At 43.3% G+C, this 72,089-nt stretch overlaps 2 protein-coding genes across 4 annotated transcripts in view; one reads left to right on the top strand and one right to left on the bottom strand.

Annotated features, from left to right (window-relative positions):
* The first annotated feature begins 17,009 nt into the window (after positions 1–17,009).
* On the top strand, positions 17,010–41,047 carry arx (aristaless related homeobox). 3 transcript variants are annotated; one of them, XM_033033177.1, is made up of 6 exons: positions 17,010–17,523; positions 18,977–19,523; positions 20,395–20,440; positions 21,943–22,271; positions 23,717–23,810; positions 26,663–26,764. In XM_033033177.1, the coding sequence occupies exons 1-5, from the start codon at positions 17,247–17,249 to the stop codon at positions 23,760–23,762; spliced, it is 1,245 nt and encodes a 414-aa protein (XP_032889068.1). In that variant the 5' UTR covers positions 17,010–17,246; the 3' UTR covers positions 23,763–23,810; positions 26,663–26,764. The 3 variants fall into 3 exon arrangements, with proteins under 3 accessions (XP_032889068.1, XP_032889067.1, XP_032889066.1); XM_033033176.1 differs by lacking the exons at positions 23,717–23,810; positions 26,663–26,764 and adding an exon at positions 40,581–41,047; XM_033033175.1 differs by lacking the exon at positions 23,717–23,810 and having other exon boundaries at positions 26,663–27,838.
* Positions 41,048–55,845: 14,798 nt separating this feature from the next.
* The window catches only part of pola1 (DNA polymerase alpha 1, catalytic subunit), a 248,098-nt gene continuing 231,854 nt past the window's right edge, over positions 55,846–72,089 (bottom strand). The window contains exon 37 of the mRNA XM_033033174.1: positions 55,846–56,753. Within this exon, the coding sequence (XP_032889065.1) occupies positions 56,605–56,753 (149 nt within the window). The 3' untranslated portion in view covers positions 55,846–56,604. The remainder of the gene's footprint in view (positions 56,754–72,089) is intronic.

Raw genomic sequence — 72,089 nt, 5'->3', positions numbered from 1 at the left:
GTGAGAGGGCTTTAGACTGTCCCCTTACCCGAGAGATATTTGGGCCGGGTTCACAAAGCTTCATCAGTTCTCTCATGGGCCTTAGAATGTGCCCATACACACAACATTAGGTGTGGACAGCTCCATGTATGAGAAGACCAGCACGTTCTGGACCTTCCAACAAGCCTATTGTGCAGAATTATGCATTTAAACAGCTGTTTGGCATGAACCTTGACAAAAGGGGAGGGGGGGGGGGGAGAAATAGGTGTGAGTCCAGGTGGCGGCCAGGGGAGAAGGAGGTGGCATGGAGGAGTAAGAGTAGGGCGGAAGGAAGGGGTGTTTCTTAGAGGTGATCTGAAATTGGAGAGTTCAATGGGTGTTTTAGTGGGTTTATCTCAGGCAACTATTCCTTGTCTACTCTGAGCTTTGAAGGCAATGAAGGAAGAGCAATATTATGGCAGCTTTGCAGCAATTTTCCATGCACCTTGTGGTTGCAAACCGCCTTTAGTCTTTAGGCAAGAGATACAGCTCAGAAACAGACCCTTCGGCCCAGGAATCCACGCCGACCAGCGATCCCCATACAGTAACACTATCCTACACACTAGGGATAATTTACAATTTTTACCAAAGCCAAATTAACTACAAACCTGTACGTCTTTGAGGTGTGGGAGGAAACCAGAGGACCCGGAGAAAACCCACGCACACAGGGAGAATGTGCACACTCTGTACAGACAGCACCCATGGTCAGGATTGAACCCAGGTTTCTGCCACTGTAAAGTGGCAACTCTACTGCTGCGCCACTGTGCCACACCCAGCTAATCGATTATGTAACAACATCTAACATGTTTCGATTGCCACCTTCACTCCTCTTCCGAGTTCCTTGTTATAGCCTGACATGCTGAGAATTAAATGCAGAAGCCAATGGATTCAAGTTGCCTGAAGCTTCTGAAGCCCACACCTTGCACTATTTTAATTCCAAGTCCATTACAAGACCCACCATCAAATTTCTTGACAAGAATACCCAGTCGCACATCTCAGCTAAATTATGCGTTGGTTAAATAACATTGGCAAACCTGGGTTAATTTTCTTCCAGCAACTAATTGAAAAAGCTGTCCATTTTAAGAGCATTTTGATTGCCTTATGCTCTTAGCAGCTTTTGGAACTATTCCCAAAGTTCTAACATTAATTCATTGGGCTATCCCAGTTTTCAGCAACTGGGTGAAGGAAGTCTACATAGCTGGTATATTCAGGTCTTGTTAAATTATACTATCCGGTTTGTGTCACCTTTAAATTGCAAGATATCAGGGTGGTATGGTGGCGATAGAGTTGCTACCTTACAGCGCGTTTCAACGCCAGAGACCCGGGTTCGATCCCGACTACGGGTGCTGCCTGTAAGACGTTTGTACATTCTCCCCTTGACCGCTTGGGTTTTCTCCGACATCTCCGGTTGCCTCCCACACTCCAAAGATGTACAGGTTTGTAGGTCAATTGGTTTGGCATAATTGTAAATTGTCCCTAGTGTATGTAGGATAGTGTAAGTGTGTGGGGATAGCTGGTTGGTGCGGACTCGGTGGGCCGAAGAGCCTGTTTCCACGCTGTATCTCTAAACTGAGCACCCAGCTGAGGAATCGATGCCATGGACCACTTTCTTTTTAAAGAATAACAAATGAACGCATTCTCCAGATTGAAATATTTTGAATTGTTATCAATAACTTAGCTTAGCTTGGTGATACAACGTGGAAACAGGCCCTTTGACCCACCGAGTCCACACCAACTATCTGTCACCCCGTACACTAGTGCTATCCAACACACTAGGGACAATTTACAGAGGCCATTTAACCTACAAACCTGCACGTCTTTGGAGTATGGGAGGAAAACGGAGCACCCGGGGAAAACCCACGCGGTCACAGGGAGAATGTGCAAACTCCACACAGACAGCACTCTCCCCCATTCCCCACATTAACTATGACTGATTTGTCCCACTTTTATTGGTAGAAGATGGTTGGAATTCTTTGTTCCATGAAACAACCTTTTTATAGACTTCAGTTAAGGTACACACACAGGTGCTACGAGAGATGCTAATAGTACAACAGCTACACCACTCCAGTGTAGTTTTATTATTTTAATGTTAAGATAATAAGCAGCGGTGGCGCATGGAAGGAAAGATGGATGCTGGTGAGCGGATGCTGGGGTCTTACCTCCCGTGCCCTTGGTGTTGCTCTGGGTGGGCTGCAGGAAGTGCCCTGGGGCACGAAGGCCGAGCAATGGCCATCGGAGGTGAGGGACGGTGCGGTCAAGTGCCAATGTTGAGGAGGTATCGGAGTGAGTCGCGTCTGCGGAGTGGGCCGCTGGCGGCCCTGGCAAAGCCTGGGACTCAATTAGGTCCGCTACCTCTCCGTGGCCAAAGCATGCGGAATGGCGCGGCCTGCAGCGGCCTGCAGCGGCCTGCAGCGGCCTGCAGCGGCCTGCAGCGGCCTGCAGCGGCCTGCAGCGGCCTGCAGCGGCCTGCAGCGGCCTGCAGCGGCCTGCAGCGGCCTGCAGCGGCCTGCAGCGGCCTGCAGCGGCCTGCAGCGGCCTGCAGCGGCCTGCAGCGGCCTGCAGCGGCCTGCAGCGGCCTGCAGCAGCAGAGTAGTGGTGGAGGACACCAACACATCGTCTGGCCAGGGCGACCCCTGCAACACCGACCCAGTGCCGCTGCCAGGACAATTGGCCTTTATGGCCAAGATAAGACGCTAATGTGTTTTTTTTTAATTTGGACTTGAAGGATACAAGATGGCACCTAAATTGTGACGACTCTTGTGTACTGACTCAGTGTGGTCTATTATCTTGCACTCTTACATTTAGTATGATTGTGCCTAATGCATCGTAAGATTGCCGCTGAACTGAATGCAAAAGTCGACTTTCACTCTCCTTAGCTACACGTGACAATAAAGTGCAATTGAACCATTAATCTCACTCTTCTCAAAAAAAGCAGTTAAATACAACTTTAAATCAGCATTAAACATTTCAAGGTATTTTTCTCACATCTGCATTTTCCCTAACCTTGAATATCAGTCAAAATTGCGGCATTTCCAATTTCTGTTGGCAGATCACAGAAAGCTTTAAAGCCCCAGCTATGGAAATGCATTAACTTATTTCAAATAAGATATTGACTGTGCTGGCAAGCTTTCAAGAAAGGTTTAATAGAAATGCAGGATATTCCCACTTTGTGGCTTTCTCTACTCATTGATAAGATGAGGCAAGATTACTGCTGCAAACATTTTTTCAATCACAATTTGCAATAAATCTCTCTGATGTATGAGCTTGCATTTGTAATGTACTGCTGACAGCAGTGGAGGAGCCACATTTTCCAAGATTATACAAGATTGATGTTTTAGATGATTCCAAAACAATCAACCTCCAGATTGTTCCGCATGCCCTGGTAATCAACCCCCTTGTTCTTTGTATAGGGTTGTTTCAAATATACCACACTGAAACCAGCCAATTGATGCAATGTATCCACTGAAACTGATTCTTCTTACAGGTTGGATGTTACCATCGCGGAGCCGGGGATCCTTTGCCAAGAATCGCCAGAAGAAGAGCTCCGACCGTGGGGCCTGTGGACTTTAACACGTGAAGCCCGCGGTCTCCGGTAAGAAGCGGCCGACTCAGGAGCTCCATGCCACGAAGTGTTCCAATCCGTCCCGATGCCGGAGTTTCGATCATCCCGACGAGAGGGTTTCGGCAACGGCTTTAAAATTGTGGAGGGTTCAAGGCCCCGACCATTAGTGAACAAAGAGAAAGATGACTGAAATGTATCGCCTTCCATCACAGTGAGGAATGTTGATTCCACTGTGGTGGATGTTTATGTTAAATTTACTTTATGTGTGTATTGTGTTATTTTCACTTAGTATGGCTGTATGATAATTCAAATGTCACTGTACCTTAGTTGGTTAAGTGACAATAAATGCGAACTTGAACTTGAACTCATTGTGATTTTTTTTCATGAGTGTTACATTACCGGAAACAAAACGCTGCAATTTATCTAATAAATCTCTGAAAGCATCTCAATTAAAATATTGTTTGATCTAGTCAATCATTATAAATAATAATCCTGTTGATATGATCTCTCATCCTCCTATTTTGAGTCTTCCTCTCCTTGCTCCTGTTGGGCAGAAGATACTAGAGCTTGAAAGTGTGCACCACCAGGCTCACGAACAGCTTCTTCCCCTCTGTTATCAGGCATCTGAATGGTTATTCCATTAACTGGGCTACAGCCCGATTCTCCTGTCTTCTGCCTTTCAGAGATTTCAACCTTCTGTCCATACTGGTATCTTCCCTGCAAGGCAAGACCTGCCCTTCACAAAACCACACTGACTTTGGTCTATTTTATCATGTGTTTCTAAGTACTCGAAAACCTCATCCTTTGTAATGGACTAAAATTTACCAACCACTGAAGTCAGCTTATAGTTTCCCCTCTTTTGCTTTGCTCCCTTCTTGAACAGTAATACATTTATTTATGGGCGCCTTTCAAGAGTCTCAGGGACAGTGGAGTAACATGGGGTTAAGAGAGAGAATTCAGCCATGATTGAATGACAGAGTAGACTTGATGGGCTGCATGGCCTACTATAATTCTGCTCATTTTTCTTATGACCTTAAGACCTTATAACATTTGCAATTTGCCAGTCCTCTGGGACCATTCCTGACTCGAGAGATTCTTGAAAGATGCTAATGCCTCCACAATCTCTAAAACTACTCTTCCAGAATCCATGTGTGTGGTCCATCTGGTCCAGGTGATTTATCCACCTACAGACATTTCAGCTTTCAGCTTCCCAAGCACCTTCTCCTTAGTAATAGTCCTAGAGTGTAGGATTGAACTAGTGTACGGAGTGGTTTCTGGTTGACGTGGACTCGGTGAGCCAAAGGGGGAGAGAGGGGGGAGAGAGGGGGGGGGAGAGAGGACTGGGGGAGTGCAGCCCAGGGGAGTGGGAGGGAGGCCCGGGGGAGTGGGAGAGAAGCCCGAGGCACAGAGAGATGGCGAGCGGCGTCACAGGGCAGGGCTGGTTCCCGAACACAATACTCCCTCACTCCAGCTCCAGGATCTGCTCCAGCGTAAGTCCAATCTGCAGCAACAACCTCCCCACCATGCGCCGACCCGAGGACCCCCGAGCGAGGGGTGCACGGCTGGCGACCAAAGGACTGCGAGTTCGGTGAGTTCATCCCCGGCAGCATCTTTTGAATAACGGGGGGAGGTGCGGGAGGAGGGAAAGGTCGGGGAGGAGTGAGAAGTGCGGGAGGAGGGAAAGGTGCGGAAGGAGGGTGAGTTGGGGGGGGGGGGGAGGGTGGCGTCACTCGCAGCGCGAGCAAGACGGCAGCAAGCAGACCCATTGTGACGTCATCAGTGAAAGACAGACTTTTTTTTCACGTTTTTTTTCCAATTTTTGAACATTTTCATTAATAACTCGAGAAGTAAAGCATGAAATTTTAAGATAAGGCGATTTTGGACTCCATCTCTACCGGAATATGTAAAGATTTTACCATTAGCGCATCGTTTTTTTGAGAAGATGTGATCACACACAAACAAGTAAACGCACACACACATCCACATACGAGATCAGACTTTTAATAGTTACTAGACCAAGTGCAGACCCGTTGGGTCTGTTCCCCCAATGTGTGGTTGTGGGGGGGGGGGGAGGCGGCATGCAGCGTCACACACACTAACTATCACCCCCCCGCACTCACGCTAATTAACCCCCTTGATATTATATTAATATTATTAATTTGCTCCTTTTACCCTATAACCACCCTATCTACTGACGCATAGCCCCCCAACAGGGGGGGAGAGAGAGAGAAAGAGAGAGGGATAGGGAGAGAGAGAGAGAGAGAGAGAGAGAGAATGCCTTTTTACTCAACCCAAACAACCATTTGCAGGCAGTGCTTTTTTCCTCAAACTAACCATAACCATATTTTCATTTTCAAACCATATTAAGGGTACTTACTCACAGCTGTGTAGACATTTGTTCAGTCATTCAGAGCTCAGACCTCCATGTTGTAGAGACTGATTGGGGCACACCACTTCCTGGTTTTATAGTGCCTCCCCCTCCCACCAGCAGGAGCAGCAGAGAGAATGGGGAATTTTGTAAAAGCATTAATATCTCTGTCATTTTTCATCGACGGGAAAATTCCTCGGCACACATATGGCGGAGGGGGGCTTTGAGCGAGGTGGCCAAAAATGATGGCCGTAGGTGGCGGCGTTCTCTCAGAAATCGCAGCACAGAAGGCCAAAACCGGTCAAGAACAGACTTTTAGTAATATAGATATGGATATGGATATTTCAAAACATTTCGAATCATAGTCGTACAACATGGAAGCATGCCATTCAGCCCAACATGCCCATGCTAATAAATGTGCCACATCTATACTTGTCCTGCCTGCCTGCGTTTGACCCATATGCTTCTAAACCTATCCTATCCATCTCTGATATTAGTTGTACTTTTAAAAGTGGTGTTAATGTAACTAAATTTAACTGATCCGCAATTCCATTCAAATCGGAAATGTTCTGTGGTAAAGTTAAGTTTACCCCTTGCTTATCAAGTATCTCTCGCCTTAAAAATATTCAAGGACTCTGATTTCAATACCCTTGAGAGGGACATTAGTTTAACTTGTCATCATGTTCACAGTGGACATTGTGGGCCAGAAGGCCGGCTCTGTACTGTAATATTCTATGCTATGTTCCGTGATGCATTTGGAGCAAAGCAATTACTCAAAGATATTCCTACCAGTCTTCAAAATGTCCAGAAGAGGGCGACCACACTACTTACAACAGAAATAAATCACATATTTCAAACCATGTCTCCAGCACAAAAAAAGGAGAAATAATCAGTAATATTCCTGTTAAAAGGAAAATAACAGAACACAAATGAGCAAGTCTTTCCCACATACACTTCAGATGAAACAAGCGCGACTGATAATATAAAACAGATTCATCCAGTCATATTTCTTTATGAAGTATGAAAACATACTTACTATCAGAAGATAATATGACTACTCTGCTCAGTTCAATTTCATTTCGATTCAATCACTGTAAGCTATGTTAATACTGAAAGAGTCTCAAAGAGGTCTGCCAGAAATTTTCAATTACACCTAGCTATGTAAATCATGCTTTCTGTTACAATGGCAGGCAGTGGACGGAGAGATGCTGAAATTGACTGATATCATAAGAGTCACAATAGCTGAGCCATGGCTGATTATCAGTGATGGAAAGCCCTTTTGCTTTCACTCTTGAATTTCAACTACACACTATGTACACAATGATCATACTTCAAGCTGCCATTATGTTTGGAATCAACTATTACATTGTTTTGTAATGTGGATCAGGGTTCAGGACCCAAAGTAACCATTCTCCATTTTACATAGTTTTGTTTCATGACCATATTTGCAAATGCCCTTTCATGGATCTGGGTAATGCAACAAAGAGTATCCTAGGTTATAGCATCTCAAAGCCTCTGTCACCTTAAGCATTTGTGCTTTATGCTATGTTATCAAGGTTTATACTGTGTCTCCTGTTTTGAGAACCACATGGTGTAGCCTGGACCATGTTTAACAAAACTCCAAAAATTGTACGGAAATTAAATAAAGATTCTAAAATCAATTCAGTTACTCCATTTCCGAAAAATATTTTGGAGGAGCATTGAGAGGAAATTTACTTTTCTGTTATCTGATGGAATTAACTTTAGTTCCTGCTCGTCGTTTTCAGATTTCAAAGACCTTGAACCATTCCCAAGAAAAAAGAGGGACCCGGCATTGGGGGCTGCCGAAAATGACGAAGGACCCAGCGTGGGGGGGCCATCAAAAAAAAATAAGGACCCAGCATGGGGGGGCTTCGAGAATGAAGAGGGACGACTTGGGCTACATTGAACACTTTTTAACTGTCGGTGCCCTATAATTGGTGACGCTTTACATACTTTGTGTAAGATATGCAAAACAAAGAATTTCACTGTGATGTGTCACGTGGGATAATAACGTATAATTCATTCATTCATACCATGATTGAATGGCGGAGTAGCCGAATGGCCTAATTCTGCTCCTATGACTTGTGAACATAAACATGAGCATGGACCAAGATACAACGGCGGCCGACTCTGCATTCATTCTCGGTTTGGTTCAGTCTGCCAATGAAATAAAGGCAATAATAGATGGAAGTGCACCGTACCATGCAGCAGGAAGAGCCGGACAAATTGTCCATCAGTGTTCCCGCCACCAGAGGGAGACATCTCATTGGTAATCTTCTGATTCCAACTCTCTCAAAGCGTTTGGTAGAAAGGGACTGCAGATGTTGGTTTAAACCAAAGATAGACACAAAATGCTGGAGTAACTTAGCGAGCCAGACAGCATCTGTGGAGAAAAGGAATAGGCAATGTTTCGGGTCGAGTCTCTTCTTCAGACTGAGGGTCAGGGGAAAGGGAAACAATAGATATAGACGGTGATATGGAGAAATATAGAACAAATGATTGAAAGATATGCAAAAAAGTAATGATGATCAAGGGAACAGTCCATTGTTGGCTTTCTGCTGCATCTTGGCACGGGAGAAAAAAGACTGTGCCTCTACCAAACCACCTGCAGGCGATGCCGTGGAGGTGCCCTGCAAACTGGACCAGCGGTTAGTACATCCAGTAAATAAATAAATCAAAAACTGACAACAAATTTCCAATGCATTTTATATACAATTGATAAAGAGCTTATTCATCTCTACAGCCATCAAGCTATCAAACACACACGTATACACACATGTATACATACACACACACACATGTATACATACATATATATATATACATACCTGTACATACATACACACACGTATATATATACACACATACTGACCAGAAGACCCTACAGAGAGTGGTGAGGACAGCGGAGAAGATCACCAGATCATCCCAACCAGCAATCCAGGACTTATACCCATCTCGCTGTCGCAAGAGAGCAACCAATATCATCAAAGACACCACCCACCCAGCACACAAACTGTTCACCCTCCTACCATCCGGCAAGCGCTACCGCAGCATGCGGAGCAAAACCACCAGATTCAAAAACAGCGTTTTCCCTCAGGCCATCAGACTACTCAACACACTCAAGAAAATTCCATGAACATTACACAAACAAAGACCAACTGACTGTCAAAATAACTTTAACTCAATGTCTGCAGTATGCTATTTGCACTTTTCTATATTGCACCTTTTATTATTGCACCTTAATAACATACCTCAAAATTTTACTACACTCTGGCACACTGTGAATATTATATATAATGTATATGTCCATTGTCTATCTTTATTGGTATATTGTGTCTGTGTTATAAACATTACTTGCACATTTGGAGTATGGGGAAACGCAATTTCAATCCTCTGTGTAACTACTTGTTGCATTATTTGAATTGACAATAAATTTTACTTATAATATATATAAAATAGATGTGTGTGTATATATGTCTGTGCGTGTATATACACAGACACACATATATAATATATATACACATACATACATACACACATGCACGCATACACACATATGTATACACATACACAATATACACACCTACATACACACATACATACACACACATATATACACACATATATATATGTGTGTGTATACGTGTGTGTGTAAGTATGTATGAATATAAGTATAAAACACTTGTCTTTTGACTTCAAAAATCAGTACAACTACATAAAACACAGAGAGCACAGCAATCCAACTCGCTCGCTTGTGGGAAAGAGCAGTGATTGTTGGCATGGATGATGCAATGTTGAAAAACATCCTCCTTTTGTTTTAAGTAGATCAATGTATTCAGATAGGTACACAAAAAAGCTGGAGAAACTCAGCAGGTGCAGCAGCATCTATGGAGCGAAGGAAATAGGCAACGTTTCGGGCCGAAACCCTTCTTCAGACTGATCAGGGGTGGGGGGGGGGCGGGGACAAGAAAGGAAAAAGGAGGAGGAGCCCGAAGGCTGGGGGATGGGAGGAGACAGCAGGGGGACTGAGGAAGGGGAGGAGATAGCAAGGACTAACAAAATTGGGAGAATTCGATGTTCATGCCCCCAGGATGCAGACTCCCCAAGCGGAATATGAGGTGCTGTTCCTCCAATTTCCGGTGCTGCTCGCTGTGGCCATGGAGGAGACCCAGGACAGAGAGGTCGGAGACAGAGTGGGAGGGGGAGTTGAAGTGCTGAGCCACCGGGAGGTCAGCTTGGTTATTGCGGACCGAGCAGAGGTGTTCGGCGAAACGATCGCCCAACCTCCGCTTGGTCTCACCGATATAGATCTGCTGACATCTAGAGCAGCGGATGCAATAGATGAGGTTGGAGGAGATGCAGGTAAACCCCTCCAAATGTATTCAGATACATTAGTTGCGAATGGCTAGTTTTGTTACTTTAACTCCTGTTTGCATGTTATGAGTGAGCAGATCCCTTCAGTCCTTAACCGTGGCGTCTCCCCACAGTTCCCATCTCACAATCTGTTCAATGTTTAAAGGTAGTTTAGCTTCAGCTACACCTTTCTGCACCGGTTCAGAACTGGTCCAAAACTTGTATCTCAAGAAGGTGCACAAACTTGAACATCGCCTGTCCATTTCCCTCCCAAGATGCTGCCTGGCCCGCTGAATTCATGAGTCAAGAGTGTTTTTATTGTCCTGTGTCCCAGATAGGACAATTAAATTGTTACATGCTGCGGCACAGCAGAACATGTAAACATAGTACATAACAGGAGAAAAAAGTTCAGTGTGTATATATTCACATGCACACATACTCAATAAATAACCAAATATAGTGCAATAATAATAATAGTCTGTTGTAGTTCATAGCTTATTTGTTGTCGTGTTTAATAGTCTGATGGCTGTAGGGAAGAAGCTGTCCCTGAACCTGGACGTTACAGTTTTCAGGCTCCTGTACCTTCTTCCCGATGGCAACGGTGAAATGAGTGTGTGGCCAGGATGGTGTGGGTCTTTGATGATGTTGGCCACCTTTTTGAGGCAGCGACTGCGGTAGATCCCTTCGATGGTGGGGAGGTCAGAGCCGGTGATGGACTGGGCTGTGGTCACAACTTTTTCCAGTCTTTTCCACTCCTGGACGTTCAAGTTGTCGAACCAGGCCACGATGCAGCCAGTCAGTATACTCTCTACTGTGCACCTGTAAAGGTTCAAGAGAATCCTCCTTGCTATACCGACTCTCCGTAATCTTCTCTGGAAGTAGAGACCTGGTGTGCTTTCTTTATAATTGCATCAGTGTGCTGGGTTCAGGAAATAATTTCGGAAATATGCACGCCCAGGAATTTGAGGTTTTTGACTCTCTCCACCTTCTCCAGACTTTACTCCAGATACTCCAGACTTTAGTTTAGTTTAGCGAAACAGCACGGGAACAGGCCCTTCGGCCCACCGGGTCCACGACGACCATCGATCCCTGCATATTAACATTATCCTACACGCACTATGGACAATTTTTACATTTACCAAGCCAATTTACCTACATAACTGTGCATCTTTGAAGTATGGGAGGAAAGTGAAGATGCCGGAGAAAACCCACGCAGGTCACAGGGAGAACGTACAAACTCCATATAGACAGCACCCATAGTCGGGATCGAACCCGGTTCTCCAGCGCTGCAAGCGTTGTAAGGCAGCAACTCTATTGCTGCGCCACCATGTCACCTGACTTGTTTTGGTCGGAAACAAAATTTGGATGAAGCACAAGCTTTTGATTGTCCTTCCAGGAATGAAATAATCCCATATAGTATAGTATATACTAATGCAACCACTCGAAGATCCAGCATGGAAACAGGCCCTTCAATCCATGCTGTCCCATTCACACTGGTTCTAGCTTATCCCACTTTCTCATCCACTCCCTGCACACAAGGGGTAACTTACAGAAGGCCAATTAATCTTCAAACCCACAGGTCTTTGAATTGTGGGAGGAAACTGGATGACCCTCGGTCACAAAGATCACGTGCAAATTCCACACACTGACCGTTCCGGGGTTCAGTCTTGCAACTGTAACAAGTTTGCCAAAATTATGCCTGGATTAGAGGGTATTTAGCTACAAGGGGAGGTTGGATTCTCATCTCTGGAACGTCAGAGATTGAGGGGAGACCTGATAAAAGTATGAGAGACATAGATAGGGTAGACAGTCAGAACCTTTTTTCCCCCGGGGTGGAAATGTCAAAGACTAAGGGGCATAGCTTTGAGGTGAGAGGGACAACATTTAAAGGCAGTGCGCTGAGCGAGTTATTTTACTCAGTGGTGGGTGGGTGAGTGGCCGGGATACAGTATTAGGTTGAGGCAGATACATAGGCACACTTAATAATCCTTTAGATTAGCACATGGATGTACAGTGAACAAAATGGAAATTAACCATGTGCAGACAGAGGAGATTAGTTTAACTTGGCATCATGTTCAACATGGGCATCGCCCGCTGAAGGGTCTATTCCTGTGCTGTACTGCTCTGTGTTCTATCATTGGAGAGTTTCACTATGGAGTTATCCCCCATCCGTAATTGATGAGCAAACTTATTTGGATTGGAGAGCAGAATTGCACGAAGGCGTCGCTAACGGTAACAGTCCCAGGGATTATTGTGTGCGCCATATGAAGTGTTTACTTGAAGGTTTTTAAAAATCCTGCCAATAAACTCAGTACTGTATTTTCAACGCATGAAACCGATCGTAATAATAAATGTTAACTATGTCAACAATTAAAGGTGCCCATCAGAAATCAATGAAATGTAAAGGTAATTGAAAGTCATAGCAATCAAACCACTAAAACTTGGACCTTAAGCTCCAGATAGTCTCCTGTGTTAAATGATAAAGTGCAATAAATATTGATGTAATTCATGCTCGGCGTTGACATGCCCGAGCTTTCGTGCTGTTTAATCAATGGATAACGATAGAGGTTTTAGGGGGACCGGTGGTTAGGGTTACCCGGAAGTGGGAGAAATATTTCCTAGAGGAAGCACAAAGCGGAGGGATCAACAGTAAAGGGCCTTTCCCACTTATGTGACCTTTACAGGCGACTGCTGGCACCCGTGATAGGTCGCTGAAATTATCAACATGTTGAAAATTCAGCGGTGACCAGAAAGATGCCACGACTCTTTGGAGACCTCTCGCGACCATAAGAGACCTCTCACGACTATACAGGCAACCCCTGGCGACATGTCACAGGTGACCTCTCACAGCCTGCATGGTCGTGAGAGGTCTCCTATGGTCTCCTATGGCCGTGGGAGGTCTCCAACGAGTCGTAGCGTCTTTCTGCTCGCGCGCTGAATTTTCAACATGTTGAAAATTTCGTCGACCTATCACGGGTGTCGGCAGTCGCCTGTAAAGGTCGCGAAAGTGGGACAGGCCCTTTATACACCGCCTTCCCACCTGTCACACTGTCCCTGTACAGAGGGCGCTGCTTAATATCACATCAGCGCATGATGCGCGCCTTGCTGATGCAACTTTCACGCACTTTGATTCAGATGTAATAGTTTGTAAATGGCAAAACGATTTACAAATAAATATTCACGTGATGCACACAGATTGGAACCTCTGCATTTGTGCGATTCGTGAAAAGGTCGGCAACTAACCTTGTAGAGTGATCTATCTCCTGGGTTTCTTTTTTCTGCCCTTCTTTTAAAAACATCGGTTGATGCGGCGTCAATTAGGTAAAAGCGAATGGCGCTAAAGTGAAATCGGACTGGTGTAGTTCGGTGACAATTTCGTCCATACATTCTCAATGCCATCGGTATTGGGCTGAAAGTTCACCTGCACGGATATATGCTCAATAATTGTCACGGCATAAATTGCAGGGTTCTGTTTTTTTTTGTAGTTCCCTGCAGGTAACAACGAGGGCTGGATACTTGGCAAATTGGAATCAGTTCCAATTGGTATTTGTTCCACTAACACTGTTGTTTTTGATTAAGATATGTTAATCTTCCTTTTTTGTGCCATTGGCTTAAATATATCACTAGCACTGATATATATATATATATCAACACGAATATAAAATATTAAATATATATAATACATAGTATTATATATATATAAATATATATATATATATATATATATATATATATATATATAATATGTATATATATATATAATATGTATATATATATATACAATATGTATATATATATATATATATATATAATGTGTGTGTGTGTGTGTGTGTGTGTGTGTGTGTGTGTGTGTGTGCGCGTGTGTGTGCGTGTGTGTGTATACATATATATATATTAAACAATTCATTATAATGTATATAATATAATACACAGATATATATATATATATATATATATATATATATCACACACACACATATATATAAATATATATTGCGCTGCGGTTGGCATTCGGCTGTTCCTTTCAACTTGCTTCTAGATAGACCGAGCAAATGCTAATATTTGGAGACGGGTGTCGGTGTGATTTTATTATTGGTGATGTGGTGAATGGGGGTTGATACAGTCCCATGTTGGTAAATAGGGGTCGGCATTTGTTTCGTACTGCAGACATGATGCGGCTCATTTGAGATCCAACCGCCGACCAGCAGTGGCAATGTAAGGCAAGCCAAATGTTTCACGGCAATGTTTGTCAGTCCCAACATATGCTCCTGGCGCTTATCCTGGAAGGAATTTGTTTTGTTTTTCTTTTGCTAAATAAATTATTTTTAAAATGGCATAAATTCAAACGATCAGCATCTATTGGCTCCAACGTCATTAGCCTGTGTCTGTCTGTGTCTGTGTTGGGTACGACGGACAAATTCGATTAGAAGCGACGAGTTAATTATGAGTGTTAATAGTGCACTTTGCATTAACATAGCTGGCACTTTTAATCGCCCAGACGATGTCATTGCGTCAATTTCGTTCGTTCTGAGAGAGGAGCAATTCAAGCATCGCGTTCCCAATCCTTTCCCGGGCAGACGCGCACGCACATCCAGACACTCTCTCTCGTCCCTGTTAATAAACGAATAAAAAGCCGCATTGTGTTTTAGACTAGACTCATTGCCGCGCTGCCGGCACCCGGCAGTCAGGTGAAACCAGGCCTTCTCAGTGCTTGTGCCACAACCCCAAGATGCTGCCCGTCCCGCTGAGTTACTCCGGCTTTTTGTGTCTATCTTCACCCTAACAGACCTCCTGCTTGATGTTTAGTTTACAGAAACCCTCCCGGGACAGACAGAACGAACCGTCTCTCCGTACATCCAAACCAACCTGTGTTTATTGTGACGGGGTCGCTGTTCTTGTTCAGAATCCAAACTAACAACATGTACATTTTTTTAAAATAAATCGCAACAGGAATTCAGCAATCCTGTCGTAGACTCTAACGCAATTATTTATTATTTCATTTCTCATCGCTATATTTTAAGACAGGTACGGCGAAATAAGCCAGTCATCTGTTTGCCGTTGTTAATAAAAAGTGTCTTTTATATTAAATATATATCGCTTACGGTTTCCCGATGCTCACCTTGATAATGTAATTTTCCTTTTCGAGATATAGTCGGAACGGCGTTGCAAATGTGTACCTGTTAAAGTGAATGTATTCCACACAGGAGTTAAATATTAACGAGATTTTGCTACTGTTTTACATATGGACATGTGTAGAGGGCAGAGAGAGAGAGAGATCTTCGCAGTCAAACCCCACTCTCTGGGTGATTAATGAGTCTTTCCCTCATCCCTCTCTCTGGTACTGTGTGTCGATCTTAAATAGCACCTAGCTAAACTCTTGATAGGAATTCTAGGGCTTTTTTAAATCCGGATATTTCATATTCTAAAATGTTACTTTCCAAAAGTTGAAAATATTCTTATATGCTGTCCTCTTTAAAGGGACGACCCCATATGTAGCTTGTGTAGCGAACGCGTGTTGTTTGACATTACAATGTTGATATGGGGATGAGCTCGTTGTTTCCGCTAAGTAATTACATTGAGATCTGAGCTAGAGAAACAACAACAAAAAAACGTTTCAGGCTCCCCCCAGGATGTCACGCAGTGCGCCTTTTTTTGGTCGTGAAGTGTTATCAGAGATAAATTCATCCCCGAGAATTGTCTGCACAACGCCATTTGCACGTTTTTTTTAAAAAGAATAAGTACAGGCTAATCAAGTTAATTCTCACGCCTAATAGTGTTATGTTTGAGCAATTTGCATTGGTCTACTTGAACAAATTGTCTCTTTATAAGGGTGTTATACAGTCAGTTGATGAATTGGTTGGAATATCCTCGACATAGATGAACTATGTGACAGAACTACATTGTAGTCTGTAGACATGAATCTTCATTGACGAGATCCGTGTCTAAAAAAAATCACGGCCACCGGTATTATTGGAAAACACATTCAGCTACGAATGCGAACGTTTAATATATCACATTACAAGTTAATCTATCCTTTAATTTGATGGGTGAAGAGGAGGTGGTTACGAAGTCCTGTTATGGAGTATGTAACGCGGGCGCCGGGTTTACAGACATTGGAAGTATGTGGGCTGAAACTGTTTCCAAAACAGTTCCATACATCCCGGGGGAGTTTTATGTTACTCGCCTTCTGACAACAAACAGGGAATTGAACAGTGGAATCGAGCAAACATCACAAAGTTACATTTACTTAACCGTGGCTCTTTCGTCTGCAGTAGCTAACGTCAGTTACAAGGGGCTGGTTTGAAGTTGTGACGGGTCGTTGGATTCGGGAAACAATACTTTACAAAGTGAATAGATGGAATTTTACGCAGTACTTTATTGTTGCAAACTTTATGAGGTTAGCGCGCCGGCTCGGGTTGTCATTTACAAATAGCAGATACGGAAAGCATAGTACACGTGACACGTACCCCAAATTACAAGATTCAGCGATACTCCGGCACTTTGTGTTTTACTCGCGATCCTGAGAGCGTTTTGGAACCGCAGTGAAAAAAGTAGATGATTCACTTTTCCCGGCGAAGCTGGCCAGTGAAATCTAGACCTCCCTTCCCCCCCCCCCCCCCCCCCCCCCCCCCCCTCTCCCTCCCTCCCCTTCTCCGCCCCTGTGGTCGGCGAATATCAATCTGCCCCCTGTCCACTCCTGGTCAGAACTCTCGGCAGCCGCTCTGCGCTGCTGATCCAAGGGGCAATCGGCCGCTACGACAAGGTTCAGTCCTGCTGAGCTCCAGCTCCGGTTTTCTCCTTCGCCCAAACTTCGAGTTGGAGGAAAGTAAAAAAAAAGTCTCCGCAGACCTCGGCGAGCCAATCGCAGGGGATTTAGCACGTGCATTGGAGAATGGAGAGGAAGGCAATTACAGCCCAATACAAATGTCATTAGTAGCTCGATCAGATCAAGAGCGATCACTGTACAAGTGGGAGAACCGCAGCCTGCGGCAAGCCCGGAGCCAGGCTCGAACCATGACAACTCAGTACAAGGAGGAGATCTGCGCGAGACCCGAGTGCAAAAGTAAATCCCCAACTTTGCTTTCTTCTTACTGCATCGACAGTATACTGGGCAGGAGAAGCCCCTGCAAGATTAGGTGTATCGGAGCACAAGCATTGCCGCTTGTCACAGCCAGAAATGACCCGGACCCAGCGAGTGGAGGTAAGGGTGGTTAGTTCGGCGGGGGGAGGGGTGGAAGCCTTCAATCGATGACAGGACCGCAGACCCAGTCTGCAGTTTCCACCTTTAAAACAGCATATTTCTGCCGCAGAGATGAAAGCGTTGGCCCGCCAACTCCACACCTTGTTTGCGTATTTGCACTAAAAGTTGCCGAACGCGTACAGTAAAACAAAACCTTAAAATACTGTGTAGTTTCCCACAGTCCAAACACCGGCTCGGTCTAGGGATATCTATTACAAGGAATGTTGAAGATTAAATTACAGATTTGGGTACAATGGTGTATTTTACATGTATGTAAAACCGCGGACATGTGTTTAAAGTTATTATTGCATTTGAAAATAGTCGAGTGCTTGCGATTGGTTCTTTCACAAAATAGTCTTAAAAAGGATATCGAATTTCGCCGTTCGCTGTTAAACGAATCCCAATCCCCTAAACTTTCATATATTTATTCCTTATCGCCGATATTTCGTCTGATGTGCATTTTAGACATCAATGGATTGGGATTGCAGGAAGCATTTAGGGATTTATTCTGGATTTCTAAAATCCAGTTTGATTAAAATATAACTGGCATTGTGACATTCAGTATTAATCGTTCTTATTTAGCTAGTCATGAGAAGGGCGGTAAGGAGACGACTTCAGCAAGATGGGTTAGTGGATTAGTGTTTCTCTTATAAAGGTGAGAGTATGGGTATTTCCAGTTCCCATTCTACAACCCCAATTAAATCAGGGCATATAAAAGAATGTACCATATTAGTTGAAATTGAGAATGCATAGTGTAAAATCTGTGGACACTAATGGCCCTTGCAACTCGTTGTTTAGCTGGAGAGTGTTCTGATATGACCGCTCGCGTTCCACATCACTGTTAATCGACTCTCTGCAGAGTTTGCGATGTATTTTCTCTTATGCTTCGTATTATGGAGGGTCTTCGTGGACCAAACTATCCCAAAACAAAAACCGACAATCCCCTAAATTTAGCCATGTATTTAAAGAAGCTTGCTCACGGGATAAGGCGCTGAATTCTTTTTAATAAACCGTTTCGGTGGATGCGCGGTGATGTCCAGATTCTGGCCTTCTCTGCTGGTCTTGCCGTTCTTATTAATTACAGCACACTGTGGGAGTGAGGGCAATTTACATTCATTGTAGCACGTTAATTAGTTGCTCTCTCCCAGATACTCAATCTTCATGAAGCGGAGAGCTTGCCAAATGTTAACCAAAAACCTTTCCCAACATTTTTCAGTTTCAATTGTGACTTCGCGTCCCGGGTAAACCGAGCGCTGGTCGTGTGTTTCAACACGTTGTAACCGAGAGGCGAATAAAGTAATGGGAATTTCGGCAAAGGACGTAAAACGTGACCAATTGATAATTAGCTTGATGTGAGGAAATGTCCGTGATTTAACCAAATGTGTGAATCCATGTGCTTGTTGTATACATCCAGGCTCGCCCAAGGAAAACATGTCGTTTGAAGCCGAGCTCCATCTCCCTCCGAAATTCCGAAGACTATACGGCCACGGAGGAAAAATCCTGGACTCCCGAGGATTTAACGAGATCGGTAATGAGAAACTGGAGAGAGAGCGGTCCTCGGAACCATTCCGAAACACAGACCTGAAGATTAGCCAGGCTCCACAAGTCAGCATCAGTCGCAGCAAGTCCTACAAGGTGAACTTCAGTTTGGCCAAAGCTCAAGGGGACAACGCGCCCAACCTGCCCGACTCCCCGTGGTTGGAGTCGGCGGAAGGGGCCGAGGGCGCCGCGAAAGAGGACGCGGTGGAAGGTGACCTGTCCCCGAAGCTAGTGGAGGAAGCTCAGACAGACGTGGACGTGAAGGACTGCGAGGACAGCTTGTGTTTGTCGGCCGGCAGTGACTCTGAGGAAGGAATGCTAAAGAGAAAGCAGCGGCGGTATAGGACTACATTCACCAGCTACCAGCTGGAAGAACTAGAGCGGGCTTTTCAGAAAACGCACTACCCTGATGTCTTCACCAGGTATCTGCACACCCCACATCAAAATTCATACATACTCACACAAACAAGGGTCTGAAATGCAAGATGACACACTCCCCAGTCTGTGTTTGTTTCCGACCGATTCAAACACTGATGAACAGATTCCTAAATAAAATTAAATGGGCAAATAATTGATAGCGCGAGTCAACACACTGTAGGAAGGCGATAACTTTCCCGTCCCATTTATTCGAGGCTAAAAGGTTTAATTTCACCCTTGAAATTTCAAGGCATCATTCACACGACAGCTCCAACTTGGAATGGGTGAAACTCGTGTGATGTCTTTACTTTTTTGTTGCATTTCTCGGTGGGCGTTATAGAGACCTGACAAATTCTGGTGACCTTCCCATCCGTATGCGAGAGTATACGATGCTGATGGAATTGTTTTGGTTTGAAGCCACTTCTGGCTACTGTGCAGGTGTAATTGTACGATTTGAGCGATAAACAAATTGTTATTGGCTATGTTTACGAAGGGAAAGATTAAAATAAGATTTATCTTGTGTTAATTAAGTTTTAATCACTTTCAATAATTTTGCACTCTGTGGAGCTGACGGGGTTATAACTTTTTTCACATTGCATTGTGCATTCTCCTGAATCATACTGGCGACTGGGCTGAATCCTACATTTTGATAATGTCGGGTATGGCCCGCTTGATTTGTTCCTTGTTTGCACACTCTTTTGCGGCCGCTTTTCTGTGTGTCCCAAGTCAACAGGAAGGATTGGAGAGCCCCTGTAAACGGTTGCTAGGCTATGCCTGCTCTTCTTTTCGCACGTTTAGCTTGTGTTGCCTCAAAAGGTGCAGCGAGACATCGCTGTGTCTACGGTGTATTTAAACTTATTTCTATGTTTTGTGCAGGGAGGAACTGGCAATGCGGCTCGATTTGACGGAAGCCCGGGTGCAAGTAAGTCCTAATCAGTATGTCTGTGTCTAAGTACCCCAAGTCTTCTCTCGGAGTTCCGTTTATTTATTTAGCCGCTGCCTTTATAAAATTGCAGGCCCTCAATGTCATTTGATGTAAGCGTGCATCGATGGAGGTGGTGATTTCAGACCGTGCCAGACGCAGTATACTGCTGTCACACTTTCTACAGATGCGAATGCGAATAATGGGAATACCTTCTTGCCTCGGCAACCGAGTGCATTAAAACGGAGGATTTGAATCCCTTGGCTTTTAGTGAACAGGAGTATGGGAGCGCCAGTGAAGTGCTGTTAAAGTTGATAGGCCTCATACCACGGTGCATTTTCTCTCCGAGTCCCATAACCAAAGCGACGATAAACATTAGAAGCGGTGCCTTATTGCGAACGCGAGGGACATAAAACATATGTTACGAGGTAAAGGCCGGGGAAATCACTTTACAGTTACAACCGAGCGCTGATAAGACCCAATAAATTCCATATGGCTCATTTACTACACAACGAGCTTGTTGCTAATGATGACATTCTCCCTCGATTTGTTGACACGTTGGTCTATTGTCAAATACCCAACGTGACAGACAGCCAAGAATGATTATTTTCCGCTCAGGCAGTCGTGGGAAAGTTAAATAATGTTTCCTCCCCGCCCACCCCCCTCCAAACTTCATTTTCAAAAGCCGGTTTGAACTCAATAAATCTTGCGAAATCTTCTAGTATAAATTCATCACAACACCATTCTCCATCTTTCCTGGGCGTCGTTTGAAGGTCGATTTATCCAAATTAATTAAGGATAATTAAGCGAGGATTGCAGGCATTTTACAGGTTACAATTACGGAATGTCAGGTCCAGTATTATTACCAAGCAGATTATTTTATTGTCATATATATCAAACAGAAATGAAATTCATACTTGCAGCAGCACAACAGAATATGTAAACATAGTACTCTGTAAACAATATAAAGAACGAGAAAAAAAGTTCATCGTGTCTACACACACACACACACACATATATATCAATAATACATTATATATATATATATTTAATACAGTAATACAGTAATACATATAATATACATTATATATATAATGTATTACTGATACAGCCCTCGCAGTTTCAGAGGGGTGTTTCGTATAATCACATCACTAAAATCCATTATTTGGTCGCATTTTGGTGTATTTTCGATTTGTCGTGTGCTGATTTTTTTGGGGAGCGCGAATACAACATACAAGTATTTTGATCTGATGCCTGATTCGGGCGATGTGTATTATGCATGTGCGTGGTGAGGTGTAACTGTTCAGTGATATGTTTACAATAATTCTATAACTATCCCTCCTGTCATCATACGCCTTATTCTTGTTAACGCCGCTAATAAATAATCATTGCAATGTGAGTTTTTACACCTTATTTACTGTAATAATTTAATGTTAGCATATTTTTCCTACAATATTTCGGGATATTTTGTCTACATCGAAGAGTTTCTCCTTTCTTTCCAGGTTTGGTTTCAGAACCGCAGAGCCAAATGGCGAAAGCGAGAGAAAGCCGGAGCGCAGAACCATCCCGGAGGCCTGCAGTTCCCCAGTCCCCTGGGAGCCGGCCACCCGTTGGGACCTTACCTTGACACCAGTCCCTTCGGACACCACCCGAGCCTCGAGTCCGCCTGGTCAGCCGCCGCTGCTGCAGCCGCCGCCGCCGCCGCCTTCCCCGGCCTCCCACCCCCACCTGGCGCGGCGGCTCTCTCTCCCGGTGGAGCCCCGTTGGGCCTCGGCACCTTCCTGGGAGCGGCGATGTTCAGGCATCCTTTCATCGCCCCGCACTTCGGCAGGTAAGAGCTCGGAGCGGGGACCCTCCCCGTTCGCCTCTCCGCGGGCAACAAACAGTAACTTCAATCCCCAAATGCTCAGGCGCAGCGATTCTAGGGGTAGTTAGTCTATTCCCCATCGCCAGGGGAAGCAAAGCGGCAATCTATACCCTTATCAAACGGGAAAAGCCAGTCTCCACATGAGTCAGAGCTGGTGCATAGGTATTTTAAACAAAAATAGCAACAGTGACACACCTGCAGTATTAGAAGTCAGCGAAATAGAATCACTGTGCTTAAAAAAAAACCACTTTCACTGGAAATGGGGCGTTTTTTGCAACATGCGACCATTCTTGCAAATCGCCCGCACGCAATTATAAATGGCAGCAAAGTTCAGAACAAGAGGAACAAACTTAAAATAATCGCCCAGGGGCCATACGTTCACAAGACCAAGCACATCATTGCCGAGGGTGATAATATCTCGTAACAACCCACACTAACAACGTTTTCAACATTCCACGTGTTGGTGTATTTGGGCGAAGCGCATCTTCTAGTTGCCGAGATTAAATATTTTCAGAGCTTTCGGTGACTTGCGCTGTTCAGTGAAAGAAGCCGGGATATGGCCCAGGATACAGCGAGGAGCACCGGAGTTAGGGCGGGATACAACTCCGGGCTTACAGGGGGAGCTGAACTAGGTTCATTTCGTCCATTTCTAAAATGTTTTTTTTTTTTTCATACATGCTCGGTTCTATTCCAATGTTATTCTGAAATTAATGCGCCAGGTTGCATTAAGATTGAAAGCGGAACACAACATTCGCCATCACTAAAAAGGTGCAAAATCTCCCCACAACTTTCATCCGAGATGTAGGTTAGAGTATTCTACTGTAGTTTCTACATTAAATGGTATTATGCAGCGTGGCTGATTATTTCATGGGATTTATTCTTGTTTTAGCACAAACGCGTGCACAGATTCGGAATGAGTTATTCACTTGGACTGCCTTTGGTAAATGGAAATGAAAATCTGAAAATATTTATTCCTTATCCGCTTGCAGTGATTTAACCTGAGGGCTCCGTCTTGTATCGATGAGCTGACGAGGTGTGACAGAGATGTGCAGGAAATAACTGCAGATACTGGTTTACACCAAATATGTTATAAAGTGCTGGAATAACTCAGCGGGCCAGGCAGCATCTGTGGAGAAAAGGAAGAGGTGCTGCCTGACCCGCTGAGTTACTCCAGCATTCTGTGCCTGTCTTCGGTGTGACAAAGAGATTATGAGCGGTACAGATCACTACAGAAACGGGGTGGTGCAGGTGTGTGTGTGTGTGTGTGGCGGGGGGGGGGGGGGGGGGGGGGGGGTAGTGGCGAAGGAAATACCTCGCTCCATCCCACCGGGCCTGTTCAACTTGTCAACATTTGTAATCGTGGCTGCCCGACATCTATGCTGTATTGAAAATGCTCTAATCTTTTGCAGCTCGTGCGGGACGTATTTTAGCATGGATGGGAAATTGATTCTGTAGCAAAGCATAGGGCCACTGATTGGGAGCTCCTACTACTTTTCATTTAAGGTATATGCTCGGTTTGACATTGCAGGGCACGGTTCTTCCAAAACATTTTACTCCCGTGTATAGCTAACTGTGCGGCAGTCACACCGCACTTTGTCAAACGTTCCCTTTGATCAGTTAAGGACCTGTCATGTGCAGAACCCATCATCGTGTTTATATGTATATATTCTACACTTGTTCTCTCTTCTCACTTATCTAGGCAGCACAGTGGCGCAGCGGTAGAGTTGCTGCCTTACAGCGCCAGAGACCCGGGTTAGATCTTGACTACGAGTGCAGTCAGTGTGGAGTTTGCACGTTCTCCCTGTGACCGCGTGGGTTTCCCCCCGGGTGCTCCGGTTTCCTACCACATCCCAAAGACGTACACGGTCGTAAGTTAATTGGCTTCTGTAAATTGTCCTTAGTGTGTAGGATAAAGCTAGTGTGCGGGGTGATCGCTGGTCGGCGTGCACTCGGGCCGGAGGGGCTGTTTCCACGCTGTGTCTCTATACTAAAGTAAACGAAACAAACCCAAAGCCTTTAGGGGTAAGGGCCAACGTTTAGGTGTCTGAGCGGAAAGTCATTCTTGACTGACCGTCGACTTGGAGTGGAGCTGCAGGCCCATGAACCAAGCGAGGACAATCCCATTCCATTGTCTGTGGACGTGAAGCTTCCCATACCTCATCATTAAAACGAGTCCATTACCACGAATACGGGCTCATTACCACGAATGCTGGCTCATCTCGATAACTTTTCACCGCGCCCGGTACAGGCAGTTGCTTCTCTACATTTACTAGATGGAAACAACCTCCATTACAGTTTGCCCCGTTTTCTTCCGTCCCCTGATAAAAAAAAAAGTTTGGCCAAGCAGTCGTTTTAAGATTCTATTAGGTTGGGGTCATCTCTTGGCCAGCTGTATGGGGAGCGCACCTCTCATTAATTCATTAGTTCATAAGTTACAGGAGCAGAATTAAGCCATTCGGCCCATCAAGTCTACAGCGCCTTTTAATCATGGCTGATCTATCTTTCTCTCTCAACCCCATTCTCCCCATAACCCCTGACACCATTACTAATCAAGAATCTGTCAATCGCCACCTTAGAAATATCCATGGACTTGGCCTCCACAGCCGTCTGTTGCAATGCGTTCCACAGATTCATCACCCTCTCACTAAAGAGATTCCTCCTCATCTCCTTTCTAAAGGAACGTCCTTTTATTCCGAGGTTATGGCCTCTGGTCCTAGACTCTCCCACAAGTGGAAACATCCTCTCCACAACCTCCCAACCTGGTGTTTTTGATAGCTAATAAACTATGGCGCGGAGACTAGGCGATCCAAGAGTTCTACCAACCAGGAGAAGTGGGGCCAGACAACCGGTCACAGGTTCACATTTCTGTTTCACACTTTCACCCACATTAGCTGCAACAATGGGTGAATTTCAAGCATTGTAGGCATTCAGATCAGTGGAGCCACAAGAGACCGCAGTTGCTGGAATCTTGAGCAAAACACAAAATGCTGGACCAGGCAGCATCTGGGGGGAGGGAATGACCGACTTATCGAGTCGGGATCCTCCTTCAGATCAATGCCTTGCACTCATTGAGGGAAACTATATAGCTAATGCAAAGTGTATAAGAATCGGGAAGGGAAGGGGGTGGAAATTTTTCATCCAATTATGGAAATTATCCCTTATCTCGATTCTTTAAAAAAAGACTATTTAATAACGTGGTTTATCCGAATATGGAATATGAAGTATAAAATACTAAGCCTATCAATTAAAGTGAAAACAGTCGTGCCTGCTGAAAGTTTCACGAGTGCCATTTATCGAGAAGGGGAAGGATGAAGCTGGGTGGTATACTGTCGAGAGGGGCGAACACGAAGTGGATGATTTAACACTCACAGACACCAGGAATCAATGTCAGTATGTTTATGTGGGCAGAGCACAATGCAATGTTATATCGTATTGTTCCCTAGATGATGTGTGTTCTTGAGGTCACGGTTGTTACATGACTTGCAAAGGTGCTCAATTAAGAAACTGTAGTGTGTGGTCTACAATTGTGACAGATCACTAATACGAAGAGATGGAGCGTTTCAGGACCTGCGTTGAGAGATGGCTGGGCGGCGTGCGTCTTGCACACTGTGCCGGACGGTATAATTGGCCCGCCGACTCTGGCAGCGATATTACCGGGGCTGTAGCGAGGCCTGCTGTAAATTACCCGGCAGCTCACGGTTGCTATATTCCAGTAAAAGCTTCTATTTTTAAACAACGGTAACGTAAATGTAACATTTGGCTTTGTGACATTTATCAACTCTTACTCCTGGAGTAAAGATGTCTCTCGGCTGCAGTTGTCCTTGTTACTTGTCATTCACCAAAGCATTTGCAAAGTTAACAGCAAAGCGATCGACACGCAAAACATATTGGGAGATTCAGGTGTTAGAATCATATCTCAGGCAAATTATTTCCACGTTTCAAAACAAGTGTACTTGCTCGTAGACTGTAATGGAGTTTACAATCGGACATATACATGGCAGGTCTGGCTAGCTGAGTCGTGTGCTACCTGACGCATTGTGTCGCGTACATCCTCATCCACCCTCCTGATTGATACAGATACCATATTCAGCAATAGCCCACTAATTACTAAATTAGCAGATCATACCAGATCCCACCCCACCCCCCTATAAAAACTGAACAAAAGTTACAACCCGAAACGTCACCCATCCCTTTTCTCCAGAGATGCTGCCTGACCTGCTGAGTCACTCCAGCTGAGTTACTCCAGCACTTTGTGTCCAGCTTCGGTAATAAACCAACATCCGCAGTTCCTTCCTGCATATTTGATTTTAAACGCTTTCCCGTTTTGTAATGTCGAAAACCCTTGTCTGTTGCAGGCTCTTCTCGACAGTAGGCCCGTTGACAGGTTCCTCTGGCCCCGCACTGCTGAGACAGGCGGCTCCGGGTGTGGATGGGGCAGTACAAGCCGGCGCCCTGTCCGACCCCGCGGTGGCAGCAGCGGACAGACGAGCGTCCAGTATCGCAGCACTCAGACTCAAAGCCAAGGAGCATGCAGCCCAACTCACGCAGCTCAACATCCTCCCCGCGCCTTCCACCAGCAAGGAAGTGTGCTGAACACCCACCCAACCGCGGAGCTCCACACAGCTTGTTTGTTGACCCAAGACCAAATTCACAAACTGGACCATTTATTCCGCGTTGGATTGAATTACCAGACTTGCATGTTCCTAGAGTCAGTATCTCTCTCATCGCATCAACAGGCCACATTTAAAATCAACACACTTTGACATTCTTCTCGTAATATAGATTTGTGACGTTCCTACCATTCGTGTACATCCTCTGGAAGAGGATCGAGAGGGTGTGGAGTCTATTTAGGGGTATAGCTGATCCTATCACTCACACTTGCTTTCAAACTGCAGGGGTGGATGTAATCGGGCCCGTTTTGCAAAGAGAAAGACATGTATTCAGCACACGCGCATGTAGATTTGACAAATGATAGCTTTCCTGTTTCTAGTCTTGTCGGGGCCGTTGTAAGGGATGCTGTCCCCGATTGAGACGTGTTTGACTTTGGGCGGCGGCGGACATGTGCAGAAACGCTTCGGTTACGCCTGAGATTTTTTTTTAAAGAAACTATTATACGTCAGTGTAGCCAACCAGAGGTTCGCTACTAAACCAAAGGGACAAAATACTGCCAATCCGAGTGGACTGCTTATGTCACTAAACTGTGATCGATTTCTGTACATAATGGTCGCTCTTCAGAATTTCCAAGGAAAATAATTGTACATTTTTTTTTAAAAAACGAAAAATTGCACTCCGTGTGTTGTGAAAGTTTATTCTCTAGAATTACCGAGCAGATCTTATTACAGTGTTGTGGATGCATTAGTTTCCTAGAATAATTATTTATGGACAAACATTTTATTTAACTTATTAACTATAGAGGTTTCGAAATCCTTATAAAAAAAAAACAAGTGGCTACATTAAGTGTATTGTTGTAACTTCTTGCTATGGGCTAGAAGAGCGGGAACGCTCTGAAATAAAATGTTATGCCTAACAAGCTCATTGAAGAAAACGCTTATTCTAAACACTCGAGTATTTTTTTTTAACAAAAAAGATTCCTATCAACCAATAAATTCACTCTTAACCAGTTATGTGTAACCTACTCAACATCAGAACTGGAAACCAAACTTTACCCGTGTCCCGGTTATGTTTGCAGATGTAGTGACATTGTGGATTGTGGTATCCATGTACTTTGTCGGGTCCATGGTTTACAACGCGCCCGCCTTTTTTACAGGTACAATCACACATAGATTCTCACAGACAACGACGGTTCAATTTCAGGTTCGGGCTTCGTTCATTCACAAACTGAGGCTATATGTGCGCATGTGCTGGTCAATTTAAGAAGTCAGTTTAAATACTACTGTACAAAATTTTACAACATAATTAAAATATCTTGTTAATATAGACGTTAAAAAGTACAATAACACAAGGGGATGCTTAACAGCATCACTCTTTGACCCTGAATCTAGTTTGACCTGTTAATATGCATGATAGATTATTATGAACGGGAACAAGATTTACATAAAACTTTCAGCGCAGTCTTCTAACTGTGTTATCAACACGTGATGGCTGAATGCTGTCAAGAATTAAACATGTTTTACAGGCTGACACAACTAACACAAATACATATTTTTCACTCCAAACAAAGTCCATGGAATGACTTGGAAAGATGTATTTGTGTTCGTCCATTTGAACATTCGAGGGGGCGTTTGGTTATTCGCTCCAAATCTCTTTCCAGTTCCAACAAAAGCCACCCATCCCCTCTGCACTTTCTATCCCATAAGCAGCCGTTAGTGTTTGGAGGTTGCTTCAATATGCTTCTCAAAGCACACACCACTGCACGTTGTTAGTTAGCAATTTCCCCATTAAGCGTAATTGGTGGCGATCGTCAGAGTTGCTTTCCAATCGGCGCCGCCTTGTCCAATTAACCCACCCTGGTTTAAAGCGAGCTACGCTGAAAAATCTGTTCACCATGAGCTGCTTCAGATGGGTTCCGTTTACATGTTTCCTGCAGTACAGACCTTGCAGAATATGACACGCGGGAACCAAATCACCTTACAAATACCATCGCTGTCTAGACAATATACCAAATATTGGTTGTTAACATAAACACAAATCCACCCGAAAGCGGGTGAATTGCAAGTACACCGTTCCAAAGTAAAATAAACGAATTTGCAATTTACGTTTAAATAAAAACAGACTGAATCCTCGGATTACAACGGTGAACTGGCTCTGTGCTTCATGAAGTAATATAACCCAGTAATAGCCACTTCATTCTTGTTCAAAGCAAACTAACGAAAGTATCCGCCCAGTTCCCAGCATTATTTCAACCTATTCGTGTTTTTGTTTTCTTTAATAACATTGGATGTAAGTGTTGCATACAGCCCAGTATATATTTTTTTGAATGACTCCTCTCTAGATATAAAGATTACACCAAACAAAATAAACGTGAAATGGTCGGTCGAAGAGGGATAGGCATTTTTATTTTAAAAGTAGAAAACGTTGTTCAGTTGTGGGCTAGCTCGAGAGCACACTGGAAATTATTTGCTATTCTCCGATTCCAAACATCATAGATAGATGCATACATTCTGGAGAGTGGATGCCCTATTCTAGTGAAATTACAATCAATTCATTAATAACCATCCGAATCAGGTAACGGTTAACGCGAGAACATGTCTACTTCGAGTGAGATGGATTTAGATAAAATCCCTACTACATTCCTCTCATTATTTCGTTAATGGACGTTTTTTTGTTTAAGTCATCTATTCCTCCCTGATTTGATCCACTCCATGGTAGTAAATGAAATTGCGTGGAATTACCTGCCGGATTAAAGTTCTCCTAGTCGAATGAAAGCACATCCCTCTCACTGGCTTCGCTTCACAATTAATCCCACCACACAGTCATGGTGCAAACACGGAGATCTGAGACTATTCTTTCAAGTTTCGCAGCTGGTAAAGCAACCATTCTTTGCTAAATATTCACCATAAATATCACACGTTAACAGCCGATGACTCCCATCAAGTCTATATTAAACATTTGACATGTCACGCATGATAAATTCTGAGTGTGTTTGGAAAAAAAAGGCATTAGCAAAGAAACCAATTTCTCCTCATCCAAACCTCCCCAAGTGTTGAATGAGTTCGTTTGAAAGAAGCAGTGAAGCGTATTTAGAGGGTTTTACGAGATTTTCCAGAACGATTTAATCTCATTGTGAACGTTATTAATGAATAGCAACCCAATTTGGCCCTAATATCTGGGAATTCTTGATACAAAACATGATGACGGTGACCTCCCAACCTTAAGCAAACCTCCCCGGCGTTTCTATGCTGCCTTCAGCATCCAGTAAGTCTTTAAGGCGGCATCGCACGGGAGCTAGTTTTCAGCCCCATACGTTTCACTGACAAGCTTCCCGCCATCTGTTCCCCAAAAAACAGCTTTCAGATTTGGAGGTATTTCAAGGAGCGTGATAAGCAGTGTATATAAATGCGTGTACATTTTCCTGTGTGTCCATAGGAAGAAAGCACCGTTGTATATTTATACACCCCTGGAAAATTGTGTTGATTTATGTGCTGGAGGATATGCGACTCGGATCCGATATAGTTTATTTTAAACCTTTCTTAAACCAGATCCCTTAAACCAAAATATTAAAATATACCATATGGGGAATAAACGTTGTGTACAGATGAACATATGGATGAACATTGTACATTCAGTTGAAACGTATTTAACTATCGTCTTATTTTGCTGCCCTTTCCCTTTTTCCTACAGATAGGACACAATAAAATACCTTTTAAGTCGCAGGTTAATATTCTAGTAGTAACTTATCAAACGCCAACCAAATGGAATGCGAGTCCCCTTTATTCCAAGTCTTTTTTTTAAAGCCGGTACCAGAACCAAAGTCCTTTAGGAGGATGTGTGGGGGGTTGGGTGAGATGGGTTTGAGATGGGGGGGAGGGTGGCTAAGGTTCTGCCGTCTTTGGAGTTGCTGAAGTTGTGAAAGAAAGGCGGAAGAAAGCAGCATTGCAAACTGCTAGCACGGTCTTCTTTGGGTTCGCTAATTCCCATCTCTTTGCTCTCATCCAATTAGTGCAGCGTATTAAGCGGTTTATCATCTCATACTCAGCTGTACAAAGAAACAAGCCGAACACTTTGCAACGGACTCTGTTCTCCTTTTACACCCTCAGGTACTTACATATTCTAGTGTGCTATGAATAATAGGGGAATAATAGAACACTAATTCCCTCATCAAAGAACGCCTTGTCTGCGCTTTGGTGAAAACACTATTCCGATAAAAGAAAGCAATAAAGCTTAGCATAACAAAACGAAACCTCCTTATTAGCTTAGTAGTAAATTAATGCAAAACCACTGGTATTCAACCAGGTTTGAAAACAGCCTCCCGCAACTTATAATGCTCTATTGGTGCAGGAATTCAGACTTGAAATTTGAATCAGAGAGATGAGCTAATCTGGTCAATTCCAATCAACGTGTTTTCAAACGGCTGCTGTGATTTAAAGCTATTTATCCCAGATGAAGTGGGATAAATGACCAAAAGCGATGTCCTACGGCAGCAAACCCGAAAATGGACGGGCGGCTAGATATTATGTACAAAATTCCAACAGAATCTGCGAATACTAATGTATGAATGTGGAGCACACGCACGCGTATCATTAAAAGTTTGCTTCCACTCCCTTGCCATGCTGTCCATAATTTATTAACCGTTTTATGTGCATTTTATAGCAATGGGGAATCCCAAGATTGCAGGAAGAGGGTGTGGATACAAGGAACTGCAGCTGCTGGTTCACATAAAAAGGATCCAAAGTGCTGGAGTAACTCAGCGGGTCAAGCAGCATCCCTGGAGAACATGGATCTGAAGAAGGGTCCCGACGCAAAACGTCGCCTATCCATGTTCTCCAGAGATGCTGCTTGCCCCGCTGTTACTCCACAGCTTTGCCATATTTTTATTAACAGGACGAGGAAACATATTTACATGGGAGGAGGAAAGCACATCTTATCGCCTTGCGGAGGCTGCGGCACTTTTTACAATATTTGTTGGGTTTATTTCAAGTATTGAGAATGAGCGGTTTATTTCCTCTTTCTGAAGAAGGGTCTGACCTGAAACGTCGCCTATCCATTCCATCCACAGACGCTGCCAGACCCGTTGAGAAACTTCAGCATTCAATGCTTGACTCAAGATTCCAGCATCTGCAGTTCCTTGTTCTTTTCCCCCCTTCAATGCTTTTTCCATTCAAGGCGGAAAAAAAGTGCGCAAACATTAAATCCAACCCAAGGCGATGCACCTACATTAGTTGCAAGAACGACATATGTTGTGTGGGAATGCCAAAAATTGGTTTTGCAGCAGAGATGCATTTTTGGCATCCGGCATGCTCATCTGCCATAGTCTTCGGAGTTAAAACTTCAATTCCTCAATGTTACGTCAGGGAGGCCACAGAAGTGCTTATGTCACTTACTATCCCGATGGTTGAATTAACATATCAGATTAGTGAAGGAGAGGATATTGCACACAAAGTTATCGAATATCTTATTTTCTTCCAATGTGTGGGGGAAGGGGAATATACAAACGGTGAAGAACAAATCTGACAACTACTTCTTCAGGATTGCATTTAATATCAGGGCTTCTTTTCAATATTGGTCTTACATAATGTGATAACAGTATTCTAATTTATTTGGCACAGGTCTGTGCATGGGGTTAACAATAAAGCTGCTTTTGGTACGGGCCTGTTGGAATGGCCTTCCATATCTCTGTAACTCTCCCCTCCTCCTCCTCTTCCTTGCATATGGCATACTCAGCCTAAAGTAGTTCTATTTGATCTTATTTGATTGTGCCCACCATGTTGATTGCATTCGTCGAAATAGGGCGGACCATGTGAAGGTTGCAATCTCCCACCCCAACTCTCCCCCGACTCAGTCTGAAGAAGGGTCTCGATCTGAAACGTCACCCATTCCTTCTATCCAGCATTTTGTGTCTATCTTCAAGTACGTTGAATGATTGCCCAGAATACCAAGAAGCACTTCTCATGTGCTGGCCCCACTTGGAGAGAGTTAATGAAGAGTTGCTTGTGTGCTCTGATTAGACTGTTTGCATGTGTGGCCAGGTGGGGCTTTAAGTGCTGTCTTTAACAAAATCTCAATATTTTTAAAATCTGAAATTAGTTTGCATTGTGGTTGTAATTGAACAGATTAACCAATGGCTGTGATTGAACCTTTAGTAGTTTGAACTCAGCAATTACTTTATCAACTAGAGTTGGTCATAGGCAAGAACATAGTGCCTAATTGTTTCAATATTGTGATTCTTTATGCATGTGGCATAACATTAGTCCCAGAGTCATCAAGTGTGGAGATTGGGCCCTCCAGCCCAACTTCCACACACCAACCAATATGCCCCATCTGCCTATGTTAGCCCCATATCCTTCTAAACATATCCTACCCATGCATCTATCCAAATGTTTCTTTAAAAGCTGTGATAGTACTTATCTCTTCTGGCAGCTCGTTCCGTATACCTATCACCGTTTGTGTAAAAAAGTTGCCCCTCCCTCAGGTTACTATTAAATCTTTCCCCTCTCATCTTAAATCTATCTGCTCTAGTTCTTGGTTCCCCTACTCTGGAAAAAGACTCTGTGCATTTACCCTGTCTAAACCTCCCATGACTTTATGCACCTATAAGATCATGCCACATTTCCCTACGCTCAATGGAATAGTCATAGCCTGCTCAACCTCTCCCTATAGCTCAGGTCCTCAAGTCCGAGCAACATCCGTGTAAATCTTCTCTGCACCCTTTCCAGCTCAACAACATATCAGGGCAACCAATAATACTCCAAATGTATCCTGAGCAATGTCCTGTACAACTGTGACATAAGTTTCCAACTTCTATACTTTATACCCTGACAAACGAAGGCCCAAATACTGAAAGCTTTCTTGAACACCCTATCTACCTGTGATGCCACTTTCAAAGAATTATGCACCTGTGTTCCTAGATGCCTCTGCCCTCCAACACTCCCCAGAGCCCTGCCATTCATCGTGTGGGCCCTGCCCTGTAGATGTCCTCGAGTAACGTGCATGTAAATTAAATGTAGAAACTGCCTCTATTGAGTCAAAGAGCGACACAGTGTGGAAACAGGCCCTTCGGCCCAACTTGCCCACACCAGCCAACATGTCCCAGCTACACTAGTCCCACCAAATCATTAATGTAGATGAAAAACAGTAACGGGCCAGGCCGCACCACTAGTCACAGGCCTCCAGTCCGAGAAGCAACCTTCCACCATCACCATCTGCTTCCTTCCATGAAGCCAATTTGCTATCCATTCAGCTATATCTCCCAGGATCCCATATGATCTAACCTTCCAGAGCAGCCTACCCGTGTAAAACCTTGTTGAATGCCTTACTGAAATCCATGTATTATCCATGCATTCAACCTATGTTTGAAAGTACAACATGCCTCTTCCAACCTGATTGAGGAGGCTGACTCAAGTAAAAATATTCTCAATTACGTTCACCAATGATGAAATTGTTACTTGATAACCAGTTACCCATTTAGTGTATCAGTCTGTACAGTCCACACTGCACCTTCATCCTGCCAGTTTCTGGTGAACTTACACCCAGTCCAGACCCGACAGGACCTTCACCTTGCCCAGTCCCTACTGTGCCTTCACCTTGCTCAATTCCCACTGTACCTTGACCCTGCCCAATCCCCACAGTGTCTTATGCCCTTCCATTGTTCAGTCCATCTCAATAAGCCCACTCCCACTGACACCATTTCCTAGTCTCGATCTGTAGTAAATGTTTCCTGCCCAATCCCCAGAGCAAATTCCCTTTAACAACCCACCCATATAGTACCTCAATTTTCAAACTCTTTCTTTCCAGAGGATAGTAGCTAATTTACAAACTCTTTCTTTCCAGAGGATAGTAGCTAAACATCTAAAAAAAAAAGTGACTGAAGTTGTAACCTATTCTGTCACTGTGCTGTATGTGAGTTAAGATGATCGGAAGGACAAGGTAATGGGTCCGGTCCTTGAATTACAAATTTTACTTATTTCAATGTATCCAGTGCTTTGTTACTTCATCATTAAACCATCCAATAAATGATTTACTAAAGATTATAATGTTTATACAGTGCATTCAGAAAGCATTCAGACCCCTTCACTTTTTCCACATTTTGTTACGTTACAGCCTTATTCTACAATGGATTAAATTCTTCTTTTTATCATCAATCTACACACAATATTCCATAATAAAAAAGCGAAAACAGGTATTTAGAAATTTTTGCAAAGTAATTAAAAAGAAATAACTGAAATATCACATTTACATAAGTATTCAGACCATTTAATCAGTACTTTGTTGAGGCACCTTTGGCAGCGATTACAGTCTCAAGTCTTCTTGGGTATGATACTACAAGCTTGGTACATCTGTATTTGGGTAATTTCTCCCATTCTTCTCTGCAGATCTTCTCAAACTCTGTCAGGTTGGATGGGGAGCGTTGATGCACAGCTATTTTTAGGTCCCTCCAGAGATGTTCGATCGGGTTCAAGTCCGGGCTCTAGCTGGGCCACTCAAGAACATTCACAGACTTGTCACAAAGCCACTCCTGCATTGTCTTGGCTGTGTGCTTAGGATCATTGTCCTGTTGGAAGGTGAACCTCCGCCCCAGTCTGAGGTCCAGAACGCTCTGGAGCAGGTTTTCATCAAGGATCTCTCTGTATTTTGTTCCGTTCATCTTTCCCTCGATCCTGACTAGTCTCCCAGTTCCTGCCACTGAAAAACATCCCCACAGCATGATGCTGCCACCACCATGCTTCACCGTAGGTATGGTATTGGCCAGGTGACAAGCAGTGCCTGGTTTCCTCCAGACGTGACGCTTAACATTCAGGCCAAAGAGTTCAACCTTGGTTTTATCAGACCAGAGAATCTTGTTTCTCGTGCCTTTTGGCAAACTCCAAGCGGGCTGTCATGTGCCTTTTACTGAGGAGTGGCTTCTGTCTGGCCACTATCATAAAGGCCTGATTGGTGGAGTGCCACAGATATCATTGTCCTTCCGGAAGGTTCTCACATCTCCACAGAGGAGCTCTATCAGAGTGACAGGTGTGTGCCTTTCCAAATCATGTCCAATCAATTTAATTTATCATTGGTGGACTCCAATCAAGTTGTAGAAACATCTCAAGGATAATCAATGGAAACAGGATGAACCTAAGCTCAATTTTGAGTGTCATAGCAAAGGGTCTGAATAGTTTTGTAAATGTGATATTTTAGTTATTTCCTTTTAAATACTTTGCAAAAATTTCTAAACACCTGTTTTCGTTTCTTCATTCTGGGGCATTATAACATATAACCATATAACAATTACAGCACGGAAACAGGCCATCTCGGCCCTACAAGTCCGTGCCGAACAATTATTTTCCCTTAGTCCCACCTGCCTGCACTCATACCATAACCCTCCATTCCCTTCTCATCCATATGCCTATCTAATTTATTTTTAAATGATACCAACGAACCTGCCTCCACCACTTCCACTGGAAGCTCATTCCACACCGCTACCACTCTCTGAGTAAAGAAGTTCCCCCTCATGTTACCCCTAAACTTATGTCCCTTAATTCTGAAGTCATGTCCTCTTGTTTGAATCTTCCCTATTCTCAAAGGGAAAAGCTTGTCCACATCAACTCTGTCTATCCCTCTCATCATTTTAAAGACCTCTATCAAGTCCCCCCTTAACCTTCTGCACTCCAGAGAATAAAGACCTAACTTATTCAACCTTTCTCTGTAACTTAATTGTTGAAACCCAGGCAACATTCTAGTAAATCTCCTCTGTACTCTCTCTATTTTGTTGACTATTGTGTGTAGGTTGATGATAAAAAAAAGAATTCAATCCATTTTAAAATAAAGGGCCTGTCCCACTTATGCGACCTTTACAGGCGACTGCCGGCACTCGTGATAGGTCGCCAAAATTTTCAACGTTGATAATTCAGCGGCGACCAGAAAGACGCTACAACTCTTTGGAGACCTCTCACGACCATAGGAGACCTATCACGACCATAGGAGACCTATCACGACCATACAGTCTGTAAATGTCGCATAAGTGGGACAGGCTCTTAAGTGTGGAAAAAGTGAAGGGGTCTGAATACTTTCTGAATGCATTGTATATTTATAAATTTAATATTTATAAATATTAAAGGACGCATCCGAAACAACGGCTGTCCTCTTTCATGAGTATGGTGGTGCAGGAATCAAGATAATCTGCCTAAAAATATTATCATAAAGGAATATTCCCAGTACATTTTGTTTTGCTTATCTCTACGTATTTGTGTGGATGTGTACGTATGTGAGTGTTGTTTGTCCCCGTTTGGTTCCGACCTGATTCGGGTGGGTTGAAGGTGGGTAAGGGTAAGGGCTTTGAGTGTCGCTTACATACTGTTGCACAATTATGCCTTGAGTGTCACTGTCTGTTATCATTGTATGTATGCAATTTGATGTGAAATTCAAATAAAAAGATTTCAAACTAATAAAGGAATATTGCTATGTCATAGAGTCATAGAGTGAAACAGTATGGAAACTTGCCCTTTGGCCCAACTTGCCCATACTGGCCAACTTGTCCCAGCTACACTAGTCCCACCTGCCTGCACTTGGTCCATATCTTTCCAATCTTGTCCTATCCATGTACCTGTACCTTAAATGTTAGGATAGTCCCAGCCTCAACTACCTCCTCTGGCAGCTTGTTCCATACACCCATCTTCTGTGTGAAAACGCTACCCCTCAGATTCCTATTAAATCTTTTCCCCTTCACCTTGAACCTATTTCCTCTGGTCCTAGATTTCCCAACTCTGAGCAAGAGATTCTGCGCATCTATACCAATCCATTACTCGCATGAATATTGCTATGTGACCCTCTACTTATCACCATTCCTCAAGATAAGGCAACCACTTTTACATGACAAAATTAAGATTTTGTTGTTTTAAATGTATTTTTACTAACTTTTGAAATATGCTAACAACTTTTACCAGTTTAAACTTAGATTTTTCCTTTAAGATAGTAAAAACTAATTGTAATATGAAAGCCATTCCTAATCAGCCCCTACTTTAGCACTATTCAAACTGCTCCAGCACCTACGCAATTGCTGATCAGCACTTTTGGATTGACATATGTATATCAGACCTGCTTCCAATTCACATCAAGATCTGTGCGTAAAACATCTTCAACATAGGAAAAGATCACAAAAATGCACTAACCGTAAGATATGGCCAGAAACGTCAATGTCAGGTCTTCATGCACCTTCAATAGAGGTGTGAACAAATGCTATGAAAGTGTTCTTTTGTTTTTGCACTGGTTGAGATAATCTTTCCAAACCTGGAAGACTTTGGTCAGGCTTACATTGGCAGTAGGTAGTGTTATGAATCCGCACCATTAACCCTTTCGATGCCATTACATCTAGATGAGTCTTTACAGCACTTTAAACTAATTCTGTGATGTCCTTCTCTGAAGGTTTATCATCAAAGAGGAAGAAGTATTCTTAACCCTTTGTGATTATATGTAACCCAATTCTTTAGATATATCCTGCAAAATTTCCATTATTCTCCATTTAGAAATTTGAGAGTAAGAGTCCCCAACTGGAAGTTTACAGAGCACAAATTTATCTTGGTCAACATTTTGGTCTAAAAGGTGACAGGAATGTTTTCTGCTTTTCTCAGTTGTTAAGGGACCGTCTTTGTCCTTGTAAATTGAACGGGCAGAAGGAGCCAACCATGATATTGTTATATACTCAGCTTACTTCAGAAATTTTACATGGTAAACAAATCATATAAGAATGATGGATGGCCAGGAAGATGAGCAAAGTATTTAATCAACACAAAGAAACAAAGGAATTTCAATCAATCCTGGAGTTTTACAAAAATATGTTTCTGAAGCAGAAGTTCAAAAACACCCCCCTACAAGTTATTCAGCTGTCTTGCTCAGGAGACTGTTTCACTGAAAATAATTACAGCAAAGCTGACTTTCACATGGAAATTTGTCATGAACATTTCTCGTTCCTGCCATTAAGTTCATGAAAAGAATCACCATTGTGCCTTTCTGCCACAACTTTATTGCCAAATAATTGTGTTTGCACTAATCTATTTAAATTTGAATATTACTACTTTTATCCATATTCACATAAATAAGTTCATTAAAAGACCTGACAAAAATTCCAGTTATTGTGTCGTCCGTTAGATTTTTTTTTAAATGTTTGTTAATTGCCAACTTATATAAATCGACTTGCAGCCAATACCAGCTTTGACATTCATAATGGATCATTAAGGGTTGGAAGGTTGTTTGAAATTATGACTCAATTCAACGTGGTCTGGAAGACAAATATGTTAAAAATGTCCCCCCCCCCCCCTGATTTCTAAAGCATTTGAGAGAATCGAAAATTGCAAATATAATTTTGGTAAGACAAAATTTGACACAAAAGCTGTGGTTCTCAGACATTCTGAGTGGTCTTTTGCAGCGGATGAATAATTTATAATAACTTCCTGGGTTACTGATGCCAACTTGTTCATGCCGTCCATTATGTCCCATTTACAATAGTCCCACTTGTCTATGTTTGGCCCATATCCCTCTAAAACCATCCTATCCATGTACCTGTCAAAATGTCCTTTAAAGGTTATCATAGTATCTGCCTCAACTACTTCCTCTGGCAGCTTGTTCCATATAACCACCACCATCTGAGTGAATTTGTTGACCCTCAGGTTTCCTTTCTGTTATTAACATTGATCATAATGAATAATTCATTTTTTTTTTTTTTAGAGGGGAGGCACAGTGGTAGAGTTGCTGGCTTACAGTGCCAGGGATATGGGTTTGATCCTGATTACGGGTGCTGTCTGTATGGAGTTTGTCTGTTCTCCTTGTGGCTACGTGGGTTTTCTCTGGTTTCTCCGGTTTCCTCCCACACTCCAAGGACGTGCAGGTTGTGGGTTGGTTAGCTTTGATAAAAATTGTAAATTGTGTCTATTGTCTAGTGTGCGGGGTTATTGTCGGTCAGCATGGGCTCGATGGGCCGAGGGGCCTGTTTCCACGCTGTATCTTAAAACTAAAGTAAACTAAACTAAGATGCTGCCTGACCCATTGAGTTAATCCAGCATTTGATGTCACATCCTTCAGTAAAATTGTAAATTGTCCATTGTGTGTAGGATAGTGCTGGTGTATAGGGTGACCGATGGTCGATGCGGACTCGGTGGGCCAAAGGGCCTGTTTCCACACTGTAGCTCTAAAGCCTAAAACAGCACCAGAGACCCGGGTTCAATCCTGACTATGGGTGCTGTCTGTACAGAGTTTGTACATTCTACCTGTAACTGTGGGTTTTCTCCAGTCACTCAAAGACATACAGGTTTGTAAGTTGATCTGGCTATGGTAAGAATTATAAATTGTCCCCAGTGTGTAGGATAGCGTTAGTATACAGGGATCGCTGGTCGGCACGCTCTGGGTGGGACAAAGGGCCTGTTTTCATGCAGTATCTCTAATCTAAACAAAAAATGGGTTTTTCTTTTTAAATGGAACCAATCCTTTTGTATTTTCTCTCATGCTTTGGTTGTTTTCAGAAAACTGATTAGCTTAGCACAGAACACAATATTAAGTAAAGTAAATATGTCATTCTGTAAAGTGAATCCTGATCTATTACCATGTAAGACTGTTGAGATTTTAGATGACTATTACAATTCACTGACTTAGCCTTGTAGCTAACTTCCACTGAATTCTGCCTTGTAGGTTTTGGACCACAAGTGGATCAAGGACAGGACAATCAGAGGAGTTGTTCGAAGTCCCGTCCCACTGCTACAATGCACCCGAGTCAAGAAAACTGCTGCAAAGTTTTATTCTTATTTAGAAATTCCTTTTTTGGTTCACGCCTTCTCACCTTTGGTGTTTTCTTTCTGCTTTTCATCACCGCATTCATCTCGTTTGGATGGAGTTCAAGACTCGATTCTTCTTATCATATTCCTGTCCCCAGTCTGAAGCTCATATTTATTCTTCCAACACATTGGTAACCATTGTATTTTACTAGTTCCATTTTATAAAGCACTTTGAGACATTATCTGCATGTTAAGTGCTATTTAAGTACAAGTTGTTTTCTCCAAATCTCAGCTATCCTTTGAGACGGATGCATAGAGTACTCCTCATGAAAATTGGTATGCATCATTATCTGCCCATTTGTAATAAACCAAAGGTGAAGTCTATGATTATTTTATGAATCCATCGAACACCCATAACGCATAGATCATGCAGGGGGACGAGGAAAAATAAGGGGTGATTAACTGTTGATGCCATAGAATAGGAGCAAGTTTTTAAAGTAGTGGGAAGGAAAGTTTAGGTAGAGTACTTGAGTGATTAGACCCTTAAAGACCACTGGAGTGAAGAACAGGAAGATAAGCCAGTCTGAAGAATAAACTACATGGGGTCACAGGAGGTTTGTGGGCAGTTTAAAGAGTGGAAGAAATTGTACGTTTGGCAATTCCTCTAATGAATTTAAAAGTTGAGGGTATGAAATTAAATTTTGTTGTGCTAGGATTTAAAGAGTATTTCTGGAGCTGCTCTATGAACTGCTTCAGATCCCAGCATCTGCTGTCTCTGCTTTATGGAGTAAATGTCCACTGTTTCTATTACTACAACAACTTGCTTCCATATGCCCTCATAAAATAGAATACAATGTGAAGGAGACCAATGGCAACTGAAAAGAGGAGAAACCAGGTGAGAGTTTGAATCAGTGAGATACAGGATATAGATCAGTTGGAAAGGTGGACAAAGGAATGGCAAATGAAATGGAACTCGTGACAAGTGTTAGGTGCTGTGATTTGGAATGGCAAACTAGAGCAGAACTTACACAGTCAATGGTGGAGCCCTGGAAAATGTTGCTGGACAGGGAGATCTGGGCGTACAGGCTCGTGGTTGCCTGAAAATGACGTGTCAGGTGGACAAGGTGGTGAAGAAGGCGTTTGGAATTCTTGCCTTCATTGGGAAGAGTATTGAGTTGGGACATCATGATGAAGCTGCATGAGTCGCTGGTGCGTCCACACTTGGAGTACAGTGTGCAGTTCTGATCAGTCAGCTATCGGAAGGATGTCATTAAGTTAGAAAAGGTGCAGAACAGATTCACAGAACAGATGTATAAAATCATGAGAGTAATAGCTCGGGTAGATGCACAGAGTCTCTTGCCCAGATTAGGTGAATCGAGGACCAGAGGACATAGGTTTATGGTGAAGGGGAAAAGATTTAATAGGAATCTGAGAGGCAACCTTTTCACACAAAGGGTGGTGGGTGTAAGGAACAAGCTGCCAGAGGAGGTGGTTGAGGCAGGGACTATCCCAACATTTATGAAACAGATAGGTACATGGATAGGACAGGTTTGGAGGGATATGGACCAAACGCGGGCAGGTGGGACTAGTGTAGCTGGGACACGTTGGTCGGTGTGGGCAAGGTGGGCTGAAGGGGCTGTTTCCACACTGCATCACACCATGACCAGAATGTTGCCTAGGCTTGTGGGTTTGAGTTATAGGAAGGGGCTGGATTCCATTGGACCGCAGGAGGCTGAGCGGTGTCCTTATCAATGTGTACAAGATCATGTGGGGCACTAGATAATGTGATCGCCGCTCATGGTAAAACTAGAGGGTATAGACTTAAGGTGAGAGGACAGAGATTTAAGAGAGACCTTGGGCAACATTTTCACTCAGTAGGTAGCCCATATCTGGAATGAGCTGCCAGAGGAAGCTATATAAACAGATACAATTCTGGCTTTTTTAAATATATTTTGACAGATATATAGATAGGAATGGATTGGAGAGCTATGGGCTAAATGCAGGCAAATGGTACTAACTCAGTATGTTAACTAGATTGGCACAGACAAGGTGGGCTGAAGGGCCTGTCATCATCATCATCGACGGTCACTCTAAACGAGTATGACTGTCTTCTTTTGGGAGGAAGCTTGTGCGTGACTTTGTTTAACGTGGGGAGACTGGTGCACAGATGGCCACCACATGGCTTTTGACAGATCTGGGTCAGGATCCAGTGGCATGGAGTACAAGATGGCCGGGGACCCTTTTCTGCTGCAGCCTTCATCCGCCTTCCCACCGTAGTGACGAGTCTGACTAAAGTCAGTCATCATCCTCCGCCTGTTCCACCGTTGAGGTAAACACACACACATACGAACATGCACACACCCTAACATGCACACACCCTAACATACACACACACACAGAAATATGCACATGCACAGAAATATGCACACGCACAGAAATATGCACACGCACAGAAATATGCACACGCACGCACACACACAGAGAAATATGCACACGCACAGAAACATGCACACACACACACACACACACACACGCACGCACGCACGCACGCACGCACACACACACACACACACACACACACACACACACCAACAAATATAGGATCACAAAGCATCGACGTTCTGCAGTCAACACAAAGAGTTGATATTGGATGCTACAGGTAGTCCACCAAAGAGCCCACGGTACCACTCAATATAGATAGATAATGGGATGTAAATGTTCCATTTAGTCATCTTGCATGTCCCAAGCAAAGATTTAGAGTGGTGCCCTGGGGGCCTGTATACATACTGCATAATTCTACGATTCTATAGGGGTGGGGTTTCATGAATCTCCTCCGCATGTGCAAAAATACAAAATAAATGTTAGTTATAACCATAACTTTAACTCCAGGCTATATCCATACCTCTCTGAATAAAATATAACCTGGAATAAAATTATATTCTCTACGCTTACTAAGTACAGGCTTTAAATATACAGTAACCTTGCATAACCTGCAACAGCATCTTATTTCTAAAGCCTCTAAGAACAAGCTGACTTGAAATCGTGTATGACTGTAACCAGGTTCAGAGAGAGGTGCCTCATTTGATAAGTGCAGTAGTAACCGTTGCTTTACAGATTACTGCTCAATATCCATCTCTGAGTCACGGACGTGAATCTCCAACAAGCAGTATCACTGCATAACTTCATGCTCTGGAACACATTTGTGCATTTATTCAGATCAATATAAAGATGTTTTTTACCTATGCAAATTTGGAAATGCTCCCTGTACTGCTCTGCGTTGGAAACTTGTCGATGTAGCAGGTTTGTCTGAAGAAGGATGGATGCTGCTTGACCCGCTGGGTTACTCCAGCACTTTGAGTCTTTCCGATGAAGCAGGTGAGAAGTATTTGGGAATTTTCCCATTATATTATTGAACAAACTTAATATCCCATTCAACAAATCATGAAGAGGAAGTCTGATGATGCAAATTATTTGATCATCAGCTTCAAACGTGAGAAAAGCTAAGATATATATACTTTTTGTTAGAAAATTGTGGAGGTAAACATCAGATTGGATTGTTGATGTCTTCACAACTGCTTGTGGATCATAACAGTGTCCCTCTCTTTGGGAGGGTCTAGATGTATGTTGCATCCTCTAGATTCTGATACCTGGAAGTAGCAGCAACTTCACACAAAATACTTGAAATTGGGAACATACCAAAGCAACAAAATGCTGTAGTAACTCAACGAGTCAGGCAGCATCTTTGGAGAACATGGACAAGCGACGTTTCAAGATTCATTCGTCTGATGAAAGGTCCCAATCCAAAACATTGCCCTAACCATGTTCTCCAGAGATGCTGCCTGACCCACTGAGTTACTCCAGCACTTTGTGTATTTTTTGGCAAACCAGCATCTACAGTTCCTTGTGTCTCCAAATACCAAGCAATGACTATTTTTCCTGTGTGGTATTCAGAAATGTATGTATTTGCATCTTTCTTCTCGTGTCTCACTGCAGACGATACAAAGTCGAAGCGGTGAAGTATTTTACAGATGTTATTTCATTCAGTGCATTCTGCCGTGGATTGGAAATGTTTTACAGCACCAGTTAAAGAATGAAAGGTGAATAGAATGATAGGTGATAAAAGACCTCAATGTCTTTTCCAACATATCTCCCCCTCAACCAATTTCATTCCACAACATATTATCTGTCTATCTCACTGCTGCTTGAGCAAACTTGCTGTACATTAACTGGGTGCCAGATTGCTCATAATACAATTAAGGGCCTGTCCCACGAGCATGCGACCTGCATGCGGCAAGCGCGACCAAACCGGAAGCGGGGGCCACGCGGAGGTCGAGTGCTGCGAGGAATTTTTGAACACGGTCAGTTTTTCGGGACCAACTCCGCACAACTCCATACGGCTCTGGCAATCGAAGTGGGACCGGCCCCGCGAGGCCGTACGGCTCAAGCGACCACATTAGGTCGCGCTTGCCGCATGGAGTCGCATGCTCGTGGGACAGGCCCTTTAGTGACTCCTCACATTTAGCTTTAATTTCCAAGACTGGAATATATATATATACTGCATTTCGTTGTCTCTGTACTGTACACTGACAATGACAATTAAAGTTGAATCTGAATCTGAATCTGATATAAAACCAGTTTTATTCTTTCACTTTGAAACTTTATATTGACCTTAACCACATTCAACTGGAACAGATACATGCAAAACCTTGCTGTTTGAAGAAGGGCCCCGACCCAAAACGTTACTTATTCATTTTCTAGAGTTGCTGCCTGACCGACTGAATTACTCCAACATTTTGTCTATCTCTGGTATAAACCAGCATCTGCATTTCCGTTTTATTACATGCAGAACTTTCTTTGGTTCCCCAATAGCACAAATACAAAGCACCGATTTTTAAAACCTTTTCCTACTTGTGTGGAAATTCCAAAACGTATATGCACGTGTTGAAAATTAATCTTTACAATGGATGAAAATGAACCTTGTTCCAGTAACTGTGGTCAATCAAGATTTCTCCTAAGTTTGGGAGTAAGAGTTGCTATGTCTACTTACTAAAGTGTTGAGTTGTTTTATACAACAGATCCAGCATTACTAATGATGACAATTATTTAACCATAAAATATTTTTAAGAGCATAAATGTCTTCTTTTTTAATCTTGAACTTCGGAGCACAACTGACTGGTTAAAATAAATTCATGATTGAGGGATAAAATTGTATTAATTCTTATTGTACAAAATGCTTAAGAAATTAAAGGTGAATTAACATATTGGTTATATTCTTCTGACATTATAACACTAACGGTCAAATCTTTGCAAAGCTATATCTGAGCAATATTACGGCATTCAGAGTCGATCTACAACAAATCTCTAATTAGGTTACAAGTAGGAAGCTTGTTGCTGCCAATATATTTCAAAGTCTACAGGAAAATCAATGTTTGGTCAACAAGCCAAGCTGTTCTATGCACATTATATGCCATGTGCCATTCAAGACAAACTTTTAATTACATCCCAGAATTTATTCTGCAACCACAAAAGCATTTCTAAACAATAGGCAACATCCAACCTTTGAGATAGATTTTAATTATAAATTCTAATTTAGTTTGTGTTTGATGTTGTCAATAAAAATCATAACTTTAACAAGCTGTTGATTAGCAACATGTTGCAGTCAATAATTCATTGTGACTAAATGGACTTCAAAGCTACGCCCCTGTCTCGGCTAAAATATAATTCTCCAACTATTTAATAAAATCAGGAAGTTTACAGTGGATGCAGCCTATTAGTGATGTTTTCTGCTGCAATATCGCCAACTTCAACTGCTTACTTTCAGGCAAATGTTCATTGTGTGCTAATTCAGCTGCTATGCAAATCTCAAATATATTTGGATTGATTTTGTAAATGTGGGCGAGGCTCCCCGCTGGTAACATGCATTTGTGAAATTGGTACCTTTGCATGTTATCTCATGAGTCACGTACATCCAGACAGATACCAACAGAATTACAATGACTAACACGACTCGAACGTCTGATTTTCTTTTTGTAAAGGCTATCCCCACAATTCCACAGACAGAAGCCACACAATATTGTAACCATTTAGTACTGGTCTCCACTTCGCAATGTTCTGAGTTGAATTTCACTCTCATGCTCAGTTCCAAAATGTTTTAATATCTCTATTTTCTCATCAACAATTTAATTCCCTTTCAATATGTTTTTGAACTGTCTTTCATCAATGGGTTACTGCAGAGAATTCTGGTGGAATTTTAACCCTGGTGACCAGTTGATCTTTGGAGTGGAGTGGATTATGTGGTAGCAGGAAATTAAATGCACTAGACCTTACAGGACATCAGCAAATGCCTGAACAACAACTCTTCAACTTGACACAAAGCGCCGGAGTAACACAGAGGATCAGGAAGCATCTCTGAAGAACACGGATAGGCAATATTTTGGGTCAGGGCCCTGACCCGAAGCTTCACCTATCAATGTTCTTCAGAGATGGTTAAAAGTCTGGGGCAGCACAGTGGCGCAGCGGTAGAGTTGCTGCCTTACAGCGCCAGAGATCCGGGTTCGATCCTGACCCCTGACTACAGGTGCTCCCTGTACGGATTTTGTACATGCTCTCCGTGACCGTGTGGGTTTTCTCCGGGTGCTCCGGTTGTCTCCCACACTCCAAAGGCGTAAAGGTTTGTCGGTTAATTGGCTTTTGTTAAAAATTGTAAATTGCCCCTAGAGTGTAGGTAGGATTGTGCTGGTTGGTGTACGGGGTGATTGTTGGTCGGTGCGGACTCACAAGGCTTCAGGGCCTGTTTCAGTGCTGTATCGCTAAAGACGCTGCCTGACCTGCTGAGTTGCTCCAGCACTTTGTGTCTTTTTCGGTAAAGCAGCATCTAAAACTATTTCAACTTCACGCACATTTTCCAGATCAAAGCTGCAGCTATGGGAACTTGCATGGACCCAAGCTGCCTCATACTGCAATGCATGAAGCAACCCTTCTTTCAGCCTGACGCAGGCCCTCTCCTTTATATCAGCATCAACTGCATTGATGACTCGGTGTTGATTCCTGCATTCATTCAGAACTTGAAAATTTCTTTATATGTTCTGCTAATGTCCCCAATGTTCTCACTTTCTTGTGGCCCATCTGTGACTCTACCCCTTCTCTTTCTGAATCTCCCAGTCTCTGTCGCACAGGAAAGATAACAACAAGCATCCATTAAATGTCCAAGAATACCTTCACTCCACTCCCTCCCTTGACTATTGCAAGAACTCAATTTCATTCTTCTTCATTTCCATTGGTCTTGTCAGTGAAGCAAATACATCAGTCTCAGTTTAAGTCACCACATAGAGGTGACCACATTTTGAGCATTCAATACAAAAATGCTGGATTGGAATATGCTATGTGGTAAGGTTATCCATTTATAATATTAAATCAGTTTCTATCTCTCCACAGACATTCCCTGATCTGCTGGGCATTTACAACATTCTCCTTTTGATTTCAGTTCTCCGCAACAACTCTGACCTCACAGGTTTTATACCTCCCTCTGTATTTTTCTCTCCTCTTCAAATGTGCTCAGCAACCTCTCAATCAGGTGGCCTCCGAAACAGAGTGTTAAACTGGCAGCCCTGGCCTCGCTCGGCCTGTCAGGTACCTTCCCCTTGCATCCCTGCCCCACCAGCATAATCAAGGACGAGTCTCCCCCGACCATTCCCTCTTCTCTCCCCTCCCATCAGACAAGAAGTATAGAGGTGTGAAAATACACATGTCCAGATTCAGGGAGTTTCCTTCCAGCAATCTGGCAACTGAATCACCCTACCAATAACTAGAGAGCAGTCCTGAGCTACTATCTACCTCATCAGTGATCATCCAACTATCTTTGATCAGACTTTATCTTGCACTAAACGTTATTCACAATATTCCCTTTATCATGCATCAGTACACTGTGGATGTCTCAATTGTCGTTATGTATAGTCCTTATGCTGACTGGTTAGCAGGCAACAAAAGCTTTTCACTGTACCTGACAATGACACCAAACTAAACTAAACACTAAATTTAAAACTCACTTTCTTCAGTTCCGTTGAAGATTGTTCTCTTCAAAGCATCCACTTCAGTTCTCTTCCCGCAGACACTGCAGACCTGCTCAACGTATATCTAGGTTTTTCCCTTTAGTCTTCTTCTTTTCGTGTCCATCTTGTTACAAATGTTGACCTCGCTTTCATCGTCCATCCTGAAAAGTACGCAAGCTTCCGGCGACAATCAGTGGAAGCCATCGCTTGTCGCAGTAGGTGATGGTGGTAGCAGAATTAGCTCAGGATGCTTCCAGTTTCCAGCCGCACGACATGGACGCTTCTGCTATGGGGCCTTCCCTTTGGTACATTTCCTAAAAGCATTGAAAAGAACCGTTGGAGGAACTCAGCAGGTCCGGCAGCATCTTAACGGGGAAGAGTGACATCAGGCAGAGCCATAGTGGTGGGGGACTCGATAGTCAGAGGTGTGGACAGGAGATTCTGCGGCAGCAGGTGAGACTCCAGGATGGTGTGTTGCCTCCCTGGTGCCAGAGTCCAGGACGTCTCGGAGCGGCTGCACGGCATCCTCAAGAGTGAGGGGTTTTCGTGCATGTTGGTCGGAAGAGGTGGGAGGTTCTGCAACACGAGTTTACGGAATTGGGCAGAAGACTGAAAAGCAGGACCTGCAGGGTAGTGATCTCAGGATTGCTTCCAGTACCTCGTGCTAGTGAAGGTAAGAATTGGAAGATAGGGGAAATGAATATGTGGCTGAGGAATTGGTGCCGGGATTTACATTTCTGGGTCATTGGGATCTCTTCAGGGTCAGGGGTGATCTGTTCAAAAGGGACGGGTTGCACCTTAACTGGAGGGGGACCAACATCCTAGCGGGCAGGTTTGCTAATGCTACACGGGAGGGTTTAAACTAGATTGGCAGGGGGGTGGGATCTTGTACGGGACAGAGACACATGAGAGGCTGGAAGTTGGTATGGAGGGTGGCGTGGGAAAGGTTAGTGGACAGAATAGGCAGGTGAAAGGTGGAGAGCAAGGAAGGAGGGTTGGTTTAAACGACACGTATTTTAGTGCAAGTGGCCTGACGGGTAAGGTGGATGAGCTTGGGGCGGGGATAGGTACGAGCGACTGGGACGTTGTAGACATGACTGAAACCTGGTTCAGGGAGGGGCAGGACTGGCAGCTCAATGTTCTGGGGTAAAGGAGCTTCAGGAGAGACAGGGGTGAGGGATAAAGAGGAGGGGGGTTGCATTGTTGGTTAAGGAGGATGTCACGGCTGTGATCAGAGGTGACATTACGGACGGTTCGTCTAGTGAGTCTATATGGGTAGAGCTGAGGAACAAGAAAGGGATGATCACCTTGTTGGGGGTGTACTACAGACCCCCGAATAGTCAACGGGAATTAGAAGAACAAATGTGTCAGGAGAATGCAGACAGCTGCAGGTCAAATAAGGTTGCTGTAGTAGGGGATTTTAACTTTCCCAATATAGACTGAGAAAATCATAGTGTGAAGGGTTTAAATGGTGTGCAATTCCACAAAAGTGTTCAGGAGAGTTTTCTTAAACAGTATGTAGAGGCCCCCACATGTGAGAGGGAAACGCTGGATCTGTTATTGGGAAATTGGGAAGGGCAAATTAATAAAATGTTTGTGGAGGAGTCTTTGTGACCACAGTTCAATTAGGTTTAAGATAGTTATGGATAGGGACAGAGAGGGTCCACGTGTTAAAATGCTCTGGAGTAAGGTCAACTTAGAGGATATGAGAGAAGGTCTCGCTCAGGTTGACTGGAGCAGGTTATTTGAGGGGAAAGGAACATCGGCCAAGTGGGAATATTAATAGTGTGAATCCACACGAGGTGCCCGCTTTGATTCCTGAGAGGAAATAATGATTAATAGTGTGCTGACGAAAGCTCAGGATATGTACGTCCCCGTTAGAGTGAAGGGCAAAGCAGGCAAACGTAAGGAAGCTTGGCTGACGAGGGAAATTGAGGCGTTGGGCAAAAACAAGAAGGATGCATGGGACAGGTATGTCCCTGGAGGAGTTTCGGGAACTAAGGAGTTAACTGAAAAAGATCAGAAGGGCAAAAAAGGCCAGGAGATAGCTCTGGCGAGTAGCATTAAGGACAATCCCAAAAGATTTAATAAATATACTAGACCAAGTGGGACCTGTTGGGTCCCGTCCCCTTAACGCGAGGGGGGGGGGGAAGAGGGAGGGAAAGAGGGGGGAAGAGGGGGGAGAGAGGGAAAGAGGAGGGGAGAGGGGGGGGAAGGAGGGGTGGGGGAGAGGAGGGGGGGAGAGAGGCCGGGGGAGAGGAGGGGAGGGGAGGGGAGGAGGAGGGAGAAGGGGGGGGGGAGAGGAGGGGAGGGGAGGGGAGGAGGAGGGAGAAGGGGGGGGAGAGGAGGAGGAGGATGAGGATGGGGAGAGGCGAAGGGGGGGGAGAGGAGGATGGGGAGAGGAGGGAGCGGGTCGCGGGTCGCGGGTCAACCAAAGGGCTGCGTGTTCAGCGGCTTAAATCCAGAGCCCGGGGGGAGGGGTCGTCACAGGAGACAGCAGGTTCCCGAACGCAATACTCCCTCGCTCATGGCATGTGGCTCCCGGCTGCAGGCTTGAGGCTGCAGGCTCCAGGGCCCGAGTATGGGGGGAGTGGTCGGGGGGGTGATGTCACTTGCAGCATGTGGAACATAGTGCAGGCCGTGCAAAGCAGATCCATTGTGACGTCATCAGCCAAAGCAAGGCGTATTTTTTCTAAGCTTTCAGATTTTTGAACATTTTGATAAATAACTCGAGATATAAAGCATGAATTTTTCAGGTAAGACAATTTTGGAGTCCACGGGATAAATCTCTACAAGAATATGTACAAATTTTACCGTTAGAGCGTTGTTTTTTCGAGCACATGTGATTATACACACACACATCCAAGATCAGAGTTTTATAATTATGGAGATAAGGGGGAAAAGGGTAACTAGAGAGAGAGTGGGACCTCTCAGGAATCAAATTGGTCACCTTTGTGTGGAGCCACAGGAGATGGGCAACGTCTTCAATGAGTATTTCTCCTCTGTATTTACCGAGGAGAAAGACAGTAGGACGGAGGAACTTGGGCAGTCAATGTAAGTGTCTTGAGAGCAGTCAGTGTTACCGTTGAAGAAGTACTGAAGGTACTGTCATGTATGAAGGTAGTCAAATCTCCAGGGCCTGATCAGATATATCCGAGGACATTGCGGGAAATTGCAGGAGTCCTTGTTGAAATTTACAAGTCATCCTTAAATACAGGAGAGGTGCCGGAAGATTGGAGGGTGGCAAATGTTGTGCCTCTTTTCAAGAAGGGCTGCAGGGAAAATGCTGGGAACTATAGGCCGGTGAGCTGTGGTTGGAAAGTTACTAGAGAGTATTCTGAGAGATAGGATATACAGGCATTTGGATGGACAAGGGCTGATTAGGGATAGTCAGCATGGTTTTGTACGTTGGAGGTCGTGTCTCTCAAATGTGGTTGATTTTTTTGAAGATGTGACCAAAAAGGTAGATGAGGGCAGAGCTGCAGATATGCGTACATGGATTTCAGTAAGGTGTTCGACAAGGTTCCGAATGGTAGGCTGTCCTGGAAGGTTAGATCGCATGGGATCCAAGGAGAGATAGCTGAATGGATTGCAAATTGGCTCCATGGAAGGAAGCAGACTGTGATGGTGGAAGGTTGCTTCTCAGACTGGAGGCTTGTGACTAGTGGTGTGCCACAGGGTTCGGTGCTGGGCCTGTTACTGTTTGTCGTCTATATCAATGATTTGGATGAGAACATACAGGGCAAGATTAGTACGTTTGCTGCTGATACAAAAGTTAGTGGTTGTACAGATAGTGAAGATGGTTGTGAACAATTGCAGCAGGGTCTGGATCAATTGGCCGGCTGGGCAGAGGAATTGTTGATGGAATTTAATACAGAGAAGTGTGAGGTGTTGCATTTTGGGACGGCGAACAAGGGCAGGACCTACACAGTAAATGGTAGGCCTCTGGGTAGTGTTGTAGAGCAGAGGGATCTGGAGTACAGGTGCATGGTTCCTTGAAGTTGAGCCAAAAGGCTTTTGGCACTTTGGCCTTCATCAGCCGGAGTATTGAGTATAGAAGTTGGGAGGTCATGTTGCAGTTATATAGTGAGACCGCATCTAGAATATTGTGTTCCGTTCTAGGCACCATGCTATATGAAAGATATTATCAAGCTTGAAAGGGTTCAAAAAAGATTTACAAGGATGTTGCCAGGACTAGAGGGTGTGAGCTAAAGGGAGAGGTTGAGTAGGCTGGGTCTCCAATCCATGAGTTGCAGGAGATCTAATAGAGGTGTAAAAAATCATGAGAGGAATAGATCGGGTAGATGCACAGAGTCTCTTGCCCAGAGTAGGGGAATCGAGGACCAGAGGACATAGCTTCAAGGTGAGAGGGAAAAGATTTAATAGGAATCCGAAGGGTAACTTTTTCACACAAATGGTGGTGGATGTTTGCAACAAACTGCCAGATGAGGAAGTTGAAGCTGGGACTATCCCATTGTTTAAGAAACAGTTAGACAGGTACATGGATAGGACAGGTTTGGAGGGATATGGACCAAGCATACACAAGTGGGACTAGTGTAGCTGGGACATAGTTGGCCTGTGTGGGCGAGTTGGTCCACACTATATCACTCTTTGACTCTAACTCAATCTGTGGAAGGAAATGGACAGATGATTTTCAGGCTGAGACCCTTCTTCTGACTGATGTCTGGAAAGACCCCGACCTTAAACATTGTCAGTTTATTTCCCTCCATGGAAGCTGTCTGGCCCACTGAGTTCCTCCAGCAGATTGTTAGCTTGTTCAACATTCCAGCATCTGCAGTCTCCTGTGTGTCCTGAAAATTTCATGGGGAAAACCCTTTCTGCTGACAAATTCAATGTGTTAAATGGCTCATTAGCAGCAATATTAGCAGCAATTTGGGACTGGTTTTCTAAATTTGCAGTGAAACCAAGCCAACAGCAGTGGCAGTGAATGGTGTCTAATGAGCAAACAGACAGATCTGCCAATCAAGTGAGCAGGCACACAGATGCCTTCTTGGGTGACTGCAACACGATTTCTCCGCAGATGTTACGCTGAGAAGTGGCGCAGCAAACTTTGCAGAATGTTTCATTGGAATTTGACTAACTTATTATGCAAACTTCGCGGTTCAATTTCAAAACTTTGCGAGTATCCACTTATTCATTCCTCGGCCAGCAGCATTGGTCACTGGTTACAATATTCTGCTACATTGCGGGACCTGCAAGAGGAAAAAAATATGAACCATGGATTCTCTGGAACTGCTCAGCAGGCTGCTCCTCATTTACCCACTGGGAAAAAGGAGTTCATTTTAGGGGTCCAATTCTTTGTGTGATGTACACAAATGTCTTGGACTTAAACATAGGTGGGTTGGTTTGTAAGTTTGCAGAGGACATATTGGCAGCCACATGCATCAAGACCCTCTGCATTAGGTGTCCACACTTTAATGGGAACTACCAGCGATCTTCTTCTTGCATATGGCGTGCACATCCTAAAGTTGAAGGTCAACTTGTTTTATTTGATCTATTTGTTTGTGCACGTCGGGTTGATTGCATTAGTCAAAATAGGGTGGACCACGTGAAGGTTGCAATCTCCCACCCCACCATCAGTGATGAAGAAACAGACACAGTGGGTCAGGCGTTATCTCTGGAGAACATGGATGGGTGATGTTTCGAGACCCCCACCACATACAAACAGATTAGGCAGTCAGAGTCATACAACGTGGAAACAGGCCCTGTCGGCCGATCTTGCCCGCACCGACCAACATGTCCCATCTTCACTAGTCCCACCTGCTTGTGTTTGGCCTATATCCCTCTAAACCTGTCCTATCCATGTACCTGTCCAAATGTTTCTTAAATGTTGGCACAACTACCTCCTCCCGCAGCTAGTTCCAGACACCCACCACCCTTTCTGTGAGAAAGTTGCCCCTCGGGTTCCTATTAAATCTTTCCCCCTTCGCCTTACACCAACTGCATGTCCTCTGGTTCTTGATTTCCATTCTCTGGGCAAGATAATCTGTGCATCTACCCGATCTATTCCTATAATTTTGTGCACCTCTATAAGATCACCACTCATCCTCTTGCATTCCAAGGAATAGAGTCCAAGCCTGCTCAACTTCTCCCAATAGCTCAGGCCGTCGAGTCCTGGCAACATCCTCGTAAATCTTCTCTGCACCCTTTCCAGCTTGACAACATCTTTCCTGTAACATGATGCCCAGAACTGAATACAATACTCTAAGTGCAGCCTCACCAACGTCTTGAATAGCTGCAACATGACCTCCCAACTTCTATATACAATAGACACAGAAAGCTGGAGTAACTCAATGGTCTAGGCAGCATTTATGGAGAGAAGGAATGGGTGATGTTCGGGTCGAGACCCTTCTTCAGACAATATACGATACTCTGACTGATGAGGGTCAATGTGCCAAAAGCCTTTTTGACCACCCTAACTACCTGTAGTGCCACTTTCAACAAGGTATGTACCTGCACTCCTAGATCCCTCCGCTCCACAATATTTCCAGACCCCTACCATTCACTGTGGAGGTCCTGACCATGTTAGACTTCCCAAAGTGCAGCACCTCATATTTCTCTGTACTAAATTCCATCAACCATTCTGATCAAGATCTTGCTGTAATTTTTGACATTTTGTGTTAGTTATTCCAGCAATTTGTGTCCTTTTGTGTAAACGAGCATGTGCAGGTCCTTGTTTCTATTGCCAGAGTGACCATATCCTCAATATCCTTAGCTTAGAATCCTTCCAGGGCATCGCTGGAGACATGTAGTGTCCATTACATGCAAACACATTAAGCAGATGATTAATTACTTCTTCTCCAAGACTTCATTGTACCTACTTTGCCACCAATGGGGACAGTCAGAATGAATAGGGACTTGGATTGTACCTCTGGTTGGCTTCTGGCTGGTGCCACTGGCTTGTGTTGGTCACACTCTGACCCTCGCAATTTCAGGCTAAAATTCATGCCTGAGTCCATCATTGTAAAGTTAGTCTTTTGCATCGTTCAGTTGGAAAACAGAAAAATAATGAAAATATCACAATGCTTTAAAAAAATTTACAGTTGTGGACCATCCATAAGTTTGTCATTTCCAAATGCTAGAAAGATGCACAGATTCATCAATGAATAAAAATACTTTTAATAAACTTTATTAGAATACTTCAGAACAAAAGATAATATCCACTTATTTAAACATGAATTACTTGTTTCAAATGTTTCAGGAATAGCATCGAGTTGATTTTATTCAAAATGTGATAACATTGTTCATGTAAAATGTTTTCATACATAAAAAATAACATCTATTTTTAAAACGAAAGGAAGAAATATTTATAGAAATCACAAACAGCATTAAATTGAAAGGAACTCCATCAAATAATTGTTGTACTTGCCTCATGCATTGGCAGCTGCCTACTTGGATCCCACTGTGTTTGTCTGTGGGCCTCCCAATCCAATGTACATCAATCGCGTCAATAGACTGATCTTACTAAATGATACCTGTGTTCCACCACTACAAAGGGACTGCACAGTGAATCCAATCACGTTCAGAGAACACCCTTTCAGAACAAAACTGTCATCAGGCCTACACCATCATCCGAGCCACCTTTTAATAGATTTCTTGCATCTCTTCATGAGTTTAATTGCTGTTCTTGCTCGTGTTGTCCTCCTTCATCAGCTTCTTTATTAAAGCAAGTTTCTATAATGACAATTGAGACTTTTCCTAACATCTTGGTTGTTCCGACTTGCTTCTCCATAACCCGAGTCAGATTCCAGGTCTACTTACACGCGTACGAATTACATTTAAAGAGGAATTCCCTCATGAATCCCAAAGTCATCAATGTTCTTGTTTTTTGTTGTTCATTCAGCTTGAAAAGGTGAGGCAGCCACATCTCCTTCACTTATTGATCGCACAGAAAGGCTGGAAGAGTTTACTTAGATTCACCTCTGAGTAGCTGCTGGAATTCAGCACATCCTCTGCGATTCCTTTGAGTTTCTTGAAAACTTTACTGGAACCTTCAATGTCAAACCATTTCTTTATGTACTCTGGAAAAGGAAAAACAAAATTCAGAAATGAATTTTTTTCAAACCAAAACATTTGCCGTTTTTCAGTTTCATCTGTTGCAGAGAAAAAAAGCAATTTCTTATCAGCTTCATTGGGTCAACAAATGAAATGGTATATATTGAACCATGTAGGTGTGTATAAAATACTGAAACAGAGGGCAAAGGATACACCATTAATGCGACTGAAATAAATGAAACGTTAATCAACTTGAAGATTTTTCATTCTTTGTTCAATATCCATCCAATTTAGAAAAAAGAAAACCACATCTCACAATGGTTTGTTACTCAGCACTCAACACCACCAACGCCAATCTAATCGATTTAAACACATTTTATTTTTAATTTCTTGAATCTATTGCAGGAAAAATGTTCCCAATGTTGGGTAAGTCCAGAACCAGGGGCCACAGTCTTAAAATAAAGGGGAGGTCATTTAAGACTGAGGTGAGAAAAAACCCAGAGAGTTGTGAATTTATGGAATTCCCTGCCCCAGAGGGCAGTGGAGGCCAAATCACTGGATGGATTTAAGAGAGAGTTAGATAGAGCTCTAGGGGCTAGTGGAGTCAAGGGATATGAGGAGAAGGCAGGCACGGGTTATTGATAGGGGACGATCAGCCATGATCACAATGAATGGCGGTGCTGGCTCGAAGGGCCGAATGGCCTCCTCCTGCACCTATTTTCTATGTTTCTATGAAGCAGCGATACAAGAAATATAAACTAGATATGAGAGTCTATATTTAAACTGTGCATCTGCGTAAGACAGTTGGTCAGATTCTTGTGGCATACTCCACATTATTCCTCTGAATAAGATATGGAGCAGAGATATGGATCTAACTAAATGAACTTCAGCTGGGCATTAGGAAAGGATTTCTCTCTTGTTTGGGAAATGAGAAACTGAGGTTATGAAGTGAATTGTGAATCGTTAATAACGCTCGAATCATAAGGAAGAAAGCCAGGAAATTATTATTCATCTCACTGGTAACAGAAATGGCAACATAAACAACTGCGTACAGTGACAAAAAAGCAATGGCCGTAACCATGTTTAACAGAAAACTGAAATATTCTGGATGAAGAGTGACCAAGCCTCAATAGAAATTATTATGATGATGATGATAATTTGGCTACAATGGTAAGAGTGATACTGTATTAGGGTGACTCCCATTTATTTAAAACAATGGTAGATTGGGTTATATCTAGTAGTCTTTCCCTGGTCATAGTTACACAATCTAAAATGTGTTTAACTTCCTTTCAAATACATTTCTGTATACTTGTAAGATCAGCCTTAAACGTTTAAACGCTTGCATTTTTGTCAGCAGAGGAGCGAATATTTTAATGTTAAATGCGTGAGCAGTGGAATGCCAATTACAGTACACCCACAATGTAAAACAAAAAGTGACAAGTCTGTGCGTTCAACAGTTGCTCTTATACCATTAAAGCCTTCCGGAGCTACAAAAATACAATTTCGCCTCTGTAAAAATATTCATTGTAACAAATTTATTTCAATCGCATTAATGGTGTATCCTTTGCCCTCTGTGTTTCAGCATTTTATACATACCTACATGGTTCAGTATATACCACTGCATTTGTTGCCCCAATAAATCTGATGACAATGAATTATTATGAAAGAAATAATCGCAGATGCTAGTTTACACCGAAGATGGACACAAAATGCCGGAGTAACTCAGCGCAGGTCACGGGGAGAACATGTAAACTCTTATGTGAACATGATAGGTGATGTTTCAAGGTGGCATCCCTGGACAACATGGATAGGTGATGTTTCACGTATGAAGAAGGACTCCGACTCAAAATGTTACCTAACCCGCCAAGTTACTCCAGCAAAGATAGACACACAATGCTGGAGTAACTCAGCTGGACAGGCAGCATCTCTGGATAGAAGGAATGGGTGAAGGTTCGGGTCAAGGCCCTTCTTCAGACTGATCTTGTCGACCCGAAATGTTACCCAATCCTTCTCTCCAGAGGTGCTGCCTGTCCCGCTGAATTACTCCAGCACTTTGTGTCTATCTTCGGTGTAAACCAGCATCTGCAGTTCCTTCCTACGTTACTCCAGCACGTTGTCTTTTTTAATCAACATCCTATAGGTGGTGCCATCGAGGCCAATGGCACAGGAATATTAGCTCAAGAAACAACGGTGATTGTGCGATCAATTTTTTAAAGAAATAACGTCAAAATACTCTTTATTTGACCTGTAGTCTATAATCTTCCACTTGTCCATCAGTAAATATCACAATCATACAAAAATGTAAGTACATCAGTCGGTTACTGTCCCAGTGAAGTGATTCCAGTGCGAGGCTGCCATTGAAAGAATTTTTAGCTCCTTGTCAATGGAAAAGTATATTCAATCACATGGACAAATCCGGCGGCTGAACCGTATAATTACAACCTGCATATCATTACTAAACTGTGAGCCAGTTACACTGCATTCATGGTGTAGCTGGTTTTATTCCAGTAACGTTGATTATCTTGTGCAAAGCTGAAATATCTCTGCAGACAAAGTAATGAACACTTCAATCACTAGTCAAGTAATATTCCTCCAGAGTTAGCAGGATAAAGAAAATGTGAAACATTTAGTGTATATTTTCGAAAGGAGCTTAAAGTCTCTAAAATTGTTCTCCCATCTGCTGTAAACAGATGTCAGTTAATAACTTTTGTACCAAAATTCAGCTGAACACTGACTACGGAGCTGGAAAAGGCTGTTTGTACTATAATCTTCCTGTCACAATCAGGGTAAAATATGCTACAGCAGAAGTGAATGAAGTGAATGATCCACTGCCTTTCTTCAATCGTGCAACGATAGTCTGTGCAAACACCTAATAGCTTTCCAAAGCTTACCAACTGCAGAGCCATCTATTGATTTCATTGAATTAATAAATTAAAGAGATGGAAAAGACAAACATTTGGATTGTCAAGGCCACTGAGCAGAACAATGCTGACATCCAAGCTCTTCAACACAGAAGATAGACTAGAAGTGCTGGAATAACTCCGCAGGTCAGGAAGTGTCTCTGGCGAAAATGAATGGGTGACATTTCGGTCGGGACCCGGGCATTTTTTCACAAGATTACCCAAATTTTGTTGCAGAGGGAACTGCATTCTTTACTGGGTAAGCTCCCACATTTTGCACGTAGTTTGAGATGGGTGAAATTAGTCACCACCTCGGGCAACTTCTCTGCAATCTTTAACAGCCTAATGGGCAGAATTTTGCTTTTGACGTGCAGGGATTTAGCCTCTCTGGCTGTTAAAAAATTAACCCCATTTGTTCCATTGGAATGGCCAATGCAAAAAACAACACCTGTACAAATGATTTAAGGCTAAAATAATTATAATTTAATTTTACTTACACTTAGTTACACTTGAAACAGAACTCAGTCAGAGTCATAAAGTGTGGAAGCAGGCCCTTTCGCCCATCTACACTAGTCCCACCTGCCTCTGTCTGGCCAATATCCCTCTAAACCGATCCGGTCCATGTACTTGTCCAAATGTTTCTTTAACGTTCCAATACTACTTGCCTCAACTACTTTCTCCGGCAGCTCGCTCCATATACCCCCACCCCCCCCCCCCTCACCCCCTTAAACCTGTGTCCTCTGGTTCTCGATTCTCAATTTCCCTAGTCTGGGCAGGAGACTGTGCGTCTACTTGAACTATTCCTCTCATGATTTTGTACACACACTCACTTTTAAGCATTTAAATGGACACATTTTCTCTGATGTAACCTATAAACATTTACCAATGCACACACCAGCCGGACACCATAATGCCGCAATTGAAAAGTGCCGCTGTTAGATCTATCACATTTTGGATTAAACATTAAATTGAAGCTTTAATCCTTTACACCGATGAATATAAACACTGCTACAGAGTCATCTGCATAGAAACAGGCCCTTCAGCCCTCCATGCTGAGCATTAAGTTCAATCTGTATTTATTAGTCCCATTTACCAGACTTGATGTGTAGCTGCTGTACCTTGGGCTCGGGCAAAAGTGCTGTGAGAATACCTGCCTCCACCACCTTCTCAGTGGTGGAACATTAGATTCATGGACCAGTTTTCTGATAATTAAACAACAAAAGCAAATCACTTGCTCACCCATTTGAGTAATTCAGCCCACTTTTTCAACCTGTCCCCACCACCACAATGTGTACCCATCTCACCCACCAACAACCACTATCACCCCAGTGACCCTGCACCCTCCTTCCACAACGTGCACTCCTCTCCAATCCCCAAGTCCTAGATTTCCTTTTATCCCCTCTCCCACCCCCACCCCACCCCCCCACTCGCCTCTCATTGGTTATATATTGCACTCCAGTTCATCTTCCCTTATCAGACACCCTTTGTCTCATTTTCATCTCTAGCCTTTGTTACTATCTCCACCTATGTCAATCACCCCCCCTCCCCTCACTTGCATCCACCTATCACTTGACAGGCTTTGCCCAATTCCCAGCTCTCTCTTCCATCTTTCCATGTCACATTTCCATCTCCCTCCACAGATGCTGCTTGACCTGTGGCAATTCCTTCTGTGCGTGTGTTTTGGCACGCATTTCTTTGTTTTCCCTTCTGCAAGGTCTGTAGGCTGCTATATTTATCCGCAGAACTACAAAAATGATATATTCGTAGGAAAATACTTTCAAAAGATCTAAAAAAATGCAACATTATTACAAATTTCTTCGATGGATCTATGCATCTTTGTGAGTTTGCAACTTCATCAGATCCATCATCAATATTGGAACCAAGGTCATCTCTGAGGTGCCCCTCAATTCGACCACACAACGCATTGGGAAAGTAGAACATCCAGCCCTTAAAACCTGTCTGGCAATTTGGTTAAACTACACCTACAACGTATCAACATCTATCTGCAAAACAAATTTTACTTTACCTTTTAAATATGCAACAAAATTAAACTCTGAAAGAATGAGAGCACACATGTAAAAGTTCATTTTAATGCCAGAGAGGATATAGTGGTAATTAAAATTCACAATTAATTTACGCCCCAACGTGTGAATATGTTGCATTTAGTGAGCTAGAACAGGTACTGCTTCTTCTTCTTAAGCCCTTTGCTCCTCTAGGGAGCATAGGCCGTTGACAAATGTCTTCCACCTCACTCGGTTGTTGGTAGTTCTTTTGAGATCTCCACAGTTGAGCCCACTCTCAGACATTTCTGTCTGGACACCTCTTCTCCAGCTGTTCCTTGGGCCTTTTCCTTTTTCCTTGGGGGTTTTTGAGCTCCAGATCTTCCTGAGCATGTTAAACACCACCCTAGCCTTATTGATTCTACTTTATATGTCTGCCTCTGCCCCTCCAGTGATGTCCACACACTGCCTACCTCCTCTAGAGCAGTGCTGTGCATAAGGATAGGGTTGCTGGTTTTGGAGTGGATCCTCATCACCTGTGTCTTTGCTGTATTGGGGGTAAGACCAAGTTTTGTTGCAGCTTGTGAGAGTCTGACCGTCTTTGCCTGCATTTGTATCTGTGTGTGTGAAAGGAGAGCTATGTCGACTGCAAAGTCAAGATCATCCCACATTGCTGCTCCCACATTGTTCACTGAATTCCATTTTTTCCCCTTCAGTTGTTTCCATCATGATCCAGTCAATTGCTAGGAGGAACAGGAATGGTGACAATAGACATCCCTGCTTGACGCCCGTCCTGACACTAAAGTTCTGAGAGAGCTGGCCTGCATGCATAACCTAGAACAGGTACTGCAAAACCATATCCTTCATTTGCTTTAAGGCCATGATTCTTCATTAGATTTCAGAGGTGGACATTAGGAAGTATTCTTGGATTCACTCTCATGACAATGAACGCTGATTGACAACGTATTCGAATCATAGGTAAAATATCAATATTTGACAGAAAAATTATTTTATTGACATAGATTTTTATTTGTTCATGTTTTTATCGCGTGGTAATCTGCCAAAGGCATTTTGAGATTGTCCTTCTAAGTTTGAGAAAGCCGTCCAAATCCAACTTGAACCAACAGGATTAAAGTTTTCTCTGTGTTTGTAAGGTCCTATACAAAAGTGACTATTGGCTCTCTCAACCCAAGTTGATGGGGAACTTACGAATCAGCATAAATGACCTCCTAATTCACTTTTAGTTGGGAATGTCATTCAGAACGTCCTAAGAAATGCTGGTGTGAACAGACGAAAACAAAAATCACACTGGCACAGCAGTGGTGAGAAAGTTCTACTGAGGCAAGGATGAAAAAAAAAAATCAGCTTAATTGGTGGTACGAATTGACATAAAAATACTTTTAATTACAAGACAGCTATTTATTTGAATCACGTCTAGTGTTTTGTGCCTCTTGCCCCTATATTTCTGCATTTTGTGATGATTTCTTCAAAGAACAAACTATCATTTTTGCTCGTATGTCACCTTGCTTACGTGGCGTTTAAAATAAAGTTTTCAAAACACGTTACCTTTGCAATCTCTTTAGCTCTGCATGACAATCCCATAGCAGTAGCGGTGTTAGAGTATCATCTTATTCCGACATATACTGTTGACAGTGCAGTCAAAAATGTTTAATGCCCTGCATGCTAGCTGGCCATGCAAGCTGCCGTAATGGCCCTTAAACACTTTACGCTGTGACGAAGAAACATGGAGCGACACCATTCGAGCGAATGTGACAAGGAAGGTGATCGGTACCACAGATATCTGAAGGCAACCTTGCACGATATAATCCAAACTCCAGGCTTCTCAGTGTTGTGATAGCATTGCTGTACTGGAGAAAATATATGCGCACTGACCCCAGGTCGATCACCAAGGGAAACACTGCAGTTCCAATTATGGCTGACTCAAAACCTTCAAAAGGTCCACTGAAATCCAATTCCACTGACAATGCTGGGTAACCGTACACTGGAGCTACATGTCCCCAAGGTCAGCCTGCATAATGCTTATCAGTCAAGATATCTGTAAAGGAGTTTGTTCCAATGAAATGAAACTCCCACAAAAAGCAACAAGAGCTGTTGACAGAATTCAAACCATGTTCACATTACGTTTTAATTATGAAAATATATACCTCTAGTGTCCCTCTCCCCTGACTGTCTGAAGAAGGGTTTTGACCTGAAACAACATCTATTCCTATTCTCAAAGGTTCAAAGGTTGATTTATTGTCACATACACCTAGATGTAGTGAAATTCCTTTTGCCAATGCAGCACATAAGAATACAAACATAACAATAATAAATAGCTTTAACATAAAAACATCCCCCCACAATGGTTCCCATTATGGGGGAAGGCACAAAGTCCAGTCCCATCCCCAATGTCCACCCATAGTCGGGCCTATTGAGGCCTCCACAGTTGCCTCTACGGAGGCCCGATGTTCCAGGCCGTCCTCGCCGGGTGATGATGTTCCGGCGTCGGGAGAGTCCTCTCAGCGGCATGGGAACCTTGGAACGGCCGCCTCCCTACTCGAGACCGTGGCTTCCGAAGCCGACAAGGACGCGCCGAATGGAGCTCAACTGGCGATCTCGTCGCGAGATCCCAGGCTCCCGATGTAAAGTTCAGCGCCGCCGCCCGCAGCTCCGCGATGTTTTTAACGCCAGTCCCAGCTCACCGGAGTTCCAGCGCGGCGACCCAGGCAAGGCACCGCCCGCCCCGCAATGGCGCTCCAGCGCTGCACCGCCGTCCTCACACCCGCAGCTCCGCCGCCGCCGATGCCGGTGCCGCAGATGCCGAGGCTCCGGGCGGTCCCCTCGCTCCTCGGACCCGCAGCTCCGCAGCCGCCGCCAATGCCGAGGCTCCGGGCGTCCCCTCAGGAAATGCCGCTCCAGGCCCGCTGGTAGGCCGCGAGGACGGGTCGAAAGTGCAGCCCGGAGAAAAGCTGCATCTCCGACCAGGTAGGGACCCTGAAAATTCGTTTCCCCCTTACCCCCACCCCCCCCCTCCCCCACACATAAAAAAGCTAGAACTCCTTAAAAACAAAACACTAAACTAACTAAAAATAAGAAAAAAGAAATGAAAAACAGACAGCTGCAGGCTAGGCAGCCATACCCCCTACAGGTCGGCGCCAATTTTCCATAGAAGCTACCTGACCCACTGAGTTACTCCAGTATTTTTGTGTCTATCGTCGGTCGGTGTAAACTGCATCTGCAGTTCCTTCGTACGGTGAAAAGCTTTTGAGTCTTGTGCTATCCAGTCAGCGAAAAGACTACACCTGATTACAATCAAGCCGTTCAGTCTACAGAGGCAGGATAAAGGGTATAACATTTAGTGCAATATAAAGTCTCGTAAAATCCAATTAAAGATAGTTTGAAAGACTGCAATAATGGGGCTGTCCCACTGTACGAGCTAATTCAAGAGTTCTCCCGAGTTTCCCCTGATTCGAACTCGGAAAATTACGGTAATAGCCACTCGCAGGTACTCGGGGCTCTCGTGGACATTTTTCAACATGTTGAAAAATCTTCATGAGTCTTCCCGAGCTTACCGCGTTTCCCCGAGTACCTGCCATTAGCGTCACGAGCCGCTAAGAGATGTCCCGAGCTCCGGCGTACCCGCTCCGTCCATTCTACGTGCTTACCACGAGCTTAAATTTTTTTTTAAACTCGGGAGAGCTCTTGAATTAGCTGGTACAGTGGGACAGCCCCTTAAGGTAGATGGGAGGTCAGGACTGCACTCGAGTTGTTGAGAGAACAGATCAGTTGCCTGATAACAGCTATGAGGAAACTGTCCTTGAATCTGGAGGTATGCATTTTTACAATATTTACAATATTCAGATATATGGGCTTATAACATCTGTAGACCAATAAGAGGAATGAAATCTGTTGCTTTTACACAACTCGGTAGTTAGTGTCAGCACATAATAATAAAGGAAAAGATAATTATACAAATTTTTAAAAAACCTTATTGCTAATAGGTAGCAAAAATGGATCAAACAGGACAACTAATTAGAAAATTCTATCAACAGAACACGTCAGGCAAAGTTAGAGTAAATGCAATATATTGCAGATGTTGGAGGTCTGAAATGAAATGAGTAAATGCTGGAAATGATTGGGAGGTCGAGTGGAACCTGTGATAGAGACAGTTTTGAAAACTGATAAATGTTCACCAAGCAGAGAGGATAATGCAATTCCCATTTAACGCACGTCTGGATCATGTTGAGTGGCTAAAGCCCCTGTCCCACTTAGGCGATTTTTTAGGTGACTAGGCTGTCGCCACATGGTTGCGGGGTGACGCCTGTAAGGTCGTGAGTAGTTTCCTCAAGTTGCCTAAAGAGTCGTAACATTTTTCTGGTTGCCGCTGGATTTTGAAATGCTCAAAACTTTTTGCCGACTGTGGGCTTGACGTAGCTTGTCTTCTCCTGACGTAGGTGCTGTCGTAGGTTGTCGCCAGGTGACGTTGGTTGTCGCTGGGTGCTGACTTTGGTGAATTCCATTGGTGACTACCTACGTCAACAGGTACCGGCGACTGAATTGTCTTCAGTTGTCGCCGACAGGGTCGTTGCTTGTCGTAGCTTGTCGCGGGTGGACGTAGGTTGACTTTGGTTGTCACCGGTTGTTGTAGGTGTGGTCGTAGGTGGACATCCTAATGGGTTGGCGCTTGTCGGAGCTTGATGTCGACTAGGTGGGAGGCTGTCATAGCTTGTCGTAGACATTGTCGTGGGGGGGGGGGGTGGGGTCCAGTCGGCACTTTTTCGGCAACCTGCTACGACTGTGACAGTCGCCGAAAAAAATCGCCTATATGGGACAGGCCCTTAAGAGTTCTGAAAGGAACAGCTGTCGTTCTACGGCTGGAATGGAAGTTGGTTCAGGGGACAGACACAAAATGCTGGAGTAACTCAGCAGGACAGGCAGTATCTCTGGAGAGAAGGAATGGGTGACGTTTCCGATCTGAAGAAAGGTCTCCTTTCTTCAGACCCGAAATGTCACCCATTTCTTCTCTCCAGAGATGCTGCATTTTGCATTTCTCTCTAAAACAGGCCTAATCCAACTCAACAGGTTAGGCAGCATCTCTGGAGCAAAAGGATGGATGACGTTTCATGTCGGGTCAATCCTTAGGAAAGAAATTGGGGAGGGGGGGGCGAGGAGCTGGAGGAGAGAAAAGACCAAGGACCGGGCTGAGTTACTCCAACATTGCGTATCTATCTTTGGTATAAACCAGCATCTGCAGCTCGTTGTTTCCTAAATGTTCCCAAGCGTCATGCCAGAGATTTTTAAAACGAAATACACAATAGAGGGGTCCAGGGTGACATGGCCTAATACTTTGCCAACATTGTTAAAGATCAGCGTAGAGGCTTACCACCACGTTCATGTGGATATTTAGAACTGCGAAAGACATGTTGGCCTTGCCACCACTGTCCAGTGAGAGCAAACAAAGAAAAAATTAAGAATATAATTAAGAATACTGAACAGCATGAAATTTCAGCAAATAAAAGTGAGGCTGCATGGATCTCCAAGTAATGCCTCACAATTTTGACAATTTGTTTTGTTGAATACAAATTGATTTTTGTTATAAATGCAAGAACTTTCAATTGATAAACTCCTTCATATTATAACACTGAAGTTCATGGAACTGAGAACAAACTTTTGATCTAGTTGAGAAACTGATTGAGCAGCAGAGACAGTCCAGGGATAATAAACAGCATGTAATAACTGGTGTCCCCCAGAACAACTAATCACCATTCATCTGTACCCCACTTGGACTCACACCTATTTCTGACCTCTCCCTCCCCCCACATTCCTTCCTCTAGCTTCACAATTCGTAGCATGAACTTGAAAGAAGTTGAGTATTCACTGACCAGAATGATAATTGGACTGCAAAAGTAATCTTTCAAGTTGAGACCACTCAACCTAGCGTGGTACTCGCTAAGATTTAGTTGCATTGATCAGTTTTCAAGCTGATAAGGGGATCTGTTGGAGTGGATGTAGAATTATTTTCACAGATTGAGGAGTCTCGGCAGCACTGTCCAAAAATTGGAATTGTAACTTTTGGACCATTTCTTGACAAAGTGGAAAAGTTTGGGATTCCCTTCAGTAACTGAAAATTGATTGTCAATTTGTAAGTTAATGAAAACTTTGTCCGCTGCAGAGCTGAAATAGCAAATGATTAAGGGTCAAGGCAGGTGTATGGAGTTCGGTCAGAGAAGACTCATGATCTCAAAGAACAGCTGATAGTCTTGAAAAGTTAAGTGACCTTCTCCAATTTCTACATTTAATTTAGTTTAGAGACACAGTGTGGAAACAGGTCCTTTGGCTCACCGAGTCCATGCAGACCATTGATCACCTGAATGCTAGTTCCATATTATCCCACATTTCGCATCTTACACACTAGGAGCAATTCACAGAAACCAATTAACCTACAAACCTGCACGTCTTTGGAATGTGGGAAGAAACCGGAGCACCCGGAGAAAAATATGCGGTTACAGGGAGAACGTACAATGCAACTCTGCACAATGCATTCTGTACAATTTCAAATCAATTTAAACGTGGCAAAGCAATTCATACTTTATCAATAGATATCAGCAGCAAACAGTTAACATTTACCCAAATATACGTTTAATGCCGTTTTGTTCAATGTATTTGATGTAATCTTTAATGATGACATAACTTTAACCGTTCACCCTGGCAGAGATTACTAGACTCACTAAACTGTATGAAGAAGTCTTGCCTGACCTCTGTTCCATGAGATTCAATGTAACATTTGTTTTATGTTCATTGCTCTCAATACTTCAACTGCTAGTAAGTGCTGCTTCAATCTATTTTGTTGCCTTGTCTTTAATCAGAAATATGAGAGCAGGAGGAGAAATCAGTTTAGAAAAGAAATGATAAAAAACGGAAAGGTGCTTTTAAGAAGAAAAGTGAAATAGTAAATGTGGACTAATTCCCTTTTGAAGTCTCGATTCCCCATTTAACTTTGCCCTTGCAATCAGTGACATAACTAAATGGCCTGACATTGTTGTTGGTCATTTTTATTCCAGTCGATGCTCTCTGTGTGTTTTGCTCGCAGAAAGAGTAATTCAGCTTGTTATGCACCAGCAAAGCAGAATGGATTGATAGTGAACTTGAGCCATTTCACTGTTACATTTGAGTGGTTTCACACAGCAAATATGAAGACAGCAAGCTTTAAAAATTTTCATCATACGGCTCCCCGAAGATCACACAATAATGTAACTCGCCTAATCTGCGGTGCAGAAAAGATTCATGTTTTAAATTGGAATTAAAGATCAATGTAGCGCAGTCTTCAAAAGATACAGTATTCAAGAATCATCCAAAATTTTAGGGATGATTTATGTGGATTTTACATACTTTTAAAAAAAAAGCATCTACCGCATTACAAGTTATGTTGCATCAGATAATCAACATTCTACAAGGAATTTTTGCTTCTTATCTCTTTTCACTTGCAACCTAAACAGGAGAATAGGAAGTTAAGCTAAGTGCAATTGCAGTATATTCAACTCCTCTGCCCATTAGCTCTTAGCTTTGGCGTGTCTATCCACAAGTCAGAGAGGCCAGCATCCAATTGTTTCTATTAGTAAACCATGACTCTCTCCTCCCTTCATCAGAAATGAGAAATTAATTTAATAACCTTGTAAAATAACGAGAAGTCCTTAATTATTCCGCGGCACACTTCAGTTAATTCACCGCTATAAATGCACTGAATGACTGTTACGTATTAAGATATTTGCAATATCAACTGAACATGAACGTGTCTTATAGGTACAAAAAACCCCGCTTATTTTGGACACATTAATTAAACACGGATGGCTGGCTACCCTGCATTTCTCAACATAACAATGGTTATCACAGACACATTTCACAAAGAACAATTTAAATACAAAAACACACCGTTATTAAGTAGGTGTTTAGTAAATAAAGTTACAAGAGAAAACAGAAAATCTAGCTGAGGTTAAATACTGGCAGACAGGTTCAAAAAATGAAATCCATGAAAAAAAAAGCAGGGGATAATTCTGAGAACCTATTACTACAGACAATTTACTTCGGGACTGAGAAAAAAAAAATAAAACCAGAATGGTAAATGATTACCAAAAGCAATCATGTCATCACTGAAAGATGGAATAAAAAAATCTTTTTTTGTGAAGTGGCTGAATGAGAGCAACTTAAAAGCCACCAAGCCTGTCAGAGGCACATTATTTCTTTTACACCCCGTCTCCCAATTCATCTCAGCTCCGCTGACTAACCCCAGCTCCCAGCAGGTGGAGCATTTAAAATAAATAGCATTTCCCACAAAACGCTCTCACTGCCCTGTGACAGACGCTTCCGATTCCTGGCCAGTCACTGTATCAGCTTCAGTGGTATCTAACAAGGTGTAAATACAATAACAAGCATGTAATTAAGTGAGCATGATGAAGTTAATGGAGATAATTCATTCCATTTTGGGCTTATGAATATTCTATTAGATGTTATCAGGCAGCTGGAATAGCTGTTAATTTAATCATCATTCAGTCCAGCAAAATGTTCTTTGTGCTGGCATAATTGCAGAGAATGAATAATTGATTTGACAATTGTACCAGTGGATTTCAAACAGTTATGTGCACTCCAAGAGCAGGAAGGGAGGAGAATTGGAATACTCTAAGCAGTGGAGAGGCAGGGGAGAGCAGCCTGTAAATTGAACATTATGAAGATGCACATAAAAATCTTTTTTTTTTTTGTTATATCGCCTATGCAACAGAGTACAGCATACCAGCAGTAATTCCAAACCAAACAGGGTACACAAATTGTAAATGTTATATTATATATGGTTGAGGGATAATTGAACAAAAATGATAATTAAATAATAACTGTTTAAAACCAAAATGTTAAGCAGACAGAATTCTTCCCACAGGAACAACGACCTTTAATTGAAAATGTATAACTTACCACCATGAATTATAAAATGTTTATTGCCGCTTCTCCAACACCCATTGCACTACATAAAACAATCTGAGTTTTCTTAGGGCTATGAATAACACTTAAACTAGATTATTAATAGAAAGCATTACGGCTCAAAGCATCAACAAATGATAACAATATTTGGAGATTTTTTAAACAATGGTTGGGAGGGCAACACGGAATTAAGAATCAATTAAAGATGTCATTTTACGATGAACCAGCTAGTTTGCAGTTTTAGCACCCTCCATGTCTTCCTGTCGAGTTTATATTAGAAGGAATACCTAACTGTCATTTTTGTAAAATTGTTTACTTGTATCGTCAACTGCAACAAAATCCAAGATACTCTTTCTATTATCTCTGGATGGTATGTCCTGCTCTATTTGCAAGGTACAGCAAGCGAGAGATATAGGGTGTTCAATCTTGGGACATAGAAGCTGGGGTCTGGTGTCATCGTACCTTGTTTGCTCAAGAAAAGTCTGCGAAGCTAATACAATTTCAATAAAAAGGGTATGTTTCTAAATCAGTTTAGTTTAATTTACAGATGCAGGATAGGAATGGGCTTCGGCCGACCGAGTCTACGCCGACCCATTCATCCTAGTTCTATGTTTTCCCACTTTTGCATCCACTCCCTACATACAAGGGGGAAACCAATTAATCTAGAAACCCACTCGTCTTTGTGATGTGGGAGGAAACTGGAGCACCCAGAGGAGATCCATGCAGCCACAGACTTCACACAGACAGCACCAGAGGTCAGGATCGAACCTGGGTCTCCAGCGGCAAGGCAGCAGCTCTACCAGCTGTGCCACTGTGCCGCCAATCATACACAATGTCAGATGGCTCAACGGGTCAATGTCTTCCCTTGTAAGATATTCAAACCAAGAAGCCTATTTGTGCATGATGCTTCCTTTTTTAAAAAAAATTAAGCTTTTTTCCCCCTGGTAGTAACACTTGAAGTGTCCCTGAATCATAGCACAGGATCTCTGGCTTCGGGGGAACGGATGGGCAACCCTGTGAGGAGAGTGGATATTCTGTACTGGACAACAGAAGTTTCGTTTAGTTTAGAGATTCCACTGTGGATACAAGCCCTTCGGCCCACTGAGTCCACGTGGACCAGCGATCCCCGCGCACTAACACTGTCCTACACACACACTAGGGACAATTTACAATAGCTAATTAGCCAACAAACCTGCAGCCTTTGGAGTGTAGGAGGAAACCGGAGCACCCAGAGAAAACCCACGCAGGTTACGGGGAGAACGTACAACCTCCGTACAGACGGCAACCGTAGTCAGGATCAAACCCGGGTCTCTGGCGTTACAAGGCAACAACTCCACGTTGCGCCACTGTGCCATTCTAGTAATATATTCCAGGTTATATACGGTGTCCTCCATAATGTTTGGAACAAAGACCCATCATTTATTTATTTATTTGTCTCTGTACTCCACAATTTGAGATTTGTGATAGAAAAAAATCACATGTGGTTAAAGTGCAC

Source organism: Amblyraja radiata, chromosome 14 (genome assembly GCF_010909765.2).
Source record: "Amblyraja radiata isolate CabotCenter1 chromosome 14, sAmbRad1.1.pri, whole genome shotgun sequence".
In the NCBI taxonomy this organism is placed as follows: Eukaryota; Metazoa; Chordata; class Chondrichthyes; order Rajiformes; family Rajidae; genus Amblyraja; species Amblyraja radiata.
This window is presented reverse-complemented; position numbering and strand designations above follow the sequence as displayed.

What these genes read in the sequence shown, in the direction of transcription:
- arx (XM_033033175.1), top strand. Translation starts at nt 17,247, where the DNA reads ATGTCATTAGTAGCTCGATCAGATCAAGAGCGATCACTGTACAAGTGG. An exon ending in TACCCTGATGTCTTCACCAG is followed by an intron (nt 19,524 to 20,394) that starts GTATCTGCACAC and finishes TGTTTTGTGCAG; the next exon opens with GGAGGAACTGGCAATGCGGC. An exon ending in TGACGGAAGCCCGGGTGCAA is followed by an intron (nt 20,441 to 21,942) that starts GTAAGTCCTAAT and finishes CTTTCTTTCCAG; the next exon opens with GTTTGGTTTCAGAACCGCAG.